This window comes from Anomaloglossus baeobatrachus, chromosome 1 (assembly GCF_048569485.1).
Source record: "Anomaloglossus baeobatrachus isolate aAnoBae1 chromosome 1, aAnoBae1.hap1, whole genome shotgun sequence".
NCBI classification, from domain to species: domain Eukaryota; kingdom Metazoa; phylum Chordata; class Amphibia; order Anura; family Aromobatidae; genus Anomaloglossus; species Anomaloglossus baeobatrachus.
Genome location: NC_134353.1, coordinates 944,074,274 through 944,146,362, shown reverse-complemented (window position 1 = coordinate 944,146,362; position 72,089 = coordinate 944,074,274).

The window sequence follows — 72,089 nt, the reverse complement described above, 5'->3', positions numbered from 1 at the left end:
TATATATAATTGTATTTCTGAACATGTTTTTGTAAACAGCTAAAATAATAAAACTTGTGTCACTGTCCAAATATTTCTGGTCCTGACTGTAGGCTCATCACAGATGCTTTAGAGGGCCTTGTATCTGCTGCATTCGATCATTGATCACAGCCAGTGCATGTCATCCCACTATCATCAGTGCTCTGTGCTGCATAGTTTTATTCTTGCATTAATGTCCTCTGAAGCCCAGGAGGAGCGATAGAACAATGTTAATCCCCCCGACACTAAAATACCATGTCCCCTAATGAGTGAGGCGTCATGAATTACACTGATCTACATTGATGTTACATGTATGGAAAGGGATTATATGAATATGACATATATGAATAGTATATGATAAGCTCCTGAGCTCCCTCTAGTGGTAGCTCCAAGCAGGAAATGTTTATCATTTGTGTCTATCCTTATGGGGCAGATTAAATGTAGATATATTCATTGTGTTGCTCGCAAACTCACAAAAGAAAAGAACAATCATCAACTACTGTGGATTTAAGTAACAGTTGTGTAAAATGTAAATGTTTCCAATTTGGCTGAGGAACACTCCTTTTCCCCAGGAAATGTTAGAGCTGTTCCAGCAATTACAGCGGCTGCGACTCACCAGCCTCATTTGCATTTATTGTTTCCTCTCTTTATTTAATTAAATCCATTTCAATATATTATAATTTCATAATTGATAAATAAAAAGCTCCAGATTTTGGAAAGGAAATCGCTGTTTCTATTTCTTCTAAAGAAAGGGCATGACCTTCTGCGTCCGGCATCAGCCCGAGGCTGCGGGGGATCACACAGTGGAGAACTTGCTGTCATTATGGACTGGCCGTCTACATTTGATAAATGATAGAAAAGTTTAGACGAGAAGTGGATGGAGCAAGATCATATTATAAATCCAGATCGATACAGAGCTGCCAAAAATGAAAACCTACTATGAAATCTGATACATTGTGCATTTATGGTTTTCTGGTAGGACAACCCTTCAATGTTGCAGAAGGACCATTTTAGGTCCTTTCATGTGAACGTTTGACATTGAAATATAGAGGCCAGAAACCGGTTTCGCTCATAACCTGAGCCGATCATGAGGTCACCATGCCATAGATTATCTCCATCCCTTCGGGCTGTGTGCTAACCATAGTGTGCCGCCCCCGTGCCAGCAGCCAAGCTGCTCGGACCCGGGTTCTCAGTGGCTCGAGGGTCTCCGGAGGGGGATTTTTATAAAGTTTGTGACGCCACCCGTGGTGTGTGGTAATTAGGAGTACCACGGCTGCAGTTGGGAGTACCCGGGGATGATGGAGTTGGGCAGCCAGGTGTTGTGACCCTCCACGGGTAGGGGGAATACCTCGGAACTCGGTGATGGTGAGGGGGAGTGCCATTTGATGCAAAGGGACCCCTTGCATACTCACGCAATCCATTAAGCTGACACCGACTACTGGGTAAACCCAAATTCTGGACACCGCTGCCGCTGAGGGGAGCTTGCTTTGGGTCCCGTCCCCAATGGTGCTGCCTGGTGGTCCGTGACCTGCCTCCTGGCACTAAGTTCACTGCTTATTGGCCCCGGTAGTATGAGACTTGCCGTGTCCCTTTCCCCACTATGGCTAAGTGTGGGAGCTTGCTCTCAGGGTTCACACTTGGGATTTCCTGGACCGTTTTGAGTGGAAAGTCCTATCCCCGTCGTTGCGCTAGTACTCCGATTTTGGATCTTGAAGACTCTGTTCTCCACGGGTAAATTATCGGGTTGCCTGAAGCTACTCCCCGACCAAGGGTCCACGTACCCCGTCGTGCCTTGGTCCTAGCCCGGTGTTGGTGCAAGGCCGCCGGCTGTCCTCGACAGTTCCATGCCCCTCGCCATGATCCCCTGCGACTGGGGGTCCACTCCTCTAGGCCCAGACCCCGTCTGCCACCTAGACAGTCTCCTTATGGGAGTCACTGCTCCCGTCCTCTCGGAGCTCCTCACAGCTCAAGGGACACTTCTTTCTTCTCCTTTTCACACTCTTTACTCAACTGAACTCCTCACTTCTCACCTCTCCTCCCTAACCCCCCAGGTGGGCGACTTTATTCCACTCAAGCTGTCCACTGGCGTGTTTGCTGGTTGTGGTACAGGGTGTATCTAGGATTTGATTGGCTGATGTAGGCAACACCATTTAGTTAGGGACCCAAAACCAAGGAGGAGGTGGATACTGCACGGGAGGGCAGATTGTGCAATACCCTGTGATGACCCAATAGTCAAGGGGTGTCACAATAGCAGAAAGTGGGGACAGACTAAAGAGAAGACCCCTGTGGAAGAACACTACATGGGTTCTTTGCAGTCCAATAGTTCATCATCATTCACCATTTTATGGAAATGGACCCTCAAATGTGGCTACAAAGGTGGCACCAATGGTCCGTCCGCCCCTGACACATATTACGTTGTCGGCAGTGGTGGTTTTATAGTTTTAAGACTGAAAGAAGGCAAAAGTCTATTGAGTTCAACTTATAATCTAATATTGATCCAGAGAAAGGCAAAAACCATGAGGCAAACACTAATTGCCCCATATTACGGGAACATTTCCTTACTGATCCACATATGAAAAAAAAGTTGGCAATCCTACAGAAGGTGAAAAAACACTCCCAAACTCTTGTGAAAATTGGGGCTCTCAATTCAGGATGTACTCTGCGCTTTCTGGATTTGGTGCTCTACGTGGTGAAGAATATATCATCGTGTCCTCTTTCCATACAGTTAGGGGCTTCGAAGTCTACCAGCGCTCATTGGTTCTACATCTGTCTCCCACTTGCTTTTCGTCAGGTCATGTAGTGGTACCACGCTCCCTACCAGAAATACGGCATGTAAATAGGATATAACCCCAGATCCAGGTGAATCCAGTGGTACCTGGGACAAGGGGAGGTCTTGCAGGACATGGGGAGGGCCCGGGGACAGGGTTTGGAGGACATGTGGTAATTGTAAGTAGCAAAATGTTTATCTCTTCTGTTAGCGTTTGGAAGAGCCTGAGGGCCCCAACTACAAAGATCTGACCATCGTAGATCAATTCTGACATTTCCAATAAAGGGCCCCATTCCAAATTTGACAGTTCAGTGAAGTGTGGTCTGGCTGTTATAGGAAGCGGATGGAATTGAAACAACCTCCGTGCTGCATACCAGACCACAAGGGCCGTCCTGAGGATTGGGTATCGAGCAGTGACTAAGTGGTTCTTCAGTTTCTGACACGCAACACTATGATTTCGCTGGTGTTTCTGAGTTATACAGGCAGGCTTTGGCGTTGACCAGCTGTGTGCTTATTTATGGTCAGGCTAGCAAGAGTTAACCTTTGCTTGCCTGCTGGTTACCTCTGGGATCACATGTTGTTGGAAACTTATCCCATTTACTCCCCCACTTTTTAAGATGGTGGAATCTGTCTTTCCATGCCGACTATAGTTTATTGCTGTGTTAGTCTGTGTGCTGTTGTGTCCCAGTCCTGCTGGCGATTATATTGCGTGGTGCTTGTAGTGGTTGTGGAGTTTTCTTGTCATCTTTTTGTTTCCTCCCTGCTTTTATTTTCCTCCTTACCTCTTATTACCTTATACCTATGTGCGAGCGTGCCGGAGATAGAGTTTTGGTTTTCCCTGTTTGTCTATCTCTGTTGGTTTTATCACACTCCTCTCCCGAATCTCCCCTGGGATGTGAGGGTAGGGGGTATAAGATCAGGGCTGGTCAGGAGCAGAACCAGGAAGGTGGCTCAGACATCCTCACCATCAGAGGTACCTCTGAGATAAGGGATAGCTAGGGTCCTGGTCCCCTACTCTCCCACGATCATTGTGACATACATGTAGAGGATATCTGATCTCTAGGTTGTAGGGTCGGATAATTTCCATGTGGGCTTTCAACAAATCGTCCCAAACCTCTGACAACAACATAGATGAGAAAGCTGAGCCGTTCAGTAGTATAGTTTAGAGTCTGGTGGTGCAACCCCACTTTACATCCAAGTAAACCACAATATCCGATGCCAGATCCTGTCCCTACGGCCCCATCAGATCAAAGAGGTGACTGAGGAGTTGAGTCTATCAGACGTATTATTTTTCATATGTACTGGCGTTTATAGGAGGATGTATAGCACCTTTGGCCTAACAATAAGGTTAGATACATTTTGGTCATTGACCCATCCTCTAATTCACCCAGTCTGTGGAGGACATGAGAGGATGCCGGCACTGACCATTCGTTTTCTATTTGCAATCCGATAAAACAACATTGAGATTGGACAAGAAATGGCAGTCACCCAACTCAGAAGACCAGCATTGGGAACCCAATAAATACCGAGATGTGACCCCTTCTGACTTTTCCGGAGTCCACCCTGTTTCTGCTCCATATTTCCCTGTCTGTCTGCACCAGGTTTATCTATACAGAGCCGCCATTCTGTTATTTTAATCTTCCACCTTCCATTATAGTGAGTTTATTTACAGCAGCAGTAAAGCAGGATTAGCCGGCTGTAACTTTCCGGATATATATCTGTCTGTGATCACGGCCAGAAAAGTAAAGCATTTTGTATTTCATTTTTAATCTTTTACCCCTGCGTGCAATCTCAGCCTCAAAGGATAAAACAAATTGAGCAATTTTGCTATGCCTTTATTTAACAAGCATAACTTTGTAGAAATTGTACGTGTCCCCATAAACGTGATACAATAAAAAGCCACAAAACAATGCATAGAGAAATAAAAAGTATGTATTAATTGGATGCTATTTTTATTGTAGGTTTTACAAAAAGGCACATTTTCCAAAAACCCTCATTTTTTTAATTTAATTTTAAATGAATAATGTTTGTATTGCTATATGGCTTTAGAATTTTTTCCGCATTTATTCCGTATTTATTCTGATTACATAGATACCAAATATGATGCATAATAATTTACTAGTGTATCATGAAAAAAAACGTATGCAGGGCATCTGAAGGTAAAAGAATGTTACTAGATCCCCAAAAACATTTTGGGGATTTTTTTGCTCATTTTATGTTGCATTTTAAAACATCTAAAGCTTAAAAAACAGTATTACAACAATTGTGGGGGCGCAAGGCTACGCCACCCCCTGCAGACGTAGCCGGCACACTGGAAGGTATATGATGTGTATGAAATGGTAATGCCACCAGGTGGCAATGTGGTTTAGTGACAGCGTCCTGGCACCTTGGTATTCAGAACCTACGTAAGTGAAAGGAGGAGTAAAGAATATAAATAGGGCAGAAAGTAGAAGGAGGGTAGGAGAGTCCCTAGTAGAAGATAGAGATTATAAGCCCCAAAAACGATTTGTTGATTAAAGATCCTAAGGGTCAACCCTTTGATCCCGGACATGCAGGGTCCTGTTCTTAAGAGGACTGTCGGAACTGCGTCCCCATGAGAGGGGTTTTGTCCGGTCGGTCGGGGTGGCGTCCGTTCTTTCCTGGATTGAAAACCTAACGAAATCCCCTGCGAGACCAAAGGTCAGAGGGCCTTTAAAGGAAAAGGGTAGGTCTGTACCTGCTACAGAAAAACACACTAACAAATGCATCAGCACTTCAGAAATCACATAGACTTTGCTGGCTTCAGGAGAGGTATGCAGATTTTGAAATAAAAACACATAAAAAAACGAAGCATGTGCACAAGGCCTTAAGGTTAGAAAAAAAATCTGTGAAAACATAAAAATTATGAGAATTACAGACAGGTGGATGTGACAAAATTTTAATTCTCTAAACCTCATGGCTTTTACTAGGAAATTAAGTTAAATGCGAAATGAATGTTCCCCCTTACGCTCTGGAGAATTTAATGTTCCCCCTTACGGTCTGCAGAATTGAATGTTCCCTCTTACAGTCTGGACAATTGAATGTTCCCCCTTATGGTCTGGGGAATTGAATGTCCCTCCTTACGGTCTGGAGAATTGAATGTTCCTCCTTACGGTCTGGACAATTGAATGTTCCCCCTTATGGTCTGGGGAATTGAATGTCCCTCCTTACGGTCTGGAGAATTGAATGTTCCTCCTTACGGTCTGGACAATTGAATGTTCCCCCTTATGGTCTGGGGAATTGAATGTCCCTCCTTACGGTCTGGAGAATTGAATGTTCCTCCTTACGGTCTGGAGAATTGAATGTTCCTCCTTATGGTCTGGGGAATTGAATGTCCCTCCTTACGGTCTGGAGAATTGAATGTTACCCCTTACGCTCTGCAGAATTGAATGTTCCCCCTTACGCTCTGCAGAATTGAATGTTCCCTCTTACAGTCTGGACAATTGAATGTTCCCCCTTATGGTCTGGTGAATTGAATGTTCCCCCTTATGGTCTGGGGAATTGAATGTTCCTCCTTACGGTCTGGAGAATTGAATGTTCCTCCTTACGGTCTGGAGAATTGAATGTTCCTCCTTACGGTCTGGGGAATTGAATGTTCCTCCTTACGGTCTGGGGAATTGAATGTTCCTCCTTACGGTCTGGGGAATTGAATGTTCCTCCTTATGGTCTGGAGAATTGAATGTTCCTCCTTACGATCTGGAGAATTGAATGTTCCTCCTTACGGTCTGGGGAATTGAATGTTCCTCCTTATGGTCTGGAGAATTGAATGTTCTCCCTTACGGTCTGGAGAATTGAATGTTCTCTCTTATGGTCTGGAGAATTGAATGTTCCCCCTTATGGTCTGGAGAATTGAATGTTCTCCCTGACGGTCTGGAGAATTGAATATTCTCCCTTATGGTATGGGGAATTGAATGTTCTCCCTTACGGTCTGGAGAATTGAATGTTCTCCCTTATGGTCTGGGGAATTGAATGTTCCTCCTTACGGTCTGGAGAATTGAATGTTCCTCCTTACGGTCTGGGGAATTGAATGTTCCTCCTTACGGTCTGGGGAATTGAATGTTCCTCCTTATGGTCTGGAGAATTGAATGTTCTCCCTTACGGTCTGGAGAATTGAATGTTCTCTCTTATGGTCTGGAGAATTGAATGTTCCTCCTTATGGTCTGGAGAATTGAATGTTCCTCCTTACGGTCTGGAGAATTGAATGTTCCTCCTTATGGTATGGGGAATTGAATGTTCTCCCTTACGGTCTGGAGAATTGAATGTTCTCCCTTATGGTATGGGGAATTGAATGTTCTCCCTTATGGTCTGGAGAATTGAATGTTCTCCCTTACGGTCTGGGGAATTGAATGTTCTCCCTTATGGTATGGGGAATTGAATGTTCTCCCTTACGGTCTGGAGAATTGAATGTTCTCCCTTACGGTCTGGGGAATTGAATGTTCCTCCTTATGGTCTGTAGAATTGAATGTTCCTCCTTATGGTCTGGAGAATTGAATGTTCTTCCTTACGGTCTGGAGAATTGAATGTTCCCCCTTATGGTCTGGAGAATTGAATGTTCTCCCTTACGGTCTGGAGAATTATTATTATTATTATTATTATTTATTTATAGAGCACCATTAATTCCATGGTGCTGTACATGAGAAGGGGGTTACATACAGAATACGTATACAAGTTACAGTAGACAGACTAGTACAGAGGGAAGAGGGCCCTACCCTTGCGGGCTTACATTCTATAGGATTATGGGGAGGAGACAATAGGTGGGGTGTAGGTCAGGCGGCGGCTCCGCACGGTGGTCGGGCGGCAGCTCCGCACGGTGGTCGGGCGGCAGCTCCGCACGGTGGTCGGGCGGCAGCGAGTTCATTGTAGATTGTAGGCATTTCTGAACAGATGAGTTTTCAGGTTCCGTTTGAAGTTTGCAAGGGTAGGGGATAGTCTGACGTGTTGAGGCAGCGAGTTCCAGGAGACTGGGGATGCTCGGGAGAAGTCTTGGAGTCGGTTGCGTGAGGAGCGAATGAGAGAGGAGGAGAGGAGGAGATCTTGGGAGGACCGGAGGTGACGTGTTGGAGTGTAGTGGGAGAGTAGTTCGGAGATGTACGGAGGGGAAAGATTATGCACAGCTTTGTAGGTCAGTGTTAGAAGTTTGAATTGGATACGGTGGAAGATTGGAAGCCAGTGGAGGGACATGCAGAGGGGAGAAGCGGGGTGGTATTGAGGAGAGAGGTGGATAAGTCGGGCAGCAGAGTTAAGGATGGACTGGAGAGGGGCGAGCGTGTTGGCAGGGAGGCCACAGAGGAGGATGTTACAGTAGTCGAGGCGGGAGATTATGAGGGCATGCACTAGCATTTTAGTAGATTGCAAATTGAGGAAAGGGCGGATTCTGGAAATATTTTTGAGTTGAAGACGGCAGGAGGTGGTGAGGGACTGGATGTGTGGTATGAAGGATAAGGCAGAGTCAAAGGTCACTCCGAGGCAGCGAACTTTGGGTACTGGCGAGAGCGTGGTGTTATTTATTGTAATAGATAGATCAGGTGGAGAGTGTAGGTGAGACGGAGGAAAGATGATTAGTTCAGTTTTGGCCACATTGAGCTTTAGGAAGCGAGAGGAGAAGAAGGAGGATATAGCAGATAGACATTTCGGGATTTTGGACAGCAGAGATGTGGCATCTGGGCCAGAGAGGTAGATCTGGGTGTCGTCGGCATATAGGTGGTATTGGAAGCCATGGGACTTTATGAGTTGTCCTAGGCCAAATGTGTAGATAGAGAAAAGTAGGGGTCCTAGGACAGAGCCTTGAGGGACGCCAACAGAGAGATGGTGGGATGAAGAGGTTGTGTGAGAGTGGGAGACACTGAAAGTGCGATTTGAGAGGTATGAAGAGATCCAAGAGAGGGCAAGATCTCTGACACCAAGGGAAGAGAGGGTCTGTAATAGGAGGGAGTGGTCAACGGTATCGAAGGCTGAGGACAGGTCTAGGAGTAGGAGTATAGAGAAGTGCTTGTTCGCTTTGGCAGTAAGCAAGTCATTTGTGATTTTAGTCAGGGCAGTTTCGGTAGAGTGATGTGGACGGAAGCCGGACTGTAGGTTGTCAAAGAGAGCGTTAGAGGAGAGGTGGGAGGAAAGTTCAGAATGTTCCTCCTTACGGTCTGGAGAATTGAATGTTCCTCCTTACGGTCTGGAGAATTGAATGTTCCCCCTTATGGTCTGGAGAATTGAATGTTCCTCCTTATGGTCTGGAGAATTGAATGTTCCACCTTACAGTTGTGACATTACAACATGACATCTGAGGCCTGGTCGCGGCTCTAAGTCCTGTTCTAAAGTGAAGATAACATGGCGCTATGGCAGAAAGAAGATTCCCTGAGGACCAGATGGTGGGCCGTAGACACCGACGGCTGGACAGGTGAGCGGCCAGGAGAGTATCTCGGGGAGTTTCTGTGTAGAGGAAATGACAAAAAAAAAATCTGTATTCTGGAGAATATTTAACATTCAATTTCGCTCGATTCGCCCAAGTCTGGTAGTAATTTATCTTTTCTTTTTTGTTTATTTTTTATTTTTATCATTTTTTTTAACAAGGGGATTTTTTATACTTTTTACTGCTCCTCTCCTTAAAGAATTATTCCCATCTCCAAGATCCTATCCCAATATGTAGTAGATGTAATAATAATATTAGCAAATACTTCTAATTATAAATGTGGTAAAGTTCTTCTGATATAGCCATGTCTCTTACCTCATGTGCAGAGCATTGCAGCTTAGATATCCATGGTTACATCCACTCATATAGTGATAGTTAGTTGCTCATGTTCGTAACCATAGATACCTAAGGTCCTGCAATGCCCTGCACATGAGGTAAGAGATATAGCCAATCAGGAGATCTATCCTACATTTGTAATTGGAGGTATGGGCTAATATTAATATTATTACACCTACTACATATTGGGACAGGATCTTGGAGATGGGAATACCCCTTTAAATATTATTTAAGCAGGTCCCTAGACCTAGAAGAACACTTTTCAGCCAAGATGGCAGCGCACACGATAGTACAATTTTCCTATGTAAAGTGAATAATAACACAGTGACATTTCCTCACTCCGGCAGTGCTGGCACCGTCTTCCGGTTGCGTGGGTGCGGAGCCATCGCTCCTTGCTGTAGGCGCTGACTGTGCTGAGCTCTCAGTGAACCAGGAATTAGTGGTTGGGGATATGAATCTCATTACATAATTATGACATCGGGAGCGTCACTTATTGCTGATTTCCCTGTGTACATGGAGACTTCCTCCTGCGTATCTGTATAGACGGTCAGTGCAGGCGTTCACAGACATAAGGAGGAAGAGAAAAGATTTCCTCAATCATCAGAGGTAACGTCAAGATAGTTCGATTAATTCACAAGATTATTAGAAGTGAAAAATTAAAAAAAAAAAACAAGAAAAATTAGAAGTGTAGGCCTCATTTATCTTCGTTGTCCATAGCAACCAATCAGTAGGCAGCTTTTATTTCTTAAACTCCTCTGGTAAAATGAGAGCTGCGCTGTGATTGGCTGCACGGATACAATGAAAACTGCACATACTGGTTGCTATAGGCAACTAATACATGTTTACTGCTTACGAAATGGGATAATTTTTAGGTCTGATGGAGTGTATTCACTCGCTGTGAGTGGGAATGAGCAAATAAGCCAAAAATACTGCATTATTTAACAGATTTGCTCAAATTTCGGCAGGGAGGTTTAATTGAATGAGGATTATTACGTTCTCAGGTCTCTCCAGACCCCAGAACATCGGTCTCCAACAGCTACGAATGGAGATATCTCTGTCATGGTGGAAAGTGTTGGCACCCTTAAAATAGATCCGGAAAATGAAGTATTTCTCCCAGAAAATTATTACAATTACACAAGATTTGTTTATTTCCTTTGTGTGTATTGGAACAACAAATAAACTTAAAAAAATAAGACAAATTGGACAGAATTTCACACAAAACCTGCAAAATGACAAGACAAGATTTCATTATGTCTTGTACATAGTCAAGACCCCCAGTGCCAGAGGCAGCAAAACAACTCCAAACATCTCTGACATCCACCATGTCTGACTGTAGGTCCTGTGTTCTTTTCTCTACATTGCCACCCAAAAGAGGCCTCAATCTTTTTCATTAAACAGTAGAATAATGGCTTTGCCAAAAAGCTCTATCTTGATCTCATCTTTCCACAAGACACTTTCCCAAAGAATTTTGGTTACCCACCTACATTTTGGCATTTTCATTTTTCTGTCTCTGTGTCAGCAGTGGGGTCCCCCTGGGTCTCTTCGATAGTGTTTCATTTCGTTCAGATATGAATGGATAGTTTGTGCTAACACTGATGCAACTGAGCTGCAGGACAGCTTGAATTTCTTTGGATCTTGATTGGAGCTTATCCACCATCTGGACTATCCTGCGTTACAGCCTTTTATCCATTCTCCTCTGCTGTCCACATCCAAGGAGATTAGCTACAGTGCCATGGGTTGTAAACATATTGCTTTTGTTGCGCAGCATGGACAAAGGAACATCAAGATCTTTAGAGATGTACATGTAACTATCAGATTGTTGATATTTTTCAACAATTTCTGTTCCCAAGTTCTCAGACAGTTGTCTTCTCCTCTTTCTGTTCTCCATGCTTAGTGTGGTACACACAGACACACAATTCAAAGATTGAGTCAACTTCTCCCTTTCTTATCTGGTTTCAAGTGTGATTTCCTTGTTGCCCACAACTTTAACTTGCCACAAGGGAGCATGAACGAGCATCACATGCTTGAAACACAGTTGTTTACCTATAATTTGGAAAGGTCTCAACAATTCGTTTGGCCCATTCTTGAGGTTTTGATTGAAATTATGTCCAATTTACCTTTATTTCTCTGTTTTATTTTGTGTTGTTCCAATACACACAAAGGAAATAAACGTGTATAACGAAACATGGGGAATTGCAATAATTTTCTGGGAGAAATACTTCATTTTCTGGAACAATTTCAAGGGTGTCAACACTTTCATCTTGACTGCATCTTCCTCAACGTTGCTGTCAATCATTTAAATCTTGCCATTTTAGTGGCACATCTGGGATTGGAAAGTGCTGATGGGCTGCCTTGGTCCTGTTGATGGGCTGCCATGGTCCTGTTGATGGGCTGCCATGGTCCTGTTGATGGACTGCCATGGTCCTGTTGATGGGCTGGCATGGTCCTGTTGATGGGCTGCCATGGTCCTGTTGATGAGCTGGCATGGTCCTGTTGATGGGCTGCCATGGTCCTGTTGATGGGCTGGCATGGTCCTGTTGATGGGCTGCCATGGTCCTGTTGATGGGCTGGCATGGTCCTGTTGATGGGCTGCCATGGTCCTGTTGATGGGCTGCCATGGTCCTGTTGATGGGCTGCCATGGTCCTGTTGATGGGCTGGCATGGTCCTGTTGATGGGCTGCCATGGTCCTGTTGATGGGCTGCCATGGTCCTGTTGAGGGGCTGCCATGGTCCTGTTGAAGGCCATTTTGATACATGTACAAAGCTCAGCCAAAGGCTGAGCCTCATAGACCATGATCGGTACTATATACTGAAATACCAAGCTTTAGTAGTATATAGATCACAGGTTACTTAAAGGGGACTAAAAAAATTAAATGTAATGTAAGAAACATAAAAAAAAGAAAAATCGGAATCACACCACTTATCAGCAGTTAAAAATAAAGCAATAGTTAGTAATGAAAAACTAAACATATTTGGTATGAAGAGGTCTATAAAATTCCGATCTATCAAAATAAACATGATAAAAAAAGGAATGCCAAAATTCCCATTTATATCTAGAAAAAGCAATGAAAAGCGACCAGTTATATGTGATAAAAAATGTTAGCAATAAAAACGTCCGCTCACCACACAAAAAAAGCCCTCACACAGCTCCATCAACGCAAAAATAAAAAAAGTTACAAAACAAAAATTAGTTTACAAAGTTCTACATTTTCTTAAAGCCACTGAAACAAAGAAAAAAAAACAAACAAAACATGTTTGCTATTGTTGTAGTTGTACTGATCCAAGAATATTATTACCAGCTTATTATTACTGCTCAATGGACCACATTAAAATAAAACCCCAAAATAAACGGTGGAATTATGCTTTATTTTTCTTAATTTTTCTTCTTCACTATTTTTACTCAATTGGAATTTTTTTTCTAATTTTTCAGTACATTGTATGGTAATAGGGATGGTGTCATCCAAAGTTACAACTCATTCTGCATTAAACAAGTCTTGTGCATGTGGACTAAAAAATAAAACAAAAATAGTTCTGGCACTTGGAAAAAAACAAAATTTCAAAAATGGAAAATGGATTGAGAGGGAAGGGGATAATAGTTAATTGTCATGTCCCATACTTTGTGAATTATTCTATTTTTTCCATTCCTGTGTATTGTATTTCTGTTCCTAGGTAGAAGGTTTGACTTTCCTTGTATTTGTCCCTTCCTCCTCCCTGTAGCTCTGTGATGTCAGCATTCTCTGCCCTTCTTCGCCATTTAGTGTGTTGTTAAACATTCATCTTTTCCTGGAGTCTTCCTACAATGAGATTGTGGCTGAATTTAGCTATCTGAGGAACCGATATGAACGTGAGTACAGGTCAATATGAATAGTCCAGGAATAAAATGGCTACTTCAGGCGCCACCATGTTCCACTTATCCGTGAGTCAGAATATTAGATTTTGCACCCAAACATACCCCTGTGACACACACAGAGTCTAGGAGAGACAATAGAAAGCAATGACGATGCCACGGACCCTTTAACCACAAGAGAGACAGAGGAAGTGCTCAGAAGAGGAACTCTTCCTGTCATGCAGTGACTACCAGGGTTCCACCAGGTACAAGGGAACTCACGGTGAGCGCCGAAACACACAGGGTACATCTGAGACACAATACAACAGTAGGCCCTGGCTCTAGGGAGAGGGAAGTGGGGTCACCTTCTGCACTCACCTGAGGCTATAACCTGCACTCCCTAACACCCCTATATAAGCCCTTCCCGTCTTCGCTGATCAAGTGCCTAGGCCCTTGCTTGCCCAGAACTCACTCTGGCTAGTGGGAAGGCTGACGAGATCACTAGTCTCACCACTGCAATAATACAACACATGAGATGGGAGACAGGAAGGGGAAAATAGACACAATAAGGAGAACACTCCAAACTCCTGCAATGCGGTGGAACACAATGGATGCAATTGTCATGACACTTCAGCTTCTTCCAGAGACTGGCTCCTTCTGCATAAAAATGGTTCTATCTCCATAAGTCATTGGTGTTCTCCGTGATCGACTCTTTGGTGGATCCTGAGGGTAGATTTATATTTCTGAACCTCCAGATTGGTGTTGGTGTATATACTGTAGCTAATTGGTATTTGCCCAACTCCAGACCCACTGTGGCATGCTCTTCCCTACTGTCTCCGCTGGCGGACTTTGCAGAAGGGACTTTAATAGCTGGGGGGGACTTTAATTTCACCTTTGATCCGGCAATTGATACCTCCTCGGGGCGGCGTTTTATATCTCAAAAAAGGTTGCTGGCTCTAGGGAAAAAGTTGCAGGCATTACAATTGGTTGATATCTGGAGGGCACTGCATCCCACGGAGAGGGATTACTCTTATTTCTCCCCAATTCACTCATCTTACAACCGTATAGATATGTTAAACATAGAAAGAAAGATGGAGCTTGCAAGGCAGTTAGTGTAAAAATATCCAAAATTTTATTATACAAATTTCTTATTATATTAAAATAGTTTCAATCCATATAGAAAAAATACATATGCAGTGCTAATAGAGAACAAGGTGAATTACCACACATAAGTGGGAAAGCAGAAGTGATAACACCCCAAATAGACATAAATAACTAGCAAGGGCAAAGGGTCATAAATAAGCGTAAGTGGCTGGCTAATACCTATGGCGTCTCTGTCCTGGCGGGAAACGTAATTATATATAGCCAAATCAGCATAGATCCCTAAGGCAGGACAGAGATTCCAAGAATCAAGCCAATCATGAAAAAAGTCACAAAACAATGACTAAAAAATGTGGCGCCTCCACCCTGACCGGGCACATAAAGTTGTGCAGCCAAATCGGCACAAGTCCGTTTAAACAGGGCAGGGGTCACCAGTAAGCCATTCACATACAAAAGACCCTAAGAACCCATAACTTACACATAGTTAAGAAGGGGGGTGAACACCAGAGCGTCCCACGACAGTGCAAGGAGCCTTCCTACGCGCGTTTCGCACGGATTACATCTGCTGGCTTCATCAGGGAAGGTATACGGCAATTGCCGTTCAAGGACCTTATATCGGAAGTCGCGAGACTTCATTGGACTGACCAGGACCTGGAAAATGTGTCCCAGCCAATCGGATCCCCGCCGACGCACACGCGCACCGCGCGCCCAACGTCACACGCCCCTCAGCCGTCCAATGGGAGAGGGAGCCCGGAGCACAGCACACGTGCTCCAAGGCCACCCCCACCCAGTAAGGACGGCCAAGGGGCGGGCAAGGAAGGCGAGCGGCGCGCACGAGTCACGGAGATCAGAGGGCGGGACACAGCTCCCAGCTAGAGTCCGTCAATCAGCCATCGGGTTGCCATGGCGGCGCGTACGCCAAAGCACGGCAAAAGTCCGCACCACGTCCCCGGCGATCCAGTGAGGGGGGACGCGGCGGACCCCCGGGCCCAGGGGTCCGCAACATCCACCCCCACCAAAGAGGACGCCGGGCAAGCAGCGGGGACAGGATACCGCGCGATGGGAGCGCGCACAGCAACCAGAGGGCGGGACAGGCTAATAGCTGGAAATGAAAAATGTGAGCAATCAATAAGTATCCTTGCCATCCCATAAATACGACCACAGAAATGAGATAACAATGGCATCAGTCATATTACATAAAAGCAAAAAACAGGAGAATTATTATGCAGAGATCTTCTTAAAGTGACAGTACGTCCATGTCCTAAGGGAATCATGTGCGGACAATTTTTCCAAAAATCGATGTCAGGTCCAAGTCCGACATGTAGATCACAATGGATAATAACTAGACAAGGTCCTATGAAGGCAAGAGAATTAAATTAGGAACACTGAAAATTAATAATGGGGCCAAAAAGAAACCTGATAAAAAATAATTAAAAATATCCCTTAAATTAAAAAGGAAAGGAATGGTGCAGTACATGACAAGAGCCACTCATAGAAACGGGGCAAAGTTTAGAGCCTCATTAAGGCCCTTTGGTGTGACTGTGTCCAAAATGGTAATCCATTTCAGTTCACGTTGGGCCAAAAGCTTTTTGACATTTCCCCCCCTAATCCCACAGTGAATCACGTCAACACCCCTGACCATAAAAGATCTAGGGTTGCATCCATGAACCAATTTGAAGTGGCGCGGTATAGTTTTTAATTCTGCCACATTGGTCGCTGTGGTTGCCGCCCGAATGTCCCTCACATGCTCCCTTACTCTTACTCTTAATTCCCTTGATGTCATACCTAGATAGATCTTATTACAATCACATGTTGCATAGTAGATGACGTTGATGGTAGTACAAGAGATATGTTCTCTTATAGGGAAGCTTTTTCTCCCATCACTAGTATGGAAAGAGGAGCAGCGAGAGACATTCGGGCAGGAAACACAGCGACCACAGGGAAAGCAACCTTTGATGGGTCCAGACGAGCCAAAAGGACTACTGGTCACTGGTGGTATATAATGGCTTTTGACCAAGTAGTCCTTAAGATTTTTACATCGCCTGGCGGTCATCAAAGGTACAGGGGGCAGACGTGATTTCAAAGTGGGATCTGATTGAAGGATCGGCCAGAATTTAGTTAGAATTTCTCTCATCTCCTGCCATTTAACATTAAATGTTGAGATGAACCTTACATTTTCCACAGGCCTGATTTCACCTCTCCTCCCATGAAGCAGATCATCCCTAGACACCGATCTTGCTCTCTGATAAGCTTGTTTCAGAGTGCGGTTCCCATAACCTCTGTTTTTGAACCTCATCCTCAAATCATCTGCCTGTTGTTTAAAAACGTTGTCCTGAGAGCAGAGTCGTCTCATCCTGAGATATTGACCAATTGGGATGGCACGTACAGTGGAGTTGGTGTGAGCAGAGGTGGCATAGAGTAGGGAGTTTACAGACGTCGGTTTTCTGTACACATCCGTCTGCAAAGCCCCAAACTCATCTGCAGTAATTTTAATATCCAAAAACTCAACTCCACTGTCACTAAAACTATATGTCAATTTGATGTTGTAATTATTTGTGTTGAGCTGGTCCATGAAACACCTGAGTTGAGAGATGGTACCCTGCCAGATGATCAATAGATCATCAATGTATCTCACCCACATTGACACCATGGGGGCGGCCCATGCACCTCCGTCAACAAACAAACCCCTCTCCCAAAAACCGAGGAAGAGGTTTGCGTACGAAGGCGCACAGGCCGCGCCCATAGCGGTCCCCCGCCTCTGCAGATAGAATCTATCCTTAAAGACGAAGAAATTGTGGGTGAGTACATAGTCAAGAAGTTCCAGGACCAGCTCACAAGTGCGTCCATCCCAATTACTCATACCCAAGAAAAAACGAGCTGCTCTCAGGCCGTCGTCGTGGCCGATACACGTGTATAAAGACTCTATATCGGCCACCACCAAGAGGGTCCTCGGGTCCACATGAACCCCATCAAGTCTATTAAGAACCTCGGTCGTATCCCTAACGTAGGATGGAAGGGTCTCCACCAGGGGTTTTAAGTAATAATCAATAAACTGGCAGATGGGACTACATAACCCCTCCATCCCTGAAACGATGGGCCGACCGGGTGGATTGATGGGGTCCTTGTGGACCTTGGGCAATAGGTAAAAGGTTGGAATTTTAGGATATTTTACAAATAACCCATCAAAGACCCCCTTGGTAATAATCCCTTGGTCTAAGGCATCATTGAGGATGAGGTACAATTGGGCAGAGAATGAGATCAAAGGTGAGGAGTCCAATCTACTATATGTCTCTCTGTCTCTCAGCTGCCTGTGGGCCTCCCTTTCATAGAGATCCACTGGCCAAACCACGACATTACCCCCGACATTATCTTTTATGGTCAGGGGTGTTGACGTGATTCACTGTGGTATTAGGGGGGGAAATGTCAAAAAGCTTTTGGCCCAACGTGAACTGAAATGGATTACCATTTTGGACACAGTCACACCAAAGGGCCTTAATGAGGCTCTAAACTTTGCCCCGTTTCTATGAGTGGCTCTTGTCATGTACTGCACCATTCCTTTCCTTTTTAATTTAAGGGATATTTTTAATTATTTTTTATCAGGTTTCTTTTTGGCCCCATTATTAATTTTCAGTGTTCCTAATTTAATTCTCTTGCCTTCATAGGACCTTGTCTAGTTATTATCCATTGTGATCTACATGTCGGACTTGGACCTGACATCGATTTTTGGAAAAATTGTCCGCACATGATTCCCTTAGGACATGGACGTACTGTCACTTTAAGAAGATCTCTGCATAATAATTCTCCTGTTTTTTGCTTTTATGTAATATGACTGATGCCATTGCTATCTCATTTCTGTGGTCGTATTTATGGGATGGCAAGGATACTTATTGATTGCTCACATTTTTCATTTCCAGCTATTAGCCTGTCCCGCCCTCTGGTTGCTGTGCGCGCTCCCATCGCGCGGTATCCTGTCCCCGCTGCTTGCCCGGCGTCCTCTTTGGTGGGGGTGGATGTTGCGGACCCCTGGGCCCGGGGGTCCGCCGCGTCCCCCCTCACTGGATCGCCGGGGACGTGGTGCGGACTTTTGCCGTGCTTTGGCGTACGCGCCGCCATGGCAACCCGATGGCTGATTGACGGACTCTAGCTGGGAGCTGTGTCCCGCCCTCTGATCTCCGTGACCCGTGCGCGCCGCTCGCCTTCCTTGCCCGCCCCTTGGCCGTCCTTACTGGGTGGGGGTGGCCTTGGAGCACGTGTGCTGTGCTCCGGGCTCCCTCTCCCATTGGACGGCTGAGGGGCGTGTGACGTTGGGCGCGCGGTGCGCGTGTGCGTCGGCGGGGATCCGATTGGCTGGGACACATTTTCCAGGTCCTGGTCAGTCCAATGAAGTCTCGCGACTTCCGATATAAGGTCCTTGAACGGCAATTGCCGTATACCTTCCCTGATGAAGCCAGCAGATGTAATCCGTGCGAAACGCGCGTAGGAAGGCTCCTTGCACTGTCGTGGGACGCTCTGGTGTTCACCCCCCTTCTTAACTATGTGTAAGTTATGGGTTCTTAGGGTCTTTTGTATGTGAATGGCTTACTGGTGACCCCTGCCCTGTTTAAACGGACTTGTGCCGATTTGGCTGCACAACTTTATGTGCCCGGTCAGGGTGGAGGCGCCACATTTTTTAGTCATTGTTTTGTGACTTTTTTCATGATTGGCTTGATTCTTGGAATCTCTGTCCTGCCTTAGGGATCTATGCTGATTTGGCTATATATAATTACGTTTCCCGCCAGGACAGAGACGCCATAGGTATTAGCCAGCCACTTACGCTTATTTATGACCCTTTGCCCTTGCTAGTTATTTATGTCTATTTGGGGTGTTATCACTTCTGCTTTCCCACTTATGTGTGGTAATTCACCTTGTTCTCTATTAGCACTGCATATGTATTTTTTCTATATGGATTGAAACTATTTTAATATAATAAGAAATTTGTATAATAAAATTTTGGATATTTTTACACTAACTGCCTTGCAAGCTCCATCTTTCTTTCTATGTTTATGTGCCATATGGAGTGGCGTTAACTTTTTTGATGCGAGATGTGCCTTGGTTCAATGTTCTTATGTCTCATGGTCTTTTTTGTGTTATCCACAGCACAGTCTCGGACAATGATGAACTTTAAAGCCCGCGAGGAGGCGTGGCTTAATAAAATTAACGAGGTGCTAAAAGGTGAACCCACAGGGGTTTTGGAAAGTAATGGTGCATGTACTAGGGATTTGTGCAATAAGATGACGGAGCTACTCAAGAAGCAGACTAGGATTTGGCTTAATTGTACCTTTTTGGAGAGATATGTGGAACTCGGTTTAATTCCGAGGGGACTACGAGTTCAAGTCTTTCCCTCGTTCCCCATTCAGAATGATGAGTTTAAAAGTAAATGGGAGACTGCCGCCTCTGACTGCTCCAAGCAATTTCTTCAACTCTTAATTGGGTTGAATAAGGAGACCCTTGCTACTTTAGAAGGTGATATTAATTCTTTGCAGATTGATATAGAAAAAAACATGACAACAATAGCAATTAATAAGTTTAATGAGGGTCTTGACTTGGAAATTGAGAAATTGAGTAAAGAGGTTCAAGATACTAAGATCCGGAAACTACAGAGAGATTTGGATGACAGACGTCAGAATAAGATGTACAAATGGAGGGGTAGTGATAGATTTAAACCATATCAACGCCCACGTTTTGGGGGATCAAGATCAGGCTCCATCTCCTCCTGCACATCAGGCGAAGAAAGTGGTCTATCCGGCAGTACTACTATATCTGGAAGGGGTAATCAGAGCCAAATGTCTTGGGACAATAGACTACGTCAACCCAAAAAGAGGGGTGCCGGCAGACCTAAAGATATTGGTTCGGGCGAAGGCCCCCAGGTAATTAACCTGTCGAAATATACTTTGTCAACGGCACAACTACAGGTGTTGAGCAAGGGTTTGACTTTTTCCCCCACTAACACCTTTGATTTGTTCACAGCTTTGAAGGATCTTCACCTTTTCTCCCGGAAGCTGATCCTTCATAAGTTACATTCTAAATCACCGACAGGAGACACCGATCTTGCTATGGGACAAAGTGCGACACAAATTTTGGAGGATCTCTCAGAAGAATTACCATCTCAGCTGCCAGGTGAGTTTCCCACCTCTTTGAGGCCTAGATCCACGACTTTCCCCCCCTTGTCTCTATGCCCGGCGGTGGAGATTTTTACTCGCCTTGTTAGTGAAAATCTGCGTAACATCTCCACTCGCCGATCACGGGACAATTTAACTGCAGTCCAAAGGAAAGCCTTGAGAGAACTGGGCGATATGAAGGACGTCATATTCAAGGCTGCAGACAAGGGGGGTAATGTCGTGGTTTGGCCAGTGGATCTCTATGAAAGGGAGGCCCACAGGCAGCTGAGAGACAGAGAGACATATAGTAGATTGGACTCCTCACCTTTGATCTCATTCTCTGCCCAATTGTACCTCATCCTCAATGATGCCTTAGACCAAGGGATTATTACCAAGGGGGTCTTTGATGGGTTATTTGTAAAATATCCTAAAATTCCAACCTTTTACCTATTGCCCAAGGTCCACAAGGACCCCATCAATCCACCCGGTCGGCCCATCGTTTCAGGGATGGAGGGGTTATGTAGTCCCATCTGCCAGTTTATTGATTATTACTTAAAACCCCTGGTGGAGACCCTTCCATCCTACGTTAGGGATACGACCGAGGTTCTTAATAGACTTGATGGGGTTCATGTGGACCCGGGGACCCTCTTGGTGGTGGCCGATATAGAGTCTTTATACACGTGTATCGGCCACGACGACGGCCTGAGAGCAGCTCGTTTTTTCTTGGGTATGAGTAATTGGGATGGACGCACTTGTGAGCTGGTCCTGGAACTTCTTGACTATGTACTCACCCACAATTTCTTCGTCTTTAAGGATAGATTCTATCTGCAGAGGCGGGGGACCGCTATGGGCGCGGCCTGTGCGCCTTCGTACGCAAACCTCTTCCTCGGTTTTTGGGAGAGGGGTTTGTTTGTTGACGGAGGTGCATGGGCCGCCCCCATGGTGTCAATGTGGGTGAGATACATTGATGATCTATTGATCATCTGGCAGGGTACCATCTCTCAACTCAGGTGTTTCATGGACCAGCTCAACACAAATAATTACAACATCAAATTGACATATAGTTTTAGTGACAGTGGAGTTGAGTTTTTGGATATTAAAATTACTGCAGATGAGTTTGGGGCTTTGCAGACGGATGTGTACAGAAAACCGACGTCTGTAAACTCCCTACTCTATGCCACCTCTGCTCACACCAACTCCACTGTACGTGCCATCCCAATTGGTCAATACCTCAGGATAAGACGACTCTGCTCTCAGGACAACGTTTTTAAACAACAGGCAGATGATTTGAGGATGAGGTTCAAAAACAGAGGTTATGGGAACCGCACTCTGAAACAAGCTTATCAGAGAGCAAGATCGGTGTCTAGGGATGATCTGCTTCATGGGAGGAGAGGTGAAATCAGGCCTGTGGAAAATATAAGGTTCATCTCAACATTTAATGTTAAATGGCAGGAGATGAGAGAAATTCTAACTAAATTCTGGCCGATCCTTCAATCAGATCCCACTTTGAAATCACGTCTGCCCCCTGTACCTTTGATGACCGCCAGGCGATGTAAAAATCTTAAGGACTACTTGGTCAAAAGCCATTATATACCACCAGTGACCAGTAGTCCTTTTGGCTCGTCTGGACCCATCAAAGGTTGCTTTCCCTGTGGTCGCTGTGTTTCCTGCCCGAATGTCTCTCGCTGCTCCTCTTTCCATACTAGTGATGGGAGAAAAAGCTTCCCTATAAGAGAACATATCTCTTGTACTACCATCAACGTCATCTACTATGCAACATGTGATTGTAATAAGATCTATATAGGTATGACATCAAGGGAATTAAGAGTAAGAGTAAGGGAGCATGTGAGGGACATTCGGGCGGCAACCACAGCGACCAATGTGGCAGAATTAAAAACTATACCGCGCCACTTCAAATTGGTTCATGGATGCAACCCTAGATCTTTTATGGTCAGGGGTGTTGACGTGATTCACTGTGGGATTAGGGGGGGAAATGTCAAAAAGCTTTTGGCCCAACGTGAACTGAAATGGATTACCATTTTGGACACAGTCACACCAAAGGGCCTTAATGAGGCTCTAAACTTTGCCCCGTTTCTATGAGTGGCTCTTGTCATGTACTGCACCATTCCTTTCCTTTTTAATTTAAGGGATATTTTTAATTATTTTTTATCAGGTTTCTTTTTGGCCCCATTATTAATTTTCAGTGTTCCTAATTTAATTCTCTTGCCTTCATAGGACCTTGTCTAGTTATTATCCATTGTGATCTACATGTCGGACTTGGACCTGACATCGATTTTTGGAAAAATTGTCCGCACATGATTCCCTTAGGACATGGACGTACTGTCACTTTAAGAAGATCTCTGCATAATAATTCTCCTGTTTTTTTGCTTTTATGTAATATGACTGATGCCATTGTTATCTCATTTCTGTGGTCGTATTTATGGGATGGCAAGGATACTTATTGATTGCTCACATTTTTCATTTCCAGCTATTAGCCTGTCCCGCCCTCTGGTTGCTGTGCGCGCTCCCATCGCGCGGTATCCTGTCCCCGCTGCTTGCCCAGCGTCCTCTTTGGTGGGGGTGGATGTTGCGGACCCCTGGGCCCGGGGGTCCGCCGCGTCCCCCCTCACTGGATCGCCGGGGACGTGGTGCGGACTTTTGCCGTGCTTTGGCGTACGCGCCGCCATGGCAACCCGATGGCTGATTGACGGACTCTAGCTGGGAGCTGTGTCCCGCCCTCTGATCTCCGTGACCCGTGCGCGCCGCTCGCCTTCCTTGCCCGCCCCTTGGCCGTCCTTACTGGGTGGGGGTGGCCTTGGAGCACGTGTGCTGTGCTCCGGGCTCCCTCTCCCATTGGACGGCTGAGGGGCGTGTGACGTTGGGCGCGCGGTGCGCGTGAGCGTCGGCGGGGATCCGATTGGCTGGGACACATTTTCCAGGTCCTGGTCAGTCCAATGAAGTCTCGCGACTTCCGATATAAGGTCCTTGAACGGCAATTGCCGTATACTTTCCCTGATGAAGCCAGCAGATGTAATCCGTGCGAAACGCGCGTAGGAAGGCTCCTTGCACTGTCGTGGGACGCTCTGGTGTTCACCCCCCTTCTTAACTATGTGTAAGTTATGGGTTCTTAGGGTCTTTTGTATGTGAATGGCTTACTGGTGACCCCTGCCCTGTTTAAACGGACTTGTGCCGATTTGGCTGCACAACTTTATGTGCCCGGTCAGGGTGGAGGCGCCACATTTTTTAGTCATTGTTTTGTGACTTTTTTCATGATTGGCTTGATTCTTGGAATCTCTGTCCTGCCTTAGGGATCTATGCTGATTTGGCTATATATAATTACGTTTCCCGCCAGGACAGAGACGCCATAGGTATTAGCCAGCCACTTACGCTTATTTATGACCCTTTGCCCTTGCTAGTTATTTATGTCTATTTGGGGAGTTATCACTTCTGCTTTCCCACTTATGTGTGGTAATTCACCTTGTTCTCTATTAGCACTGCATATGTATTTTTTCTATATGGATTGAAACTATTTTAATATAATAAGAAATTTGTATAATAAAATTTTGGATATTTTTACACTAACTGCCTTGCAAGCTCCATCTTTCTTTCTATGTTTATGTGCCATATGGAGTGGCGTTAACTTTTTTGATGCGAGATGTGCCTTGGTTCAATGTTCTTATGTCGTATAGATATGTTGTGGATTAGCCAACACGCCATGCCATGGCGAGCCCAGGCCTCCATAGGGTCTATACTGTATGTCTTTCGGACCATGCACCGGTGTTCGTCCAACTTACTCCCCCAGACGGTTTGCGGCGACCATGGACGTGGCGTCTTAATGAACATCTACTTAAAGACGACTTATGTGTGGCGGAAATACGACAGGTGATAAGTGATTTCTTGGAATTTCACGTTCAGGATCAGATGGCCTTGCCGACACAGTGGGAGGCCCTTAAATGTGTGGTGTGGGGTATATTAATAAAGCATGGATCGAGACTTAAACGGGAGAGGGCCTCTCTGATTACCTCTCTGGTTCACCGAATTCGGACCTTGGAGGCGTCCCACAAAAAATCCTTATCTGCCTCGGTGTATGCTGAATTGGTGGGATCTCGGGAGAAACTTAGGGGGCTCTTAGATCAAAAATACTATGCGCAGAGGGTACGGTTACAGAGATACCTATACGAACATGCAGACAAGTGCGGGAGGGCATTAGCCGGGTTTATTCATCTGAGAAAACTCACAAACCATATTCCGAAAATTAAGGATAGAGGAGGACATATTATTCAGGACCCGGTTAAAATAGCTGAAGAGTTCCGTGCCTTTTATGGGGACCTGTACAACATAAAGGGTCAGTTTACTGATATGTCTCCGACGGCACTCAATAATAAGATTGAGGACTATGTCCAGCGGACTGCCTTGCCTAGGCTAGCACGAGCGGAAATTGAGACGTTGGAGTCAAATTTTACGGAAGAGGAGATATCTTCGGTTATCAGAGACACCCCAGTAGGCAAGAGTCCAGGACCGGATGGTTTTACGACCAAATTTTTTAAAGTTTTTAGGGAGTAGATTGTTCCCTTTTTGACACGGGTCTTCAACTCGGTGCCTGCTGGAGCATCTTTTATCCCCCAGTCTTTGGAGGCGGATATATGTGTAATTCCAAAGCCGGTGAAGGATCCGTTTAACGTCTCCAATTACCGTCCCATATCATTGATTAATATAGATGTCAAATTCTTTTCAAAAGCTCTCGCCAACAGACTGGCTCCTATGCTCCCAAAAGTGATACACCTTGACCAGGTGGGTTTTGCGGGCCGAGAGGCAAGAGACAATACGAATATGACGTTTATTCTGCTGGCTCGGGCGAAGGCGGAGGCACTACCTATGTGTTTACTTTCCATAGATGCGGAGAAAGCCTTCGACCGGGTCAGCTGGAGTTTCATGTTGGCATCTTTGAGACAGGTGGGGATAGGTGACAGGTTCCTTAGAGGAGTGGCCTCCCTTTATAGTACACCGACTGCCAGAATAAAGGTAAATGGGTCCTTGTCCTCGCCAATTAGCATAAAAAATGGTACCCGACAGGGTTGCCCCTTATCCCCCCTCCTATTTGTTCTCGTAATGGAGCATTTGGCTTTGGTCATTAGACAGAACCCAGATATAAAGGGGATAGAGGTGGGAGAGCACCAATGTAAAGCAGCATTATATGCAGATGACCTCCTCCTATACATTACACAGCCTCACATATCCTTTCCCTCCTTGGTTAAGGAAATTGAGAACTTCGGACATATAACTTTAAAGTTAACTATAATAAATCAGAAGGCTTGAATTTCACTCTGCCCGGGAGGAAAGTAGACCTTATTGCATCCAACTTTCCTTTTAGATGGCAGACATAGGCCCTGACTTAAGGTGGGTTCACATGTCGCGGGCGAGGAGGACGCCGCCGCTGCTGCGCTCTCGCTAACGCTCGGGTCCGGCGCTGCTACGGCTGCTGCTCGGTGGCTCGAGCGGTGGGCCGGATCCGGGGACTCGAGCGGCGCTCCTCGCCCGTGAGTGAAAGGGTTGGTTGGTTTGGGGGATTTAGTCCGTGACGACACCCAAAGGTCGTGGTGAAGATGGGCACCACCGCTGTTGATGGCGGGGATCCCGGGAGCGATGGTAGGGAGCAGCTGGGATGTTGTTTTCCCCCTCCGTGGGTAGGGGTCGGTGGTCCCGGGGCCCGATGATGTAACGGGGAGGCAGGGTTGGTGAGGTGCAGGGTTGCAGGGACAGCGCGGCGCGGTGCCAGATGGCATGGGTGTACTCACTCAGTAAGAAATGTGCAAAGTCCTCGGTAAACCAAACGGCTGGATGGACGGGTCCCACAGCCGGCTGCAGTGTCTCACCCCGGACAGGTGATGGCGGCTGTCTTTCCCTGCACCTTGATGTTCTCGTTGACTACTATGAATCCCCAACGGTAGTCCACTCCCTGGTGTATGGGTACTGGAGGAGCCCGTTTGCCCGCAGGCGCTGGCCCTTGGGTCTCTAGCCTTCGGCGGTAGCTGTATACCCTCACGGTGTGGGTGTTGCCTTCAATCGGGACTTTTGCTGTTAGGAAACCCCTGAGGTTCCAGTCACATTCGGATCTGACTATTGTCGGCGGCTCCAAGCCTGGTCGGGGTCCGATGGCCCTGCCTGTGTGTGCTGGCTTCACTTCGCTCCCCGGTCGGTACCGGCAAGGCCAGGGCGCCACACACACATAGCGACAGCAACAACGACGTTGCTGTTACGTCACCATTTTCTGTGATGCAACAGCGATCTTGTAAGTCGCTGTTATGATCGCTGCTTAGCTGTCAAACCCAGCAGACGCAGCAGCGATCATAACGACACGCGTCGCTGTGCTACATGTGCAGAGAGCAGGGAGCCGTGCACACTGCTTAGCGCTGGCTCCCTGCACTCCTAGCTACAGTACACATCGGGTTAATTACCCGATGTGTACAGCAGCTACATGTGCAGAGAGCAGGGAGCCGGCACTGGCAGCGAGAGCGGCGGACGCTGGTAACGAAGGTAAATATCGGGTAACCAGGGAAAGGTCTTCCCTTGGCTACCCGATGTTTACCCTGGTTACTGCTTACCGCAGCTGCCAAATGCCGGCGCCTGCTCCCTGCTCGCTTCATTTCGTCGCTCTCTCGCTGTCACACACAGCAATGTGAGCGTCACAGCGGGAGAGCGACGGCCAAAAAATGAAGCTGGACATTCAGCAATGAGCGGCGACCTTACAGCAGGGGCCAGGTTGAGGTTGTTGCTGGATGTCACACACAGCGACAGCGACGGTACGTCGCTGCTACGTCACAGAAAATGGTGACGTAGCAGCGACGTCGTTATTGTCGTCGCTGTGTGTGACACCACCTTTATCTGGGGGTGGCGGTACCACGGGACAGTTCTAAGATTTTTCACCTTAATTACCTCCCTTTGTTGGAACGCACTATAAGAGATCTGAAACAACTTGATAGACAGAAACTGTCCTGGTTTGGACGTATTAACGTCATCAAGATGGATGTTCTCCCTTGTTTTCTATATATCTTTCAAACGACCCCAATAGCACTACCTTCTTTTTTCTTTACCAGAATACAGTCAGTTATTAACAAATTTGTGTGGGGAGGGAGGAGCTCTCGGGTGGGGAGGAGGGTGTTGAGTAGAGTTAAGGGAGAGGGGGAAGCAGGGTTGCCAGACTTTAAAAAGTACCACAAGGCGTCCCTACTGCTGAGACTTCTGGATTGGCAATTTAATAGGAGCACTAAACAATGGGTGAGTCTGGAGCAGGTCTGCACTGAAATGCCCCTGCAGTTCCTCCCATGGATCACACCGCTGCGGAGGGGACGGATAGATGGAGAGGCGGAGTTTCTCAAGGCATCGCTGAGGGTCTGGGACGTTGAGTGCAGGCGGGGATCTCTCTCAAGGGGTCCTGGTCCACTCTCACCACTCTTCTCTAACCCGGAGTTTCCCCCAGGGGTGGGAGTTGAGTGTTTCTTATGTTGCCCAGACTTTGCACGGTTTGGAGGTGCCCCCCTTTTCGACCCTTTTGCTCCCAGAGGGCCGACATCCAACGGCTTGGCTGGAATACCTTCAACTTAGGTCCTTCTTGATGGTTGACAACAGACTTTGGCTTTTTGCGGCCCCGCCCACAAAATTTGAACAATTATTTTTGCTGGAGGATTCTCCCGGGCATCTTTTGTCACTAGTTTACTCCTTCCTGACTACAGAGGCGGATATGGGGGACCTTAAATATATCGAGAAGTGGAATAGAGATTTGGGGACTCCCATTCCGGAGGAGGACTGGAAAAAGTCCTTTATCCTCACCCATAAATTTTCCATCGCCTGCGCCGCACAGGAAAAAAATTATAAGATTCTGACCCGTTGGTACAGGTGCCCGGATACTCTACACACAATATTTCCTGGGGTTTCAGATAGTTGCTGGAGGTGCGGAAGGGAGAAGGGGACAATGCTGCATATCTGGTGGGACTGCCCATTGATAAAGCCTTTCTGGAAGTCCGTGTTCAAGGCATACTCTATAATTAGCGGAGAGCAGTTGGTGGGTTCCCCTCAGATGGCATTGCTTTCAATCCTCCCGGGATCACTTAAATCACAGAAAATGGGCCTCCTGAGATTCTGTCTTACAGCGGCACGCATGGTGATCCCGAGATCCTGGAGATTGACTGGGGTGCCATCTGTGAGGGAGTGGTTTGCGGAGATGGCCATCATTCACAGGATGGAGTCCCTCACGGCAGAGACCAATGACTCAGTGGATAAATTCCTTAGGATCTGGACCCCCTGGACCCTGGCTCTTGATTCCCTACCATTTCAGAACCTTATTGGTAACTCATAACCTGTATTATGTCAGTCCAATGTAGCGGTCCGAGTACTGAGGTAGTAATCCCTACCATGCCTTCCCTCCCTCTCTTTCGGCTGCTCTTCTCCCCCCCCCACCCCCTTTTCTTTTCCCTATCTTTCCCTCTTACTACTTTCTTTTCTTTCTGGTTCTAGTTAAATCTTCTAAATTTTATTTTGGCAGTGGCCTCGTTTTGGTTGAGGCGTATTTCTCCTTTGGAAGGAGACTGTTCGTATTATCAAATATGGTTACATGTCCTATGCGTGCCTTATGGTAGTTAGTAAGAGAGGATGTATTAATTAGGACGTGGCTTATATTTTTCTCTGTAAGTTGACACGTAGTAATCACTTATTTGAATCTTACTTTTTTTTTTTTTCCTGTAAATTGTCTTGTTTACTTTAATAAAGAAAGATTAAACATAAAAATGGTTCTATCACCAGCATCAGATGGTAAGATATGTGACCTTTTATAGTAAAGGCGAGTGATTATAAAGAGCTGCACCTGAGATCAAGGCTACAAAGGACAGCGAAACAGGAAAGAGTCCTTAAGCCCTACAGCACCTAAGGAATCTAATTACATACACAAGCTGTAGACCTGCGCATAATTAGGCGTTGCAACCTTCTTGTTCCAGACTCACCAGAGCATGGGCACACCCATGACACGTCCCTATGGTAATCTTTGCACATGTTGCAGAGCATGCCCATAACTCTCTCCCATAGAAGCCAATAGATCTCCAATTTTCCGAGATTGAATCATGAAAAGTATCTTTAAAACTCAATATTATCCAGTACTGGACTCGGTACAGATAATAAATGTGTGAGTGGAAGAAAATAATAGATCAGATAATTGTGCGCTATAAACACGCAATAGAGATAAACATTTATCCGCACACGGACGGCCGCACAAAGCTCGCTGTCACATCCTTTATCGGGCCGTCATTACCGCTACAGCCTCCTACACGTATAATTATGAGGTTTAGTCGTATGGAGCAGAGGAGAGTGACAGATACACGGAGCCTCTTAACTCTCATTGGTCATAAATAACAATTTTCTCTCCGGTCCGCACTTTGTTTCTATGAATGTAATGTAATGACTATTAGAAATCCATTGTCTCTGAAAAACGACAACCCAGCGTAATGAAAATTGTCACGAGCATATAGTAATAAAAATTGGACGCGAAACAAAGAAGCTGCCAGTTCCACATAACACCTCTCCGCACATTATCATTATGCATCAGAAAACTATCAGTGGCTAAAACAGAAGCAGAAAGTTATAAAGTTTTCTGAGTAGGAAAAAAAATAAAAAAATCAAATGAATAAAATATCATAAGTCATGAGTCATAAAATTATATAAAATAGAAAGATAAACTTCAGGGGTTATTCCCGTTTTAGCCCCTTATTCACAGGGAAGGTGATAACTTGCTGATATCTTTGGGTCAACGATTGGGACACCCACTGATCTCTAAAAGGGGGTACTATGCGCCAATAGAATTGAACAGTAGTGTCACGGGTGACAGACAGTCCTATGGTGTCCGGCTATAGAAGGTCACAGAATTTGGCTGCGCAAATTGCTCCCTGACCTTCTATTATTTCTGCTTGTATTTTTATCCCTTTTCCTTTAGGACCCCACAGAGTTCCTCAGCCTGTCAACTGCTGTTCATCAACACTTCCCTTGTCTTTATACATCTTTACTTCCTATTACTCGGTGCAGATGATAGTTAATATACCTTTTACAAGTCTTCAGTGCAAGCAGACAGCTTGCATACATCTGGAGAATCTTGGTGGTTGCTGCAGTTTCATTCCGAGTCAACTGGACATAAGTTGTTTGTTGTTTTACCTTGTTTGTTATCCTTGTGTGTCCTTTAGCACCTAGTAGGTTGACGAATAGCTCATCCCATCCACTGACCAGATACAGGGTCAGCCAAGGTCAGGTATCCAGCTCAGCGCACTGGTGCGGAACCCATCTAGAGCGGAACCCATGGCCTAGTGGTAGGTTTGGTCAGAGGTCACCATCTTGCCCTTCCCTAGACACAGGGGTTCCCTTCCCTTTTGCCATTCACTTGGTACTTCCCTGTACCTAGATGTGCGCCATCTCTCCGCTCACTGTCTACTATAGGGAATGGGGAACCAGAGCATTTTTCTGGGAAATCTTGAAAAAAAAAATGCTCAGAGTCCCCGTTGACTTGCATTAGGTTCGTTCTTCATAATGAATATAGGAATAGTACTTTGAGATTCATTCCAAATAATCCAAACCCAAATAGTTAGTATTCGCCCATCATTACTCATTACTAGTCAGAGGGATTGGATCCCCAGCAATTAGCACTTAATCACTAAGATAGGGAGGATCCTTTCAAAACCTCAAAGGGCCTGAACTTCGGTGTTATGGATTCACCTGGGGAGGTGGATTCTAAAAACTGCAGACCAGGGTGAGAAACACGGGCCGAAGGTCAAGATTCAGGAAAGATGTACTTGCTTGTAAGTAGATCAGTTAGGAGAAAATGAAGGATTACAGAAGGGCAACCGAAGCAGTAAATGAGGCTGAGACATAGTGCTGGTAGCACAGGAGCAGCGGAGACATATAGGCAACCACTTTCTTGCCAAAAAAAGGGGCCTTTACACAAGTGAATAGCAGAAATGTAAAGGCAATGTTGGTATCTTGCTTGCAGAAGTGCGGTTATACACAAGAATAGGAGACATGTATAGGCAAACTGGTATCTTGCTTGCAGAAGTGCGGTTATACACAAGAATAGCAGAAATGTCAAGGCAAACTGATATCTTGCTTGTAGAAGTGCAGATATATGCAAAAATAGCAGAAATGTAAAGGCAAACTGGTATCTTGCTTGCAGACGTGCAGTTATACACAAGAATAGGATGCATATATAGGCAAACTGGTAACTTGCTTGCAGAAGTGCAGTTATACACAAGAATAGGAGACATGTATAGGCAAACTGGTATCTTGCTTGCAGAAGTGCGGTTATACACAAGAATAGCAGGAATGTCAAGGCAAACTGATATCTTGCTTGCAGAAGTGTGGTTATATGCAAAAATTATAAACCAACTACCATATACTAATAGGAGTTATTATACCACAAAACCAAAAGGAAAAAACTCCTAAAAACAATTTTTATTCAATTAATATTAAAAATGTAGATATAAAACCACTGCTCATCCAGGATAACTACAGTGATAAATTACAGTGAGTGGAAAAAGGGTGATAGACTCAATTGGTGGAGACAGTGCAAATAATTTCCTGTTCTCAAGGTAGGGGCAACATTAGTAGTTGCACTAGTTTAGTTTAGGCTCAATATAACGTGGTTTAGGGGATGACCTATCTCTCCCTCCCTTACTCCTACCTACCAGCGGAGGTGTACCATAAATTATTGGGTACCCCCCGCTCCACGTCGTCTCTCCCTAATATCTCCCTTAAGCCAATCGCCAAACCTGGGAGACCCACCACCAAAGAAGATATGTGCAAATAGTTACAGTATTCAAGGATAATTAGATATATTAAAACATTTTCTAGATATTAGATGAATCTCAGATCAAAAAGAGAAAGTATTATGTATACATGGATGTAAAATCCCAGCAGAAAATAGTTCATCTGTCGAGATCATCCAGTATGAATCCCAAAATTCAGGTTTATCTATACATATGGATATATAGTCCCAGCAGGGAATAACTTATCTGCCGAGACCATCCAGTATTCTATCCCGACGCGTTTCCCCCCTGTATTTTTCAGGGGTTCATCAGGGGACTGATCCGGATTAAATCTCTTATATCTTAATGACTGATGGTCGCATCAACAATGTGGCATCAACCGCCCATCATAGGGACATTCACTCTGTCCTGAGACACTGCTCTTAAAATGCTGCAGGTCCCATGCTGGCTGACACCATGGGACCTGCGGGACAGTAGAAGCGGCGTTCCCCTATAGATTGAGTGCTCTATTATGGGCGATTGATGCCACGCTGCCTTTGTGACTGACATTCCTTTGGCTATAAGTTGATGCTATGGGACCTGCAGCATTTTAAGAGCAGTGTCTCAGGACAGAGTGAATGTCCCTATGATGGGCGGTTGATGCCACATTGTTGATGCGACCATCAGTCATTAAGATATAAGAGATTTAATCCGGATCAGTCCCCTGATGAACCCCTGAAAAATACAGGGGGGAAACGCGTCGGGATAGAATACTGGATGGTCTCGGCAGATAAGTTATTCCCTGCTGGGACTATATATCCATATGTATAGATAAACCTGAATTTTGGGATTCATACTGGATGATCTCGACAGATGAACTATTTTCTGCTGGGATTTTACATCCATGTATACATAATACTTTCTCTTTTTGATCTGAGATTCATCTAATATCTAGAAAATGTTTTAATATATCTAATTATCCTTGAATACTGTAACTATTTGCACATATCTTCTTTGGTGGTGGGTCTCCCAGGTTTGGCGATTGGCTTAAGGGAGATATTAGGGAGAGACGACGTGGAGCGGGGGGTACCCAATAATTTATGGTACACCTCCGCTGGTAGGTAGGAGTAAGGGAGGGAGAGATAGGTCATCCCCTAAACCACGTTATATTGAGCCTAAACTAAACTAGTGCAACTACTAATGTTGCCCCTACCTTGAGAACAGGAAATTATTTGCACTGTCTCCACCAATTGAGTCTATCACCCTTTTTCCACTCACTGTAATTTATCACTGTAGTTATCCTGGATGAGCAGTGGTTTTATATCTACATTTTTAATATTAATTGAATAAAAATTGTTTTTAGGAGTTTTTTCCTTTTGGTTTTGTTATATGCAAAAATAGCAGAAATGTAAAGGCAAACTGATAAATTGTTTGCAGAAGTGTGATTATACACAATAATAGCATAAATGTAAAGGAAAACTGGTATCTTGTTTGCAGAAGTCCGTTTATACACAAGAATAGGACACATGTAAAGGCAAACTGGTAACTTGCTTGCAGAAGTGAGTTTATACACAAGAATGGGAGGCATATATAGGCAAAACAGTAACTTGCTTGCAGAATAGCAGTTATACACAAGAGTAGCAGAAATGTAAAGGCAAACTGGTATCTTGCTTGCAGATGTGCAGTTACAGTGCCTACAAGTAGTATTCAACCCCCTGCAGATTTAGCAGGTTTGATAAGATGCAAATAAGTTAGAGCCTGCAAACTTCAAACAAGAGCAGGATTTATTATTAACAGATGCATAAATCTTACAAACCAACAAGTTATGTTACTCAGTTAAATTTTAATAAATTTTCAACATAAAAGTGTGGGTCAATTATTATTCAACCCCTAGGTTTAATATTTTGTGGAATAACCCTTGTTTGCAATTACAGCTAATAATCGTCTTTTATAAGACCTGATCAGGCTGGCACAGGTCTCTGGAGTTATCTTGGCCCACTCCTCCATGCAGATCTTCTCCAAGTTATCTAGGTTCTTTGGGTGTCTCATGTGGACTTTAATCTTGAGCTCCTTCCACAAATTTTCAATTGGGTTAAGGTCAGGAGACTGACTAGGCCACTGCAACACCTTGATTTTTTCCCTCTTGAACCAGGCCTTGGTTTTCTTGGCTGTGTGCTTTGGGTCGTTGTCTTGTTGGAAGATGAAATGACGACCCAACTTAAGATCCTTGATGGAGGAGCGGAGGTTCTTGGCCAAAATCTCCAGGTAGGCCGTGCTATCCATCTTCCCATGGATGCGGACCAGATGGCCAGGCCCCTTGGCTGAGAAACAGCACCACAGCATGATGCTACCACCACCATGCTTGACTGTAGGGATGGTATTCTTGGGGTCGTATGCAGTGCCATCCAGTCTCCAAACGTCACGTGTGTGGTTGGCACCAAAGATCTCGATCTTGGTCTCATCAGACCAGAGAACCTTGAACCAGTCTGTCTCAGAGTCCTCCAAGTGATCATGAGCAAACTGTAGACGAGCCTTGACATGACGCTTTGAAAGTAAAGGTACCTTACGGGCTCGTCTGGAACGGAGACCATTGCGGTGGAGAACGTTACTTATGGTATTGACTGAAACCAATGTCCCCACTGCCATGAGATCTTCCCGGAGCTCCTTCCTTGTTGTCCTTGGGTTAGCCTTGACTCTTCGGACAAGCCTGGCCTCGGCACGGGAGGAAACTTTCAAAGGCTGTCCAGGCCGTGGAAGGCTAGCAGTAGTTCCATAAGCCTTCCACTTCCGTATGATGCTCCCAACAGTGGAGGCAGGTAGGCCCAACTCCTTGGAAAGGGTTTTGTACCCCTGCCAGCCTTGTGACCCTCCACAATCTTGTCTCTGATGGCCTTGGAATGCTCCTTTGTCTTTCCCATGTTGACCAAGTATGAGTGCTGTTGACAAGTTTGGGGAGGGTCTTAATTAGTCAGAAAAGGCTGGAAAAAGAGATAATTAATCCAAACATGTGAAGCTCATTGTTCTTTGTGCCTGAAATACTTCTTAATACTTTAGGGGAACCAAACAGAATTCTGGTGGTTTGAGGGGTTGAATAATAAATGACCTCTGAATAAACTTTTCACAATTTAAAAAAAAAAAAAAAAAAAGAAATAACATTCTTTTTTGCTGCATTTCACACTTCCAGGCTGATCTACAGTCCAAATGTCACAATGCCAAGTTAATTCCGAATGTGTAAACCTGCTAAATCTGCAGGGGGTTGAATACTACTTGTAGGCACTGTATACACAAGAATACCAGAAATGTAAAGGCAAACTGGTATCTTGCTTGCAGATGTGCAGTTATACACAAGAATAGGAGGCATATATAGGCAAACTGGTAACTTGCTTGCAGAAGTGCAGTTATACACAAGAATAGCAGAAATGTAAATGCAAACTGGTATCTTGCTTGCAGATGTGCAGTTATACACAAGAATAGGATGCATATATAGGCAAACTGGTAACTTGCTTGCAGAAGTGCGGTTATACACAAGAATAGCAGAAATGTCAAGGCAAACTGATATCTTGCTTGTAGAAGTGCAGTTATATGCAAAAATAGCAGAAATGTAAAGGCAAACTGGTATCTTGCTTGCAGACGTGCAGTTATACACAAGAATAGGAGGCATATATAGGCAAACCGGTAACTTGCTTGCAGAAGTGTGGTTATACACAAGAATAGCAGACATGTAAAGGCAAACTGATAACTTACTTGCAGAAGTGTGGTTATATGCAAAAATAGCGGAAATGTAAAGGCAAACTGGTATCTTGCTTGCAGAAGTGTGATTATACACAATAATACCAGAAATGTAAAGGAAAACTGGTATCTTGCTTGCAGAAGTTCGGTTATACACAAGAATAGGACACATGTAAAGGCAAACTGGTAACTTGCTTGCAGAAGTGCGGTTATACACAAGAATATGAGGCATATATAGGTAAAACAGTAACTTGCTTGCAGATGAGCAGTTATACACAAGAACAGCAGAAATGTAAAGGCAAACTGGTATCTTGCTTGCAGATGTGCAGTTATACACAAGAATAGGAGACATATATAGGCAAAACAGTAACTTGTTTGCAGAAGAGCAGTTATATACAAGAATATCAGAAATGTAAAGGCAAACTGGTATCTTGCTTGCAGACGTGCAGTTATAGACAAGAATAGGAGGCATATATAGGCAAACCGGTATCTTGCTTGCAGAAATGCAGTTATACACAAGAATAGCAGAAATGTAAAGGCAAACTGGTATCTTGCTTGCAGAAGTGCAATCACACACAAGAATCGCAGATTTATAAGTGTGCGATATCATCAGAACAGTAGAATCTTATTACATATCCGATATCCTGATAGCAGAGTCGAGTGTTTTTTACAAGTAATTTACAAAGCAGAGCTGAGAGCTCATTAGCACCAGAAGAAGCTGGACTGAGCGCGATAGAAGGTTCTGGTTTCTGGACTGCAAATATACATCAATATTTTTTTCTATTCAAGTGAAAAAAAAATAGAATATTTTAAAATAAAATTGTCTTGCTTTGTGTCTCCTCAGTTTACAGTCTTTTACAAGACCTGTAACATTTTTATTTTTCTGTTGATGGGTCTGAGGTGAGGTGACCCAAAAATTGCCATTCTGGCTCTTTAAGCAGTTTTCGATTGTGTTAATTAAATTAATATTTTAATAGATTGAACTGTTGAAATATGTTTATATATACAATATACAGTTAGGTCCAGAAATATTTGGACAGTGACACAATTTTGGCGAGTTGGGCTCTGCATGCCACCACATTGGATTTGAAATGAAACCTCTACAACAGAATTCAAGTGCAGATTGTAACGTTTAATTTGAAGGTTTGAACAAAAATATCTGATAGAAATTGTAGGAATTGTCACATTTCTTTACAAACACTCCACATTTTAGGAGGTCAAAAGTAATTGGACAAATAAACCAAACCCAAACAAAATATTTTTATTTTCAATATTTTGTTGCAAATCCTTTGGAGGCAATCACTGCCTTAAGTCTGGAACCCATGAACATCACCAAACGCTGGGTTTCCTCCTTCTTAATGCTTTGCCAGGCCTTTACAGCCGCAGCCTTCAGGTCTTGCTTGTTTGTGGGTCTTTCCGTCTTAAGTCTGGATTTGAGCAAGTGAAATGCATGCTCAATTGGGTTAAGATCTGGTGATTGACTTGGCCATTGCAGAATGTTCCACTTTTTTGCACTCATGAACTCCTGGGTAGCTTTGGCTGTATGCTTGGGGTCATTGTCCATCTGTACTATGAAGCGCCGTCCGATCAACTTTGCGGCATTTGGATGAATCTGGGCTGAAAGTATATCCCGGTACACTTCAGAATTCATCCGGCTACTCTTGTCTGCTGTTATGTCATCAATAAACACAAGTGACCCAGTGCCATTGAAAGCCATGCATGCCTATGCCATCACGTTGCCTCCACCATGTTTTACAGAGGATGTGGTGTGCCTTGGATCATGTGCCGTTCCCTTTCTTCTCCAAACTTTTTTCTTCCCATCATTCTGGTACAGGTTGATCTTTGTCTCATCTGTCCATAGAATACTTTTCCAGAACTGAGCTGGCTTCATGAGGTGATTTTCAGCAAATTTAACTCTGGCCTGTCTATTTTTGGAATTGATGAATGGTTTGCATCTAGATGTGAACCCTTTGTATTTACTTTCATGGAGTCTTCTCTTTACTGTTGACTTAGAGACAGATACACCTACTTCACTGAGAGTGTTCTGGACTTCAGTTGATGTTGTGAACGGGTTCTTCTTCACCAAAGAAAGTATGCGGCGATCATCCACCACTGTTGTCATCCGTGGACGCCCAGGCCTTTTTGAGTTCCCAAGCTCACCAGTCAATTCCTTTTTTCTCAGAATGTACCCGACTGTTGATTTTGCTACTCCAAGCATGTCTGCTATCTCTCTGATGGATTTTTTCTTTTTTTTCAGCCTCAGGATGTTCTGCTTCACCTCAATTGAGAGTTCCTTAGACTGCATGTTGTCTGGTCACAGCAACAGCTTCCAAATGCAAAACCACACACCTGTAATCAACCCCAGACCTTTTAATTACTTCATTGATTACAGGTTAACGAGGGAGACGCCTTCAGAGTTAATTGCAGCCCTTAGAGTCCCTTGTCCAATTACTTTTGGTCCCTTGAAAAAGAGGAGGCTATGCATTACAGAGCTATGATTCCTAAGCCCTTTCTCCGATTTGGATGTGAAAACTCTCATATTGCAGCTGGGAGTGTGCACTTTCAGCCCATATTATATATATAATTGTATTTCTGAACATGTTTTTGTAAACAGCTAAAATAACAAAACTTGTGTCACTGTCCAAATATTTCTGGCCCTAACTGTATATATGTATATATATATATATATATATATATATATATATATAAATATTTTTTTTTTATTTTATTTATTTTTATTTTTCTCTTTATTTTTAATGGGTGGGAGAGGACGAATCGAACTTTTGCATACTTTTTAAATTTATTATATTCTTAATATTTACTTTTTTTTTTTAATCATTTCTTAGTCTCCTTAGGGGACTTGTACCTGTGATTGTTGATCTCTTGTACTATATACTGTAATATCTGAGTATTGTGGTACATACTGAAACTCTCAGCTTCACAGGAGGTCCACAATGACAGCAATGGGTCTCTCCAGAAGAAGATGGGAGACTATGTGCCTAGTCATTCCATTGAAATGCCATTGTCAGTGATTGACAGCTGCATTTCAATGGTTAATAGATGCAGCCAGAACTTCTCCAGAGGAGGCAATAGGGGAGAGAAGCAAAGCCGGTCGTTGGAGCTGGGACAGGTGAGTAACTGTCACACACGGACTAGGGCATGTCCAGCGCATGGTGCAACACAGAGGTTACAACGGGATGGAAAGGAGGTAGGAAAGCCCTTATGATAGGAAGAGGGGAAACGGGTCACACCTGACACTAACCTGTGTTAGCACCCTAAGTTCCCTAAGAGGGTCCTTCCCCCCACTGCTGTCACGTATCTAGTCCTTTACTGTCCTTCACTTTTCTTGAATAGTGCCCAGGCCAGTGAGTGAACTAGACGTCACAACTAAAATAATCCAGCGAAGGGGAAGGGAGACAGACAGGGGAACATAGACAAAAGGAAATCAACAAACAGCAAGATAGCAGCCAGACACCAGGGCTGCAGACAACTGGGCTCCAGCAACCTCCAAATATGTAATTTCTCTCCACGGTGGTCAGTTCAGAGTGATTGCTCTATAACCAGCATCATATGATGGAATATGTGACTATTTAAAGGAAATGGGAGTAGTCACAAACTGGCTGCATCTGAGATTGGACTAGATAGCAACTACCAGCAAGTAAAATAACATTAACTCTTCATTAGCCCTTGCTGCACCAACAGAAAGCAAATACACTAATATACAGAGCTTCACAATTTAATATGGAGCTCAGATCCCGTCAGAAATATCTCAAGATCAGGAGACACTGGTGACAGTAACCCTCAAGATATAAATTCACATTTATAATCTGGAATTCATAATGGATTCATACTTTAGCAGGTGGTGCCTTCTACTCATTTCAATATGGCTTCAGTTCTGTTCAATATGTTGCGGGCAGGGGACAGACCACGTCAGGGGGGCTGCTCGAGATGCTCGGATGCGGGGTCGTGGCGGTGGATCGAGGGGAAGCCGGACCCGGGCCTGAGCACCCGTCCATCACCCGCAAGTGAAAAAGGGGATTTGTTATATAGGGCAGGTTTTGTCAGTGACGCCACTCGTGGGTTGCGGTGATTGTTGGTGACACTGTCGCTGCCTTGGTATGGGGCACCAGGGGCTGATGGAGCGGGGCAGCAGGATAGTATCCCCTCCACGGGTAGGGGAGGTGTTGTCCCGGGGCCCAGGTGTTGGTGAGATAGAGTGATCGGGCACAGTCTTCAGGGATGGACTGGATGGTACCAGTGTACGCACTATTTTGAATAAATCACACAGAGTCCAGATAGTAAACCAACTGCCGGATACCGGTAGCGTCCGGAGGGGTGTGCTCGAGTCCCACACACCGGTGGACAAAACAGGGGCCCTGTATCCAGCACTCTAGGTTGGTGTCGTGTGTGTTGACTAGTCCGCATGAAACGGAGAAAGTCCACTCCCGGTGTCTTTGCTGTGGGAGCTGTGGCCCGAGAGATCTGACCCTTGGAATTTTAGCAGGCACTTCCAGACGCCCTATCCCCCTCGCTGGGCTTCCGTCTCGCTCTATCTGGGCCGTTAGTGGGACAAGACTTGGAATCTTGTCCCCTGCTGGTTAATTGGAAAGGTGCTTGCAGCTGTCCTCGCCCTAGGGTCCAGGTAACTCGACTGTGCACGGCCTCCGGACCGGATTCCAGCCGTCGGCACCGGCGGGCTACAACCCTGCCCTGGTCCACTTAAGGTCTCCCGTGACCAGATCTCCGTCACCTGTGGCCCTGCTCTGCCGTCTGCCACCTAGTCAACTCAGGTAGTCTGGTAGTCCAGGAGCTACAACCCTCGACTACCACTTCACTTCTCACACTTTCACTGTCTCCTCTCAACTCTTTTCTGTTCCCTCCCCTTGACACCTTAGAACCCCTAGGTAGGTGTCACCATCTGTCTGGCCCCGTCCACTGGTGTGTCCCTATTGTCCTTGGCGGGTGACTAGGCTTTTGTGGCTGATATTATGTACCTGTGTGGGGTTTGTGATGGAGGGCCAAGGAGAAGGGAATCCTGCACTTGGAAGAGGGGTGCAGTCATCTGTGAAACCCTGATTTTGTCAGGGCGTCACAACTACTTACGGCCTAAAGATCAAAAACTGCGGCCTTGAAGTGTGACGCTCTGGACTAGCCAGGTAGTCACAAACACAACATCACATACACCCCCTCCCCTGGATAGTCTACACCAGTCAAACAAAATCCTTGTTGCCTCCTCCAGGGTCTGATGTCCACACCAGGTGGGGTGGAGCCAGGCGGTTGGCCCCACCCACGGAGGAGTTCACAGGCCTGGAGGCGGGAAAAAGCAGTAGATTGAGTTTGGAGTTGAAGGTGACAGGACAGAAACTGCTAGTGTCTGGGTCGAAGCCCAGGCACTGTCAGCAAGGTCGGCAGATGGTGGTGGCCGGCTGCAAGAGGTGGTGCAAGTCAGCGGAACCGTAGGACCGGGGACGGGCGGTGGCCCGCCGGTACCGAACCGGGGAGCAGATCTGCACCAAGCACAAAGGCAGGGCCATCGGACCCCGACCAGGCTAGGAGTCGCCGACAACGGTCAAATCCGAGAGTGACTGGAACCCCAGGGGTTCCCTAACACCCAAGACCCGACAGAAGGCAACCGTCCACACAGTGAGGATAAAAAGCCACCGCCATAGGCTAGAGATCCAAGGGCCAGCACCTGCGGGCAAAACGGGCTCCTTCGGTACATACATGCCGGGGAGCGGACTACCGTTGGGAAACCATCGGGGTCAACACATTCTACAAAGGTGCAGGGAAAGACAGCCACCATCAACCTGTCCGGGGAGAGCAAAGACACTGCAGCCGGCTGCGGGACCCGTCCATCCAGCCGTTTGGTTTACCAGAGACTCTGTGAATCAGTGCCTGAGTGAGTACAACAGTGCCATCCGGCACCGCGCTGCGCTGCCTCCGCAACCCTGCACCCCAGCTACCCTGCCTCCCCGTACTGCAACCGGGCCCCGGGATCACCAACCCCTACCCACGGAGGGGGAACCAACATCCTAGCTGCTCCCCGCCATCGCTCCCGGGATCCCCGTCACCAGCAGCGGTGGTGCCCATTATCACCACGACCCGTGGGTGGCGTCACGGACTATCTCCCCAAACAAACCACCCCCTTTTCACTCGTGGGCGAGGAGCGCTGCTTGAGTCCCCCGGGTCCGGCCCACCGCTCGAGCCACCGAGCAGCAGCAACAGCCGCGGACCCAAGCGTAGCGAGCGTGGCCCCTCCGCCCGCGACAGAAGCATCCAAAATCAAATCTCTGTGCTCCCTACTGTCGGCTATGCGCTAATCCTCTTTGCCACCTATCTTCTGTTCACTATGCTTGGATAGCCTCCCAAATGTTAATCCTGTTGCTTCTTCTGCTAAACTGCAGAGTTCAACCTCAGTTCTTCTACACTGCTACAGTCCTGGTCACTGCCCTGGGAGTAGTACCTGGCGTCCACCTCGCGGTAGCCGCTTAGTTAAGTCCTTCCCACTAAAGGGTAAGCCCTGAGCCCCGGTGGTCCAGTGGGTCCATTAACCCCGCTCACTGCCCCTACACTAACCGCGAGCAATACAAGCAGAATTCAAATTTTTGGTAAAATTTGAGGCAAATTCTATTCTACCACTTGGTGTCATTGCAAAACTTTGGGAAAAGGAAATCTACTTTAGTTATAGAAATCATTGCCAAAATCAATTTAGGCAAGATAATTGCAGGTAGAGTAGAGGTTTGTGCCGTCTTCTTGCTTCCTCCGGCGAGGATTGCATCAGACGAGGCGGGGGCTGTATTTAGACATCAGTCGGTATCACAAGGACTTTGTAGACTTCTGTCAATAGGACCATTTTCCTTTTGTAAGAAAAACACTTGTGGATGGTTGTGAAATACTAACAAGACTTTATGTCCCTGGGGAATAAAATGTCTATTGTCGCAATTCATGTGTTTTCTGACAACAATGATGATAATATGTAAAGATCTTTCCTTCCGAATCCTTCTACAGATTGTTCCCACATTGGCCAAAAGGGAACGTGTCGAATATGGGAAGGTTTGCAAACCAAATTAAACAATATGTAACTAATTAAAAATCTAATTATCTTATATGATGTTTTTAATTTCAGATAGGAATTTTACTACACACCCAAACAAAGGCAAAGTCAGAAAACGACCTAGAAATGTAAAGCACTGAAACTCCAACCCCCCCCCCCCCACACACACACACACACACACCATTTCCCTGGAGTGGAGCTCCAGGGAAGAGTCAAGGAGAGGTGCAACATGGGCCTTTGTGGCAGTAGGTCGCAGTGGCCTGCATCACTTATAATGGTGCCCTCCCTTTGGAGGCACAGAGGGGACAATTTTACTATATGGAGGCATAAAAAGGGACTCACACTGTATATAGAGAGGCTTTGTGGAGGCTCATGCTGTATATAAAGGGCTATTTGAGGCTCATACTGTATACACAGGGGCTGTGTGTGGCTCATAATGTATATAGGAGGCTATATGGAGGCTCAAACTGTATACAGAGGGGCTACTTGGGGGTTCATACTGGATATAGAAGGCTATGTTGGAGCTCATACTGTATATAGGAGTCTAACTCAAGAGAGACAGAGGCAAAGCAGTCATGGGTCACAAAAGGGACCCCAGGGTCAATAATCAGTACAACATCTTTTGCAAAAATATAACAAATATTTATTTAAATACAATACATAGCAAAAGAGGTGACAATACAAAGGCATCATCAGAAAGAGTTAATAAGAAACACTGATCAGGCTAAAGTTGTGTCACTGGTGTAAAACACGGGTCCACGTACCATATAGGGAGTAAAGGTATAATTATGTCAAATAATGACTCCTCTAAGCAACAATGCAGGTACTGCAGATTTGCCCTTCATAGAATAACAAAGCATATACAGGGTTAGGGGGCATTACAGTGTGTGTCCAAAGTAGCGGGCACTCATTCAGTAAATAGTTCCCAGTGCTCAGAGGAGCCAAATCCTAGACCATATTAGAAACAGCCAGATAAGGAGTAAACAATAATGAAAACAAATAGAAAAACTCCCATCTTACACTCACCCATGCTGGTTAACGTGGAAGCCGAGAAAAACGTGCCCCGACGCGCACGTTTCGCTAACTTCTTCGGGGGGCCGTGGCGTGGAAGTTAGCGAAACGTGCGCGTCGGGGCACGTTTTTCTCGGCTTCCACGTTAACCAGCATGGGTGAGTGTAAGATGGGAGTTTTTCTATTTGTTTTCATTATTGTTTACTCCTTATCTGGCTGTTTCTAATATGGTCTAGGATTTGGCTCCTCTGAGCACTGGGAACTATTTACTGAATGAGTGCCCGCTACTTTGGACACACACTGTAATGCCCCCTAACCCTGTATATGCTTTGTTATTCTATGAAGGGCAAATCTGCAGTCCCTGCATTGTTGCTTAGAGGAGTCATTATTTGACATAATTATACCTTTACTCCCTATATGGTACGTGGACCCGTGTTTTACACCAGTGACACAACTTTAGCCTGATCAGTGTTTCTTATTAACTCTTTCTGATGATGCCTTTGTATTGTCACCTCTTTTGCTATGTATTGTATTTAAATAAATATTTGTTATATTTTTGCAAAAGATGTTGTACTGATTATTGACCCTGGGGTCCCTTTTGTGACCCATGACTGCTTTGCCTCTGTCTCTCTTGAGTTGTGCTTATGTATCTTGGGTGCAGTCATAACAACATGTTATATTTGGTCGTACAGCTTGCCCTTCTTTGTTTGATTCATTTGTATATAGGAGTCTGTGGAGGCTCATACTGTATACAGAGGGGCTACTTGGGGGCTCATACTGTATACAAAGGGGCTACTTGGGGGATCATATGTCGCGGGCGGAGGGCCTGCGCTCACTACGCTCGGGTCCGGGGCTGCTGCTGCTCGGTGGCTCGAGCGGTGGGCCGGACCCGGGGACTCGAGCAGCGCTCCTCGCCCACGAGTGAAAAGAGGGTGGTTTGTTTTGGGAGAGAGTTCGTGACACCACCCACGGGTTGTGGTGATGATGGGCACCACCGCTGCTGGTGACGGGGATCCCGGGAGTGATGGCAGGGAGCAGCTAGGATGTTGTCCCCTCCGTGGGTAGGGGTTGGTGATCCCGGGGCCTGGTTGTGGAACGGGGAGGCTGGATGGCTGGGGTGCAGGGTTGCGGGGGCAGCGCAGTGCGGTGCCGGATGGCACTGTTGTACTCACTCAAGCACAGATTCACAGAGTCTCTGGTAAACCAAACAGCTGGATGGATGGGTCCCGCAGCCGGCTGCAGTGTCTTTGCTCTCCCTGGACAGGTTGATGGTGGCTGTCTTTCCCTGCACCACTGTGAATGTATTGACTCCGATGGTTTCCCACTGGTAGTCCGCTCCCTGGCGTGTATGTACCGAAGGAGCCCGTTTTGCCCGCAGGTGCTGGCCCTTGGATCTCTAGCCTCTGGCGGTGGCTTTTTATCCTCACTGTGTGGACTGTTGCCTTCTGTCGGGTCTTGGGTGTGAGTGAACCCCTGGGGCCCCGATCACTATCGGATTTGACCTTTTCGGCGGCTCCTAGCCTGGTCGGGGTCTGATGGCCCTGCCTTTGTGCTTGGTATAGATCTGCTCCCCGGCTCGGTACCGGCGGGCCACCGCCAGCCCCCAGTCCTACGGTTCGGCTGACCTGCACCACTCCTGCAGACGGCCACCACCCTTTGCCGACCTTGCTGTACGTGCCTGGGCTCCTACCCAGACACCAACAGTTTCTCTACTCTCGCTCTGCACTTCCAACCTCCACTACTGCTCCAAAACTCTCCACTCCTGAACTCGACTGACTACTTTTTCCGCCTCCAGGCCAGTGAACTCCTCGGTGAGCGGGGCCAACCACCTGGCTCCGCCCCACCTGGTGTGGACATCAAGCTTAGAGGACGGCAACAAGGATTTTGTTTGACTGTTGCTGCCTAACCAGGGGAGGGGGTGTGTGAGATGTTGTGTTTGTGACTACCTGACTAGTCCAGGGCGTCACACATACTGTATATAGTAGGCCTTGTGGGTGCTCATACTGTATATAGGAGGCTATGTGGTGGCTCATGCTGTATATAGGAGGCTATGTGGGGGCTCATACTGTATATAGTAGGCCTTGTGGGTGCTCATACTGTATATAGGAGGCTATGTGGTGGCTCATGCTGCATACAGAGGGGCTACGTGGGGGCTCATACTCTATGTAAAGGGCTATATGGAGGCTCATGCTGTATATAGGAGGCTATCTGGGGGCTAATACAGTATATAAGAGTCTATGTGGAGGCTCATGCTGTATACAAAGGGGTTGCGTGGGGGCTCATACTCTATGTAAAGGGCCATATGGAGGCTCATGCTGTATATAGAAGGCTACGTGGGGACTCATACTGTATACAGAGAGGCTATGTCAGCATACGTAATTCTGCTCAATATTAAATTATAATATTAACCCCTTTACTACCTTGAACTTATTGCTACATCCAAGGTTGTCTCGCTCCCTTTGATGCAGGCTCACACACTGAGCCCGCAACTTTCCTTGTTCTTGTCGGTTTATCTGATCAGCTGATATGTGCCACTTACAGCAGCGGGCACATTTTATTACTTTACCATCTTTGTTTAAATATTTTTGTCATCCACTTTGTGTGTCAGCAGCACTAAATAGTCTAAGTTGTAAAAGTGAAGGGAGGAAAATATCGGCAAAAATTTAATTTATGGGATAAAATACCTCTGTGCAATCTGAGTGTCCCATGATCTGTCAGTATACATGCACCTTCTCTGAAAGGCCACAGAGGCAGCAGCACCATAAAGCAAAAGGTCCCACTAACCAAACACCATGAAGACCAATGAGATCTCCAAACAACACCATGAAGACCAAGGAGATCTCCAAACAACACCATGAAGACCAAGGAGATCTCCAAACAACACCATGAAGACCAAGGAGATCTCCAAACAACACCATGAAGACCAAGGAGATCTCCAAACAACACCATGAAGAACAAGGAGATCTCCAAACAACACCATGAAGACCAAGGAGATCTCCAAACAACAACATGAAGAACAAGGAGATCTCCAAACAACACCATGAAGAACAAGGAGATCTCCAAATAACACCATGAAGACCAAGGAGATCTCCAAACAGCACCATGAAGACCAAGGAGATCTCCAAACAAACCATGAAGACAAAGGAGATCTCCAAATAACAACATGAAGACCAAGGAGATCTCCAAACAACACCATGAAGACCAAGGAGATCTTCAAACAACACCATGAAGACCAATGAGATCTCCAAACAAATCAGAGACAAAGGTGTTGAGAAGCACAAGTCAGGGTTGGGTTCTAGAAAAAAATATCCCAATCTCGAATGATCCCCCAGAGCACCATCAATTCTATTATCATCAAATGGAAAGAACATGTTACCACAACAAACCTGTCAAGAGAGGGTGACTTACCAAAACTGTCAGCCCAGGCAAGGAGCACATTAATCAGAAAGGCAGCACAGAGCCCAAAGGTAACCTTGAAGGAGCTGTAGAGTTCCCAGGCAGAGACTGGAAGTATCTGTCCATACAACCACAATAAGCCGTACATTCCATAAAGCCAGCTTTTATGGAAGAGTGCCCAGAAAAAACCTTTACTTACAGCCAAAAATTTGAAGGCTCATTTTGATTTTGCCAAAAGACACATGGAATACTCCTAAAAAGTATGGAGGAAGGTGGTGGAGACCAATATTTAACTTTTTGGCCACTAAGGTAAACACTATGGCACAGCTCATCACCCAAAGAACACCATCCCCACAGTGAAGCTTGGTGGTGGCAGCATCATGCTAGGAGGAGGTTTTCCAGCAGGGACAGGGAAAATGGTCCGATTCTATAGGAAGATGGATGGTGAGAAATACAGGGATATTCTTGAGCAAAACCTGTTTCACTCTGTCAGTGATCTGAGACTGGGCTGAAGACAAGACAATAACCCAAAGCTCCTGATAAAGCAACACTCAAGGATGTAAGGGGAAATGTGTAAATGTATGAAGTGGCTCAGTCACAGTCAAGACCTTAATCCAATGGAGAATCTGTGGTCAGACGTGAAGATCGCTGCTCACCAGAGGAAACATCTACCTGGAAGGAGCTGGAGCAGATTTGTCTTGAAGAATGGGCAAAAATCAGAGTGGAAAGATGTGGAAAACTCAGAGACTTATCCAAAGCAACTGACATGTGTAGTTGCCCCCAAAGGAGGCTTTACAAAGTACTGACTTTAGGGGGTGAATAGTTATGCACACTGAGGTTTTCAGTTATTTTAGTCCATTTTTGTTGTTTGGTTCACAAGAAAAAGCAAACTGAATGTTCATAGTTGTAGGCGTGTTCTTTACATGAAGTGATGCAAACCTTCAAATAATAAAAAAAAAATGAAATTCCAGGTTGTGAAGTAGCAAAACACAAGAAATGCCAAGGGGGTCAATACTGTCATGCTAAGTGTGTGGATGTACCAAGTCAACAGCGAAAGGGAAGGGAAGCCCTGGGTCTAGGGAAGGAGGAGATGGTGACCCTTGGCCAAACCTACCACTTGCTACTATAGTTCGTCACCACCCTAGTTAGATTCCGCAGCTATGCGCCGAGCCAGATACCTGACCCTAGGATGACCCTCGAGCTGAAACTTCAATAGGGAACTAACTGAATGAGCCCTTTGTCAACCCCACTCAACACTAAAGAAGACACAGGGAGCACACACTTGGGGGAAGCGCATGAACTTATCTCTAGATGTATCAGGAAGAAGTTCATCAAAAAGTAGCAACAATCCTACAGATGAGACGAGTGCAAGCCACCTGCTTCCATCCATAGTTTGTGAAGGAACTTTATATCATCAGCACAAATTCAGGGAAGATGGAACTTTTTAAACCCAAGGGGAAATACAGATGAGTACAAACCGTCTGCTTGTGTCGCGGGCGGGGAGGAGGGTGTCAGCACACCGCGCTCGCCCCCTTCTGCTCGGGTCCGGCGGCCGCTGCTCAGTGGTGGCTCGAGCCGTAGGCCGGATCCCGGGGGTTTTCTCGAGCGGCACTCCTCGCCCGTGAGTGAAAGGGGGGTTTGTTGGGTGCGGGGATTGTTATAGTTCGTGACGCCACCCACGGTTGTGGTGATTTCACCACCGCTGCTCTATGCGGGGATCCCGGGGATGGTGATGCGGAGCAGCCAGGTGTTGTGTTGCCCCTCCGTGGGCAGGGGTTGGTGATCCCGGGGCCCGGTGATGGTTTGTGAGGTGCGGGGCCTGGTGGGCGCAGGGACGCGGGGGCAGCGCTGTGCCTTGCGGCACTGTGGTACTCACTCAGCCTGAGACACGGACACAGTTTGTACGGTAAACCAAACGGCTGGTAGGACGGTCCCACAGACGGCTACACCTGCACTCCCGGTAGGTGACGGTGATGTCCCTCTTCCTTGCACCTATGGTTGACTTGTGGTAGCGGTGGATTCCCTCCGGTTACCCGCTCCCCGACTACAATCTGGGCCGGAGGAGCTCTACACTTTGCCCGCAGGCGCTGGCCCTGAGAAACTGGTGCCTTGGCGGTGGCGGTGTCTCTCTGCTTCAGGTTGAGCTGTTGCCTTCAATCGGGACTTGGTTGCTGGGGGATCTACGTCCCCTTCACTGACGGATTCGGCAAATTTGGCGACTCCTAGCCTTGCCGGGGTCCGAGAGGCCCCTGCCCTGGTGCTGACTGTCCTTCGGAACACTGCTCCAGACCACCGGGCACACAGCCAACGGGGTCCTTCTAGGAACTTCCAAACGGTCCCACTCCAGACAGTCACCGCCGTCGCTGACCTTGCTGTTCTGGCCCTACACAAAGCTGGACCCTTCAAGCTTTTCTTCCTTCTTGTCACCTCACTTGCTTTTCTCCTTTACCACTTTACTTTTCTTACTGTCACTTGCTGTTTACTTTAGCCCAGCCTGGGCTACTCCTCCACTCCTTCCACTTCCTCCTCCCTGACTCGACTCTACTCTCAAGCTCTTCCCTGAGCTGACTGCCTGGTTTCCCCCGCCTCCAGAGCTGTGATCTCCTTGGTGGGCGGAGCCAACCGCCTGGCCCACCCCCTGGTGTGAATCATCAGCCTCTGGAGGAAGGCAACAAGGATTTGTAGTTTAGCTGTGATGTGCCTACCTGGAGTGTGGGGTGTGGTGGTGTTGTGACCTGTGACCCCTGGCTTGCCCAGGGCGTCACATTCCCCCTTAGCAAAATGCAGACCGTCCGCGGGCTGCCGTCCTACACCGGATTTATTTTTCTGTAGAAAGGGGATAACAGGGTTAAACATAACATATTCACATTTTTAATAACTCTTCCCAAGACGGGAGGCACATTTCTTAAACGTTGCAACGGTTTACGGTTACGGTTTCCGCTCTCTCCCACCCAAGCAACCTGGCCCTGATGCTGCCCCTAAAACCCAGGCAGCACCCCTTGACCCACAGTCCAGCACACGGTACCCGAGCGGGATCTGTCCTGCCCTCCAGAGGGTAGCCACCGGTTCCTTTGGTGGCTGGGCCCCAGCCTGCTCTGCTGAGGGCCCTCCCTCCAACCTGCCTCTCCGGAGGCGGCCTGCGGAAAACGGTAACGGCAAACAACATATTTACAAGCCACTAACGTCTGTGGTTGCCCTGCAAGTTCACGGGCTTGTCCATGGATAGTTCCCATGCATTTTTAAACGGTCCCCACGGGGACAACGGTGCCGGCTCCGGCCGGTTCAATCACTACAGACAATCAGGTAACTTCTTCTTGGATCAATCATTTTCATTTTCAACTTTTAAACAAACACACAACTCAGTGGTGGTCCCACCGGGGACGGTGCTGCGGGCATCCGCTGCCCTACTCCGGTCTTTCTGCTGCTTCATCCGAGGGAGGGGGTGCAGAGCTCACCCTGCTCTCGTTGCTGCCCCTGAGCTTCACATCCAGGGCAAACCACCCCCTCTCTCCGCAGTGCCGGGTATACCGCACTATGTCTCCCGGTATGAGGTTACGGCCAGGATGCTCCTCGGGCAGATGGGCATTCACGTCCCGCCGGGCCACAAACACTTCGGCCTCCAGGCCCGGTTCATATATAAATCCGTAGCCCCGGCGGACATCAAACCGCCTCACCTGCCCTTCATACAACGGGCCCCGGACACGGAAGGTCGCTTGCCGAAGATTTTCTTTTTCCCGAATGGCTCGGGCCACCAGCTCAGCTTTCCTTCTCTCCCTCTCCGCAATCTCCAGGCCCAACTTTGTCGGCTCCCTGTCCCAATATGGCGCTGCTGCCAGCGCCGGCGCACGGGTCGGGCCCCGCGGGACATCCTGAACGTTACCCACTGTTAGGAAGGTGGGCGGCGTATCCCGCGGTGTCATGGCCTTGGGCGCTGCCCTGCAGCAACAACCCGGCGCCACCTCAGCCGAGGTGTGGGGGATGGGCACAGGGGCTTTCCGCAGCTGGGCCTTCGGCTCGGAGCGGGTCATCGGCTCCGGCTCAGGAAACTGCCCGGGGACTGTCTCTGGCACAATCTTCGGGGCCTTCCATGGCAACACCTCCGGTTTGCTACGGGCTCCGGCTACAGGTCGGTCCGCTGGGGCGGACGGGCTGGGTATCGCTACCGGTTGCGGTGGTAGCGGGCCTAGTGGCGGGGTCACGGCCTCCGAGACGGGTGGCGAGGGAGGCAACGGGGGGAGAGGGCTTGGACCGGGTCCCTCAGCCGCAGCGACCGGTCCCTCCGGGACATAGGGGCGTGGGTCACTCACCCTCCCTTCCTCCGCTTCCTCCTCGCGTCTCCGCACGGTGGCTATAACGTCCGCCATGTCGGTCTCCCACTCCTCCAAGAGGAGCTGCATCTTGACCTGCAGCCTTAGGTGGAGCTGCGCGGTCCGGATTTCAACCCACGCTGCGGTTCCCGGCGCGGGGGCCACGGTGTTTCGGGACGGCATCCACATGGTGACTTTCTCTTTTCTTTCCAGGAACGGTATGCTTGCAGGGTCCTGGCGTCCCTGCTTTTATAGCCGCAGCTACATGCGGCCAGCCGCCATCGCGTCCCCCTTAGCGCTTTCCGGCCCCTCCTCTCTCGGGGCGGGGTCTTGGCCTTCGCGCCTCTACTGCTCGAGAAGACGCTCGAGCGGGAACTTTTCGCGTCAAAGATGGCGGCTTCTGCAATTTTTCTGCCGGATACCTCCGGCGGTAACAAGGCGCACCTCTACCAGACGGCAGAGCGGTAAGATCCTGTTCGTGACGCCAAGTTGTCGCGGGCGGGGAGGAGGGTGTCAGCACACCGCGCTCGCCCCCTTCTGCTCGGGTCCGGCGGCCGCTGCTCAGTGGTGGCTCGAGCCGTAGGCCGGATCCCGGGGGTTTTCTCGAGCGGCACTCCTCGCCCGTGAGTGAAAGGGGGGTTTGTTGGGTGCGGGGATTGTTATAGTTCGTGACGCCACCCACGGTTGTGGTGATTTCACCACTGCTGCTCAATGCGGGGATCCCGGGGATGGTGATGCGGAGCAGCCAGGTGTTGTGTTGCCCCTCCGTGGGCAGGGGTTGGTGATCCCGGGCCCGGTGATGGTTTGTGAGGTGCGGGGCCTGGTGGGCGCAGGGACGCGGGGGCAGCGCTGTGCCTTGCGGCACTGTGGTACTCACTCAGCCTGAGACACGGACACAGTTTTTACGGTAAACCAAACGGCTGGTAGGACGGTCCCACAGACGGCTGCACCTGCACTCCCGGTAGGTGACGGTGATGTCCCTCTTCCTTGCACCTATGGTTGACTTGTGGTAGCGGTGGATTCCCTCCGGTTACCTGCTCCCCGACTACAATCTGGGCCGGAGGAGCTCTACACTTTGCCCGCAGGCGCTGGCCCTGAGAAACTGGTGCCTTGGCGGTGGCGGTGTCTCTCTGCTTCAGGTTGAGCTGTTGCCTTCAATCGGGACTTGGTTGCTGGGGGATCTACGTCCCCTTCACTGACGGATTCGGCAAATTTGGCGACTCCTAGCCTTGCCGGGGTCCGAGAGGCCCCTGCCCTGGTGCTGACTGTCCTTCGGAACACTGCTCCAGACCACCGGGCACACAGCCAACGGGGTCCTTCCAGGAACTTCCAAACGGTCCCACTCCAGACAGTCACCGCCGTCGCTGACCTTGCTGTTCTGGCCCTACACAAAGCTGGACCCTTCAAGCTTTTCTTCCTTCTTGTCACCTCACTTGCTTTTCTCCTTTACCACTTTACTTTTCTTACTGTCACTTGCTGTTTACTTTAGCCCAGCCTGGGCTACTCCTCCACTCCTTCCACTTCCTCCTCCCTGACTCGACTCTACTCTCAAGCTCTTCCCTGAGCTGACTGCCTGGTTTCTCCCGCCTCCAGAGCTGTGATCTCCTTGGTGGGCGGAGCCAACCGCCTGGCCCACCCCCTGGTGTGAATCATCAGCCTCTGGAGGAAGGCAACAAGGATTTGTAGTTTAGCTGTGATGTGCCTACCTGGAGTGTGGGGTGTGGTGGTGTTGTGACCTGTGACCCCTGGCTTGCCCAGGGCGTCACACTTGCATCTGGAGTTTGTGAAGGAACTGAAGATCACCAGCACAAGTCGAGGGAAGAAGGGAGTATTTAAACCCAAGGTGAAGTACAGATGAGTGTAAGCCGCCTGCTTGCATTCAGAGCTTGTAAAGGATCTGAATATCACCAGCACCTGTCCAAGAAAGAAGGGAGTATTTAAACTCAAGGGGAAATCCAGATTATTAGCAGCTGAAGGGAAGAGGAACTCCGCAGGATCCTAAAAGGAAAAGGATGGAAACCCAGATGAGATACCTAGTACACTGAATACTGACAGCAGGAATAATAGAAAGTCAGGGAGAATTCTGAGCAGCCAAACACTGTGACCTTCTATTGCTGGACACCACAGGACTGTCTATGACCTGTGACACACTCATGATGAATACTTTCGCAAGGCATGTGTCATGATTCACCTTTGGCTCTGCTCCTTGCAAAGCCATTGGGTTTTGTCTATTGCTTCATTGTTATTCCCTGAGTCCTTGCCGGTGAGCGTGGCTTGTTTGGTACCTCATTCCGGTAATTGCCTTGCTTTATCTGTGGGCTGTTTCCACCGGAACTTCGCCAGTGATAGTTCCTTTTCTGCAGTGTGCACTTCTGGTTCCTGTGAGTTCGTTCTGATCCTCGCCCCGCTACCCCGACTCCTCCCCCTGTTCACCCCTTCATCCGTATTGTCTGTGCTCCCTGACTTCCTGACCCTCCGCTTGTCTTGTTCCCTCAGTCCCACTTCCCCCCTTTTGTACTGACGTTCCCCTTTGGTTTCTCACCTCGGCTAGCTCTCTGACTACAATTCTGCTCCCCATCTGTATCTGACGTTACCTCCTGGTTACCGACCTTAGGCTTCCACACGACTTTGGCTCCTCTTTGTCATGGTTCGCCTCCCTGTCCACATGGCTAGGGGGCGGAGCCTTCTCCCGGGCCTCAATTCCGGAGCCTGGATGCCTTAAAAGCTGACATTTCCAGTGAACCAGCGCCGGCTATAAGCTTAGCTCTGCTTTGCCTGTGATTGCTGGTCCTGTGAGTGATATCCTGATCTGTTTGTTCCTGTGCCCCCGTGCCCTTGTCTGTGTTCTGAATAGGATAACTGAAGTGAGCACTAATATATATATTCTGAGTGCAAGCCAAAAAATACATACTATATCAGGATAAGGCTGCACATCAAAGTTAGATAATGGTATAATGCCTCAAGCATATGGACAAATATTGGAAAATACAATGAAAAATGCCACTTGCTAACTTGAACATGTGAATAATGAAATGCATACCTGCCATGAATATTAGGAAAAAGGAGATATTTAGCAATCGCATTGATCAATGTAACTGAGCCCCAAAACCTCGTCAAGGTATATCTCTATATTGGGGTCCCTAGCTCTGTGACCCTAACTGTGTGTCATCTCATTGCAATTAAAAACTGCTGTGGGTGGAGAGGGGTAACCAAGGACTTGTTTACCCCTCTCCTATATAAGAAAGTCCTTGGTTACCCCTCTCCACCCACAGCAGTTTTTAATTGCAATGAGATGACACACAGTTAGGGTCACAGAGCTAGGGACCCCAATATAGAGATATACCTTGACGAGGTTTTGGGGCTCAGTTACATTGATCAATGCGATTGCTAAATATCTCCTTTTTCCTAATATTCATGGCAGGTATGCAATTCATTATTCACATGTTCAAGTTAGCAAGTAGCATTTTTCATTGTATTTTCCAATATTTTTCCATATGCTTGAGGCATTATACTATTATCCAAGTTTGATGTGCAGCCTTGTCTGTGTTCTGTCCCCTGGTCATCCCTCCTGTCCTCTGTCCCCTCTCCTACTTCCCCACTCGGTTGCTTCCTCTGGTACTGACCTTGGCCTGACTTTGACTTCGCTTCTGCTCATTCCTCCGGTTCTGCTTCTGCCCGTACTGTGTTTGACCCAGCCTGCCTGACCATTCCTCACACGCCCTGCAGCTCTGCTTCTCAGCTGTGCTGTGAGGTAGTGTATGAGAACACTATGTGTTTACTTCCTGGTTCTGGTTGCTCTGTGTAGTGTCTTCTGCTGCAGAGCTCCGGCTCCCCCTGGTGGCAGCTTGACACTCTTCCTCCTTTGCACTGACGTGACCTCCTGGCTCTGACTCACGGTGTGTATGACCATTCTGCTACCTCCCCTAGATACTGGTGACATCTAGTGGGCAGATGCCACATTACACCTGGGAGCTTTACATCTCTCCTGTGTACCTGCGCCCCCTGGTGGTAGCATTACAGCATGGTATCAATGCAAATGAAAAAATGAGCTACATCCAATCTATAGGACTAATGGGGTTTTAAAATGTTCTATAGTTTTCTTTCCATGTCTTTCAACTCAGATAATTACCCATCACTTGATTGGGAAGGTTACTTAGCGCACACTTAATGAATCTGTCAATCATAGGGAAACAACATTGTAAATATTTTGGCTGAAAGAGAAAACTCCTAAAACAATGGGTCTCATTGATGAGGGACGGGGCGTGCGGTTTATAGCGGGGGATGGGCTCGGCGGAGCCATTATTTATGGTGACAATTAATTTACTGCTCCAATGTTATTAGACTCCACACACAATGAACAATTAGGAGATGTGCCATGTGCGCCATTAACCCATATAGCATCTGTGCCTGGTGCGCGCCCCTCGGGGGTCACTCCAAGGACGACTCCTATTTAGGCTTTTCTTAAAGTTTGATATTTGTGCATTTTAATTCCCTTCTAAATAGTCGATGTCTGAATAAACAAATATCAGCGCAATCTGAAGCCGTTTTCTCAAAACTGGGCGACATCCTGTGTGATTTCCTGAGAAATATGCGGCCGTCCGTGATCCCTAATGTATTTACAAATAATACGGACATCTCCCCCCATTAGTCACAGCAGAGATCCGCTACAATGTCACATTCCCGCTCGGAGGACTCACAATATGGGGGGGTCCAATACAAAATGAGACACCCTCAGTCATCACCACGCAGGTCATCTACCCACTATGACCAACTTACAGTAAATAAATAATACCACCATATAGTGACGGACTAATACCAACATACAGTGGCTAAATAATTCTGCCATACAATGAATGAGTAATGAAACCATAGAGTGGCTGAATAATGCTGCCATACAGTGACCAACAATACTACTTATACAGTGTCTACCAAACAGTGACTGAATAATGCTGCCATACAGTCACTGATTAATACCACTATACAATGACTTAATAATACAGTGACTGAATAATGCTGCCATACAGTTACTGATTAATACCGCTATACAGTACAATGACTTAATAATACAGTGACTGAGTAATGTTGCCATACAGTTACTGATTAATATCGCTATACAATGATTAGATAATACAGCGACTGAATATTAGCACCAACCAGTGACTTAATACTGCCACACAGTGATTAAATAATATCACAATACAATGACTGAAGCATGGCAATGTGCAGTGACCTAATTATGTACCATACAATGAATGGATAATACCACCATAGAGTGACTAAATAATAATATGCATATAATGACTGAACAATACGGTCATATAGTTTTAAATACCGTTATAAAATGACTGAATAATGATGCTATACAAAAACTAAATATTAGTGCCATAACTGAAATAACTGAATAATATCGTCATATAGTGGGTGAATATTACCATATAAAGTGACCGTATAATACCACCACACAGCGACAGAATAAAATCACCATAAAGTGACTGAATAATACCATTATACAGTGAGTGAATAATGCCACCATATAGTCACTGATTAATATCACCATACAGTGATGGAATAATACCACCATACAGTTACTGAATAATGCTGTTATACAGTGATTGAATAATACCACCATACAGTGACTGATTAATACCACGATACAGTGACTGAATAATACCACCATACAGTGACGAAATAATACCACCATATAGTCACTGATTAATACCACCATACAGTGACTGATTAATACCACCATACAGTCACCAATTAATACCACCATACAGTGATTGAATAATACCACCATACAGTCACTGATTAATACAACCATACAGTGACTGAATAATACCACCATACAGTCAATGATTAATACCACCATACAGTGACTGAATAATACCACCATACAGTGACTGATTAATACCACGATACAGTGACTGAATAATACCACCATACAGTGACTGCATAATATTATTATACAGTGACTGAATAATACCACCATACAGTCACTAATTAATATCACCATACAGTGATTGAATAATACCACCATACAGTGACTGATTAATAGCACCATACAGTGACTGAATAATACCACCATACAGTGACTGATTAATACCACCATACAGTGATTGAATAATACCACCATACAGTCAATGATTAATACCACTATGCAGTGACTGAATAATACCACCATACAGTGATTGAATAATATTATTATACATTGACTGAATAATACCAACATACAGTTACTAATTAATATCACCATACAATGATTGAATAATACCACCATACAGTCACTAATTAATATCACCATACAATGATTGAATAATACCACCATACAGTGACTGAATAATACCACCATATAGTCACTGATTAATACCACCATACAGTGACTGATTAATACCACCATACAGTCACTGATTAATACCACCATAAAGTCACCAATTAATACCACCATACAGTGATTGAATAATACCACCATACAGTGATGAAATAATACCACCATACAGTCACTGAATAATACCACCATACAGTCACTGATTAATACAACCATACAGTGACTGAATAATACCACCATACAGTCACTGATTAATACAACCATACAGTGACTGAATAATACCACCATACAGTCAATGATTAATACCACTATACAGTGACTGAATAATAGCATTATACAGTGACTAAATAATATTATTATACAGTGACTGAATAATACCACCATACAGTTACTAATTAATATCACCATACAATGATTGAATAATACCACCATACAGTCACTAATTAATATCACCATACAATGATTGAATAATACCACCATACAGTGACTGAATAATACCACCATATAGTCACTGATTAATACCACCATACAGTGACTGATTAATACCACCATACAGTCACTGATTAATACCACCATAAAGTCACCAATTAATACCACCATACAGTGATTGAATAATACCACCATACAGTGATGAAATAATACCACCATACAGTCACTGAATAATACCACCATACAGTCACTGATTAATACAACCATACAGTGACTGAATAATACCACCATACAGTCACTGATTAATACAACCATACAGTGACTGAATAATACCACCATACAGTCAATGATTAATACCACTATACAGTGACTGAATAATAGCATTATACAGTGACTAAATAATATTATTATACAGTGACTGAATAATACCACCATACAGTCACTAATTAATATCACCATACAGTGAATGAATAATACCACCATACATTGAATAATACTACCATACAGTTACTGAATAATATTATTATACAGTGACTGAATAATACCACCATACAGTGATGGAATAATACCACCATATAGTGAATGAATAATACCACCATACAGTGATGGAATAATACCACCATACAGTCACTGAATAATACCACCATACAGTGAATGAATAATACCACCATACAGTCACTGAATAATACCACCATACAGTGAATGAATAATACCACCATACAGTGATGGAATAATACCACCATACAGTGATGGAATAATACCACCATACAGTCACTGATTAATACCACCATATACTGACTCAATAATTCTGCTTTACAGTAATTTATTAATTTTGCAATAAAATGACTGAACTATATTGCCATACACCTACTGATTAATACCTCCTTACAGTTCTTGAATATTGCTGCCATACTGTGACTAAATACCACCTTCCACTTATTAAGTAATACCACAACACGGTGACTAAATAATGCTATCATATGAAAACTGAACATTAGTGCACTTTGGTTGCTGAATAATACCGCTATACAGTGATAACTTTCCTCTTCTTTTTCTTCGTTGACTCTCGGATGTTTTTTATGAATCATTTTCTTTTTCCTGGAAATAGAAGAATAAAATCTAAAAAAATTTATAGAAATGAAAAAAAAAAATAATAATATTACTGAACATTTTTGAAGCTGATTTTTTGCCGTGGGGTCATTCATTATGAGTCAGATTCTTTCACCGCGAGGGGTGGTCTCGCCTGGAAAGCGAAATTCAGAGAAAGTGGTGTGCAGAGTGACGGATCCTGAAGGACGGCCGCTTCCCACAAGACATGTGCAACCGATTACCAGAAAACTGAAGAAAACGCCGCAGCATGTAAACAGCCAGTCCGGAATTCGAGGATTGTGTCAGTGAGAACTCGGATACCATCAGAGACTTCGGAGGAAAATGATGAATCCCTTGTGTCTATAATTGCAGAGGAAAATTAAAAGAAACCTCAGCACAAGCCAAAAATCAGCCGAGAACCCGGCTCCAAAACAGCGAAAAAATCATTCTTAAACTAATTAAAACCTTAGAATAAAAAAAATATTGTTGCCATTTTATGAATTCCGTGCACATCTATCTATCTATATATATATATATATATATATATATATACATATATATTTTATTTTTTTATTTTTTTCCAGCATAGACTTAGACATAGGCTGCATATCTATCTATCTATCTATCTATCTATCTATCTATATATATATATATATATATATATATATATATATATATATATGTATATAAATATATATATATATGTATATATATATACTGTATATCCACGTTGCACTTTTTAATAACTCTTTTTCCCACTAGTGTCATCTACACTGGAGTTGAGTGAATTTGCCAAAATTTGATTTGGGCAGATTTATTCAATTTATTGGGCGATTCTCTTTCCACCGAATAAATTTGCCACAAATTGCTAAGAAAAGAGTTGGACAGAGAGGTAATAATAATAATAATTAAATTATAATATATTGGTTTTTAATGACTTGGTGGCCCACACAACTCAGCACAATGGCGGCCACTTGGCTCCCAATTTGTTTGCTTCGTGTAAATGGAATCACAAAAATTGGATTTGGGGAAAAATACAAATTTTTGGAGAAAGACCTTGGTGAACCCATCTATGTAGAAAAGACCCTGGTGGACCTATCCAGGTAGAGAACACCGTAGTCAACCTATTTAAGTAGAGGAGACCCTGGTGGACCATTTTAGGCAGAGAAGACCCTGGTGAACCTATCTAGGCGGAGAAGATCCTGATGGACCTATCTAGGCGGAGAAGATCCTGATGGACCTATCTAGGTGGCACAAGATCGATTTTCTTACAGAGCGTTCATCCATCAAGTCACCATGGCTCAAGATAGAGCTGAAGGCCATTAAAATAAATAAATAATTATCAAATATCCTGTCCAATTTTTGAGCATCTTTTCCCACCATGTTCCAGTATCTTAGGTTTGTACGTGATGACTAGTCCTCAAAAAGCAATGACGGTGGCCTGTCCTGATGTCATGGTGAAGGGCTGAAGAAGCTGGGTCTTGGATGGATAAAAGGATGGAAGACCAGAGTTCACCGAGAACTGGAGCTGCATGGCTGGACAGGTGAGGACGGGGACTAGCTGAGTATATATTTTTTTTCCTTTTCTGACATCATATTGTTTGATTTTTGAAAAGCAAATCGACCAAAATTAAATTTTGCCAAAATCCAAAATTCTAAATGAATCTGACACCCTCCTACTAAAATGTGCAGATCAAGTAAAGGCAGGACCCTCGGAATCTGTGCACAATGTGACCTGTGAAAAAGCAAAAATAAAAAAAAAAATCTGTAACAAAAAGCCAATGCTGAAATCTATAGCAGAGACTATAAACTATATTGACTGTAATAAATAGTACAGCCCCGACTAATGATGAATGCAAAAACATGTGCCAAAGAGACCAACAAATAAATTAGGAACAATAAATACAAACGTGATATATCTGCTCCCCAGACGCAGAAGGCATAAAAAAGAATAACTAAGGAAATGCCAAATAGTAATAGGAGGAAGCGCGAGGACGCAAAGAAATGTGACCCCTCCTCCAGCTTGTCATGTTCGATGCTTATTGCTTCTTTTTCTCGTCCTTTCCACTATTACTATTTGGTGTTTACATATTTATTGTTTTTTATGCCTTCTGTACATTCAATTTGTATTCGCTGGCCTTAATTTGTTTGTAGGTCTATTTGTATTTGGTATGTTCATCGTTAGTTGGAGCTACATTATTTATTGTGATCTATATTATTTATATATGTATAGATTTGAATGTTATTTCTTATTGATTGTTGTTGGGGCTTTTTTGCATTTTTTTTTTTTGCATTTTTCATATCCCATATCGTGCACAGACCCGGGATTTCCAGCCTTTATTTGATCTGCACATAAAGTTAGGAGGGTACTAGAGATGAGTGAATGGATTGTGAACTAAGCTAATTCATTCAGAATTTACACAAAACTCGTTAATCCAAATTTCTGCTGGGTCCTAAAGAGCTACAAAGGTATTACAAATTTTTTTTAAAAAAATTCTACTCACCTTGCCCCAGCCCTCACCTTCCCAGTGTATAACTTCGACCCAGGCCTCACTTTCCCAGTGAAGAATCTCGCCCCAGCCCTCACCTTCCCAGTGTATAACTTTGCCCCAGCCCTTACCTTCCCAGTAGAACCTCACCCCAGCCCTCACCTTCCCAGCGTAGAACCTCGCCCCAGCCGTCACCTTCCCAGTTTAGAACCTCACCCCAGCCCTCACCTACCCAGTGTAGAAGTTCACCCAAGCCTTCACCTTCTCAGTGTATAACCTCACCCCAGCTCTCACCTTCCCAGCATAGAACCTCGCCCCAGCCCTCACCTTCCCAGTTTAGAACCTCGCCCCAGCCCTCACCTTCCCAGTAGAACCTCACCCCGGCCCTCACCTTCCCTGTGTAGAATCTCACCTCAGCCCTCACCTTCCCAGCGTAGAACCTCGCCCCAGCCCTCACCTTCCCATTGTAGCACCTCGCCCCAGCCCTCACCTTCCCATTGTAGCACCTCACCCCAGCCCTCACCTTCCCATTGTAGCACCTCACCCCAGCCCTCACCTACCCAGTGTAGAATTTCACCCAAGCCTTCACCTTCTCAGTGTAGAACCTCGCCCCTACCCTCACCTTCCCAATGTAGAACCTCGCCCCAGCCCTCACCTTCCCAGTGTAGAACCTCTCCCCAGCCCTCACCTTCCCAGTATAGAACCTCTCCCCAGCCCTCACCTTCCCAGTGTAGAATCTCACACCGGCTCTCACCTTCCCAGTTTAGAACCTCACCCAAGCCCTCACCTTGTCAGTGTAGAACCTCGCCCCTACCCTCACCTTCCCAGTATAGAACCTCTCCCAAGCCCTCACCTTCCCAGTGTAGAACCTCGCCCCAGCCCTCACCTTCCGAGTATAGAACCTCTCCCCAGCCCTCACCTTCCCATTGTAGCACCTCTCCCCAGCCTTCACCTTCCCAGTATAGAACCTCACCCCAGCTCTCACCTTCCTAGTGTAGAATGTCACCCAAGCCCTCACCTTGTCAGTGTAGAACTTAGCCCCTACCCTCACCTTCCCAGAATAGAACCTCTCCCCAGCCCTCACCTTCCCAGTGTAGGACTTCTCCCCAGCCCTCACCTTCCCAGTATAGAACCTCTCCCCAGCTCTCACCTTCCCTTTGTAGCACCCCAGCCCTCACCTTCCCATTGTAGCACCTCACCCCAGCCCTCACCTTCCCATTGTAGCACCACGCCCCAGTCCTCACCTACCCAGTGTAGAACTTCACCCAAACCTTCACCTTCTCAGTGTAGAAGATCGCCCCTACCCTCACCTTCCCTGTGCAGAACATTTCTCCACCCCTCACCTTCCCAGTGTAGAATTTTTCTCTGGTCCAGTCCATTCTCCACTCCAGTTTTTCACCATCTTCTCCTGCACACATCAGGCATCTTTAGCCCCTCCTGGCTGAGGCTAGGGTTGGGTAATAAAGAGGTTGCCTACAGAGTGGCATATACAGGATGCCCACACACATGGGGCCCCAGCCCCACTAGCTTAGGACCTGTGAGGGGTGAGGTGCAGCCAGCAGGGGGAGTCAGGAGCCAACACAACAGTTAGAGAGTTATCCAGCAGGAGAAGGAAAAGAGCAGACATGTTTCACCGGTGCTCTGGTTGGAGAGAAGAGAGTTCCCATGGTTGCCGTGGGGAGAGTGCAACTGCTCCTGTCGTGGGCGGAGGAGGGGACGCCGCGCTCTCCCTCTGCTCGGGTCCGGCTGCCGCTGCTGCTGCGGCCTCCGCTGCTCGGTGGCTCGAGCGATGTGCCGGATCCCGGGGACTCGAGCGGCGCTCCTCGCCCGTGAGTGACAAGGGGATTGGTTTTGGGGATTTATTGTCCGTGACGCCACCTACGGTTGTGGTGATTGTGTGGACACCACCGCTGCTCTGTACGGGGATCCCGGGAGCGGTGACAGGGAGCAGCTTTGTTGTTATTTCTCCCCTCCGTGGGTAGGGGATTGATTGTCCCGGGGCCCAGTGATGGGGTAGGGATGGATGGCAGGCCAGGTGCGGGGCCTGGTGAGGTGCAGGGTCGTGGGGGCAGCGCTGTGCCGTACGGCACGGTGGTACTCACTCAGCCTGAGACGTTGACACAGTTCTCGGTAAAACACACGGCTGGAAAGACGGTTCCCACGGACGGCTGCTGTTGCTTTTCCCCGGTAGTTAACGGTGACTGTCTCTTTTCCCTGCACCTTGTGTAATGTTGGTAGCGATGGATTCCCACCGGTAACCCGCTCCCCGACTTGGATATGGGCCGGAGGAGCCCCTCTTTGCCCGCAGGCGCTGGCCCTGAGAAACTGGTGCCTTGGCGGTGGCGGTGTCTCTCTCATACGGTTGGACTGTTGCCTTCAATCGGGACTTAGTTGTTTGGAGACCCGGAGGTCCCCTTCACTAACGGATTTGGCAAATTCACGGCGACTCCAAACCTTGCCGGGATCCGAAAGGCCCCTGCCAATGGTGCTGGCTTCTCCTTGTGTACCGGTCCGGTACCGCCGGGCCACCACCTGTCCATGGTCCTCACGGCAACTCAGATCAGCCTCCACTGCAGACGGTCACCGCCGTCTGCTAACCTTGCTGTCTCCGTCCGGGGCACACACCCGGACCAACTTCAGGCTCTTTGCTGTCACTTTTCTCCTCTCTACTCCTTTCCTCCTTCCACTTCCTCCTCCAAAACTCTATCTGCCAGTTTTCCCTCCTCCAGGACTGTGAACTCCTTGGTGGGTGGAGACCAGCCGCCTGGCTCCACCCCCTGGTGTGGACATCAGCCCCTGGGGAAGGCAACAAGGATTTCTCGTTTAGCTTAGGTGTACCTAACCGGGGTGTAGGGTGTGGTGATGTCATTACCTGTGACCCCTGGCTTGTCCAGGGCGTCACACTCCCCTCAGAACCGGCGCCACACAGGGTGGCAGGACCCTAGGGAAGATCATACTCTACATTGTTTTTCCAGAATCTGCCTGGATGGGAAAGGTTTCAAGCTTCCCTGGCCATACAGCACCCTAAAGCACAGTGCCAGAGAGGATCCGGGGCCTAAGATAACGCCAGACCCTATAGCGGAACCGTGGCACCTGCATATAGGGACAAGAGTACTACTTGTGAAAACCAGGGTCCTCAAGTAGCTTGAAGCTACAGGGATCCACTGCACAGGCGCTACAAGTAGGGAACCCACCGAACACCAAACCGGACTGAATTCTAAAAGATTCGGGTTCGACGGAGCCCATCACAGCAAGTGACTGGTATTACCCGGGTGAGCGGCACAGCACAAAGAGTGAGTAAACAACCTAGAACCACAGCCAAAGACTCTGTCTCTTGATTACCGGCACCGCCGCTCGTCACTTGCCATTAGTACTCCACTCATCATTCTCCCCGGGGCCCGCTCCACCTGTGGGGAGCGTGTGACGGGGTATGCGACAGAGCAGTAAGGCACGCCAGGCCAAGGAACAATCCAAAAGGCTTTATTAGAACCACAAAGATAAAGCACCAAACATAAATATAAATCCTTAAAGTCTGCAAGGCGTCCACAACAAAACAAAAGATCCAGGGGCGCCTCCTGGTATTCCAACGCCAGGGAAAATATGGCAATGGTCCTTATGAGTTCCTTGAGTCCAACAGGGTGAGCAACAAAACACAATCCCACGTGGCCACTGATCTCCAGTCTGTAACAGTCCATACACAGGCTCTAGGATCCAGCCACAGCTAAAGATCCTAGTCCTTCTCCAGCCGAGATCCAACTAACTGACTTAACATGGGTCTCATTGTTCTTCTCTCCTGGGATCAGCCCCTTAGGTGGCCCACCGCCCCCTGGACATTTCATACATGAATGGACTTTGGACGTCCTGGCTTTGTTCTGTTTACCAAGTTGTGGATTGGAGAAGTCCCATGCTGAGAAGAACAAACAATCCCCCACCAGTAGTACATACAGGACAGTCAAGGAGAGACAGACTATTACACCATGAGCACAGGCGGGGGAGGGACACACTGTTACAAGCGATACCATCCATATCTTCTACCACCATCAGCGACAGCAGTCGCGGCTAATTCCCTGGCTGCATTCCACAGGTGGCGTCACAACATTCACCTCATTTCTACCCCCATCATCCCTCCCCCGCCATTTACTGTACGCCTCAGGGCAACGAATCCGGGCTAGGCTGCCCGTGACGACGTCCGTCGACCGCCCGGCAATGAGTAGGTTAACTGCCTGCCCTAAACTATAAACCAAGTGTAAAACAAAACACCAATAGACATAAAAGAGGGTGAGACACACAGTTGTACAGGGAACACAGAAGGAATTGAAAGGAACCCAAAAAGACTTATGGATTAAGTGGAACCCCTCCAAATTCCAGATGAAATAGAATGCAGGAGAGGTAAACTCAAACAAACCGCAAGGAAAGGCAAAAGAACTAACTCCGCAAGATGATCCTGAACTGAGGAGCTGGGAATCCAAACGTCCATCAACCTAAGAATTTAGCGAGCACTGACTGCATAGTGAGTATAAATAAATACATGATAGGGCAAACAAGCGAGGAGGAGAACTCACCTGTGTGGAAATAAAACATAAAGGCAAAGGAAAGACAAGAGAACTAACAGCAGCTGGACTGGAAAAAAACAGGCAGTGATCCATCTGAGAGGGAAATCGACTGCACAACCAGAGGTCACCGGATCAAGCCTCGGAGTCAAGCCACGTAAATCTCACTTGATAAATTTATGTTTTTTTAATTCATTGGTAAGTAAATAAAAGTTATACCTAAATGTCAGGAACAAAGCTTAAAAATCCTGTCCCTTAAGGGGTTTACAATGTATCCGGTGTATAGCGGCACGTGCTGAACATTTGTGAATGATTACTTATGTCGGCAGGTACAATCGCTCACTGGGGCTGGCTACTTCTGTCTTCTTGCAGAAAGACTAAACAGATCCCATGTTTTGGGCTGTTTCCCCCCTATACAGAGTATACCCCCCCCCCTTACCAGTGATAATTATGCTCCACTGAGAACATATTTAGTAATTTGTACTCTCATGGCTTCCTCTGAATAGTCATGCACATTCTCCATCATGGAACCGCGCTTTTCCTTTGAAAGTTTCTTCTCGACTCTAATTAGAAAAGTCTGAAGAACACCATTTCTTGGAAAAGACTTAACTGAGTAATTATCCGCACTCCTCCTCCGCACGTAAACATCTTTATTATAAAGTAAAATATTTCCCACTGTAGACTTACACGGGATATGTCCATCTTTAGATCCCCCCATCACGAGAAGGGGTATAACGCCAACTTCTGTTTGCAAAATCTGTAACAAACCCCCCTCCTCCATGTGCCATTTATAATGCTGGTGGTAAAAGAGTATTTTCCTGAATCAATAGCAGAGGCAACTATAAAAAAAATCTACATCTTTCTCCACTTATGAGCCACTTCTTCCCCTTGTCACACTAGGTATGGGGAAGTACCAAGAGATCGGTGAAATGGAAGGGAAACCCTCTGTTTAAGGGATAGAGATGGGACTCCTGACCAAACCACTGCTGGTCCCTAGGGTCCCTCACCCCCCTAGATAGGTTCTACACCTATGTGCCAAGCCGGAGACCTTACCCTAGGTATACCTAGAGCTGGGCCCTAAATAGGGAACGGATGGGATGAGCTCTTCATCAACCCCACTAAACACTATAGACGACACAAGGAGGACACAGTGGAAAAAATGCATGAACTACTTATCTACAGATGACACAGGTAGAAGTTCAGTAAGGTTTTCAACAACGATACCACAGAGGAGTACAAGCCACCTGCTTGCAACCAAGGCTTGAATGAATTGAAAAATATCACCAGCACCAGTCCAAGGAAGGAAGGGGTATTTAGGCACCAAGCGAATGCTGATTATCAGCAGCTGGGTGGAAGGGGAGCTCCTGCTGGGTCACAAAGGGGGAGAGATGAATCCAGCAGGAAAGCTACCTATACCAATGAATACTGACAGCAGGAACAATGGAAAGTCAGGGAGCATTCTGCACAGCCAAACACTGTGACCTTCTATTGCCAGAAACCACATGACTGTCTGTCACCCATAACACACCTCCTTACTACTTGATGTGCTTTACATTGTATTTCTTTCCCCCTTATAACTACCTGATCTGAAGTATGTGAGTCCCCTGACTCCTGTGGACACCGGTCCCTGCGCTCCCGCTGACTATGAGTGTAGAGATGTCCACACAGTACTTGGCTCTCTCCATTAAATTTTCTGGACAAGCTTCTTATGCTATACATAAACTCAAGCCACCGGCCAGCAGTAACGTCATGGAACAACAAAGGGAGCCGTGCAGAAAATACCAGATGTGGGTGGAGGGGTGAAAGACTGAACACAAGGGAGGCTTTGGGACCTGCTAAGCAGTGTGACATCACAGGTATGACACGGTAACCAGGAGGTCACCTTGACTGGCCCTCATACTAGGGGTCCTAAACTGTCCCTTATTCCAGAGGTAGGCTTGATGATAGCCAGGTGTGGACCACCAGCGTAGCCCTAACTCCTGAGCAGCCCTGGTCTAACACCCTCAGGAAGGGCTGGGATAAGAGTACAGAATCCCACAAATACCGACAGACGGGAAAACCAAGGATCAAACTCACTGCAAGCACAGACATGGGAAAAGACAATACATGCTCATGGAGAAATAAAGGACAGGGAGGAAATAAAAGAAAAACCCAAAAAGGATATTTCCATAGCACACCAAGTAGCACTTAACAGTTCACCAATAGCTGGATCTCAACTCACAATGACCGGTATCGCTGGAGCAAGGCCAGAGCTATCTTCGGCATGTAAAGCTAGGTTCCACCATTTTTTTATGGCAGAGGCGGCTGTGATGGGACGTCAGCAACCTGTGACCCAAGCAACAGTTCACCAGCCAGCAGGAATTAACTCCTGCTAAGCCGAAGACCAGGGAGCACTAAACTGTCCATGCCCAACTCTGGCTGAGCAATTAAGAAGCATCAGAGTCTGGAGTCGCCATAAACAATAGTCTATGACAATAGTCTGGATGGATTACCTAATAGAAGTGAATGGTGAGGTGGCCATGCAAGCTACCACCCAATTCACACAGGACATTGTAGGCCCTGATTTTGGTTTCCCTCCAATGATAGATGTATCACATATTCCCTGGCCAACCTCTAATGAATACAAGGAGTTAATCAAATTTTCCACATTTATCATTTTGACTCTACTACTGGATTCGGCTCCAAAAACTACATTAAAAATATGTGCGTGACCTTCTCAATGCACCAGTGGGATGAGTCACTTTCAGGACGGAGTACGTGACAATGGAAGATACCAGCGACTTTATACTATTTACTGCTCTTTGGCCAGTAAAGGCTTAATGGAAATTTTTTCGTGCATAGAAAAGTCCTGGTTTTCTGTATTGAGTAATTGTCTATAAATCTCCTTCCGACTTCTTTACATAGAATAAAACTTTCTTGAGTTTCACTTCCTGCTCTTCCCCGAACTTCAGCTTAAACAGTAAAGTTAATGTTTATTGACTACTACTATGAGAGAGCTCTTCCTGCTACAATCTTTCATGATGTATGCTGTCAAGAGATCATAAAAATGATGTTGTGAAATCCCTGCCATTCAGGAATATATAGCATGAAACTTCCCGATAATTAAAAAAAGATACATCAACTATTTCCAGTACAATTTTTTGGTTACAACATGTGACATCATGCAACTCTCCACACAATTGTCAATGACATTTCCAATTTGCTGCTGTAGAGAATGTACAACTTCTATACATAGCTGACTGTGCTGCTGCTTGCAGAAGATATAATAGGAAAAACCTTTAAATCTGTTCAAGGAAAATTGAATTTGCTTCAAACTTTAGAAAACTTTGAATTCTTTAATTTTTTTGTGACTCAGTTCGACAAATTTCCAACTTGCTACTGTACATAGCTGACTGTGCTGCTGCTTGCAGAAGATATAATAGTATTTCAATATGTTCGAGGAAAATTGAAAAATGTTTTGAATTCTTTAATTTTTTTGTTACTCAGTTCAATAAATGTATAACTTGCTGCCGTAGAGTTTGTACAACTTCTATACATAGCTGACTGTGCTGCTGCTTACAGTAGATATAATAGGAAAAACCTTTCAATATGTTTGAGGAAGATTGAATTTTCTTCAAACTTTAGAAAACTTTGAATTCTTTATTTTTTTTGTTACTCAGTTTGACAAATTTACAACTTGCTGCCATAGAGTTTGTATAACTTCTATACATAGCTGACTGTGCTGCTGCTTACAATAGATATAATAGGAAAAGCATTTCAATATATTCGAGGAAGATTTAATTTCTTTCAAACTTTAGAAAACTTTGAATTCTTTAATTTTTTGTGACTGAGTATAACAAATTTCTAACTTGCTGCCATAGAGTTTGTACAACTTCTATACATAGCTGACTGTGCTGCTGCTTGCAGAAGATATAATATCTGAGTCATATTGCAAAGGATTGTTGAAAATCCACTTGTGACTTTTAGGATCGCTACTTCCAATAGGTGGCGCTGTGCTAGAGTTTGTCTCCTTTACTGGAGAGACAATTTGAAGATATAATAGTATTTCAATATGTTTGAGGAAATTTGAAAAAAACTTTGAATGCTTTATTTTTTTTGTTACTCAGTTTGACAAATTTACAACTTGCTGCCATAGAGTTTGTATAACTTAAATACATAGCTGACTGTGCTGCTGCTTACAGTAGATATAATGCGAAAAGCATTTCAATATGTTCGAGGAAGATTTAATTTCTTTCAAACTTTAGAAAACTTTGAATTTTTTAATGTTTTGTGACTCAGTATGACAAATTTCTAACTTGCCGCCATAGTGTTTGTACAACTTCTAGTCATAGCTGACTGTGCTGCTGCTTGCAGAAGATATAATTGTATTTCAATATGTTCGAGGAAAATTGAAAAAATTTTTGAATTCTTTAATTTTTTTGTTACTCGGTTCAATAAATGTATAACTTGCTGCCGTAGAGTTTGTACAACTTCTATACATAGCTGACTGTGCTGCTGCTTACAGTAGATATAATAGGAAAAACCTTTCAATATGTTTGAGGAAGATTGAATTTTCTTCAAACTTTAGAAAACTTTGAATTCTTTATTTTGTTTGGTACTCAGTTCGACAAATTTCCAACTTGCTGCCGTACAGTTTGTACAACTTCTATACATAGCTGACTGTGGTGCTGCTTGCAGAAGATATAATAGTATTTCAAAATGTCTGAGGAAAATTGAAATTTTTTTTTAATTCTTTAATATTTTGTTACTCAGTTTGACAAATTTACAACTTGCTGCCGTACAGTTTGTACATCTTCCATACAAATCTGACTGTGCTGCTGCTTGCAGAAGATATAATAGTATTTCAATATGTCTGAGGAAAATTGAAAATTTTTTTGAATTCTTTAATATTTTGTTACTCAGTTTGACAAATTTACAACTTGCTGCCGTAGAGTTTGTACATATTCTATACAAATCTGACTGTGCTGCTGCTTACAGTAGATATAATAGGAAAAACCTTTAAATATGATTGAGAAGATTAAATTTGCTTCAAACTTTGTAAAACTTTGAATTCTTTAATTTTTTGTGACTCGGTTCGACAAATTTCCAACTTGCAGCCGTACAGTTTGTACAACTTCTATACATAGCTGACTGTGCTGCTGCTTGCAGAAGATATAATAGTATTTAAATATGTTTGAGGAAAATTGGACATTTTTTTGAATTCTTTAATATTTTGTTACTCAGTTCGACAAATTTACAACTTGCTGCCGTACAGTTTGCACATCTTTTATACATAGCTGACTGTGCTGCTGCTTGCAGTAGATATAATAGGAAAAACCTTTCAATATATTCAA